Source organism: Sceloporus occidentalis, unplaced genomic scaffold (assembly GCF_023333645.1).
Source record: "Sceloporus occidentalis isolate IW3139 unplaced genomic scaffold, rSceOcc1.0.p SCAF_152, whole genome shotgun sequence".
NCBI classification, from domain to species: domain Eukaryota; kingdom Metazoa; phylum Chordata; class Lepidosauria; order Squamata; family Phrynosomatidae; genus Sceloporus; species Sceloporus occidentalis.
In genome coordinates, this window is record NW_028317132.1 from 751,743 (window position 1) to 823,831 (window position 72,089).

General features: G+C 43.5%; 1 protein-coding gene across 1 annotated transcript; it reads left to right on the forward strand.

The window, feature by feature from the left end:
- The first annotated feature begins 14,845 nt into the window (after positions 1-14,845).
- On the forward strand, positions 14,846-50,782 carry LOC149280586 (stromal cell-derived factor 1-like). The gene is made up of 3 exons (XM_089500349.1): positions 14,846-14,909; positions 50,225-50,342; positions 50,692-50,782. The coding sequence occupies exons 1-3, from the start codon at positions 14,846-14,848 to the stop codon at positions 50,780-50,782; spliced, it is 273 nt and encodes a 90-aa protein (XP_089356475.1).
- The last annotated feature ends 21,307 nt before the right edge of the window (positions 50,783-72,089 follow it).

Consider the following 72,089-nt stretch of genomic DNA (forward strand, 5'->3'; position numbering starts at 1 on the left):
CTTGCTGTTGCTAAAACAAAGCACAAACTAAAGAGCTGCAGCACCAGTACTAAAAAGATTATCTTAACTATAAAATTATGAAATTATTAACTAAGTAAGTTATTATTAATAATTAGGGTTTATTAATTAATTAATAAAATTAATTATCAAATTCTAGATTGATCTTAAAGGTAGTAGTGGACTGGTTAATCTTTATGTGGGATAAATTATTAACCCTTCTACCTGACAGACTGTCTCAAGCTAAATATGTTATTATATTAATAGCTAATTATTAAGCTAGCTAAAATGAATTATGATTTTATATTAGACACTAGTAGTTGTCTACACTCTACACTAGTACACTATATTATATGACAATATATATAATAATAATGTATTAAAATTATTATATATTAAATTATTATTTATAAATTCTATTATTTAATAATTGTAACAATTCAGCAACTAACTGAAGACAGGACACTGCCAGCCCAGGGCAAGGGCACCCCAGTGCCAGTGAGGCACTGTGTGCACTGTCAACTCAACAGCACTACACAGTTGATGACAAAAAAAATTCTATTAAAAAATTACTAAATTATTAATTCAGTAGAACTGAAGAAGAGTACACTGTGAGAAATGGCAGGCTGAAGCTTACCAGTGGCGTCGACAGGGGGGGGCCAGAGGGGGCCATGGCCCCCCCAACATCATGCTGTGCCCCCCGGTGTGCCCCTCCAATTGAAACGCCGGCTTTTTTTTTTTTTTAATAGACCCGGAGGAGAGAAAGAGAGGCGCCGAGCGGTTGCTGAGGATTAAGTTCTCAGCAACCGTTCGGCGCCTCTCACTCTTCTCCGCGACCGCGAGGCCTCTGCCTTGGTCGCAGTGCCGGCATTTCAAGCCGGGCGCCGGTATATGTCGTCATATCCGGCGCCCGGCAGTGAAGCCGCGCACACTGCAGAACCAGGGATACAGAGACCTCGCGATCTCACCGCTGGACAAGCCCAAGGTAAGTGAACTTCAAAGGGGGGTAGAAAGTTAGAAGGGGGTTAGAGAGTCAGAAGAGGTAGATAGGTATAGATTGGGAGGGAGAGGGGATAGATAGGATAGATTGGGAGGGAGAGGGGGTAGATGGGATAGATATGATAGATAGGGAGGGAGATGGGGGTAGATGGGATAGATTGGGATGGAGATGGGGTAGATGGGATAGATTGGGAGGGAGATGGGGTAGATGAGATAGATAGGGAAGGAGAGGGGGTAGATGGGATAGATTGGGAGGGAGAGGGGGTACATAGGATAGATTGGGAGGGAGAGTAGGTATATAGGGAGGCAGAGGTGGTAGATAGGGAGGGAGAGGGGGTAGATAGGATAGATTGGGAGGGAGAGGGGGTAAATAGGATAGATTGGGAGGGAGAGGGGGTAGATAGGATAGATTAGGAGGGAGAGGTGTTTATGGGACAAACTTGGCGTACGTTCAGCTGTTTGGGGACAAAGTTGACACAATATGTAATTTGGGTGCTGGTCGGGTTTTATGTGGGCAGTGTGGACACCAGGGCTGGCTTTGGGGTGTGTGACCAGTGATCTATGCCTGTAATTTAGGGTGTTTTATCTATACCTTTAATGCAGACTTTATATGTAATTTCCAATTGATTTATACCTGCAAAGCTGGGTTTTGTGTCATTCTGGTCATCTGTATCGGCTATATTTCCATACATTATTTATGTTTACCTGCAAATATAGGATTTGTATGTCTTATTCAGTTGATCAATACCTGGAGTGCTGTTTCCATGTGTTGTTTATTTGATCTAAACCTTCAGTGCTGAGTGTACATGTGATTTCCAGTTGATCTATACCTGCAATGCTGGGTTTGTGTGTTCTGTTGGTTTATAACTGCAATGCTATGTTTCCATACATTATTTATGTATACCTGCAAATACAAGTTGTTTTTTTTATATCTCATTTAGTTGCATGTGCTGTTTCCATGTGTTGTTTATTTGATCTATACCTGAACTATAGGGTGTAAGTAAAAGAGCGGTATGGTTTAGTGAATGAGGGGATAAAGGGACTCTGGGGATGATTACAGGGGAGAGGACCTCTCAATGTCACGGTGCAGGACTGACTCTCACGGTCTTTCCCTGATCTGCAGTCAGTGTGGGAAATATTTCTTTTTTTGTTGTGGTAGCGGAGGGAGTGATTGCATGCAAGGAAGCGTTGAGCGGGGCCCAAGGAAATGCTTGGATATTTTTTCACTATAAAATATATTGGCAGCAGGGGCAAATATTTATATATGTTTTGGCAGCAGGGGCTAATATTTATATATTGGCAACAGGGTCTAATATTAATATATATCGGCAGCAGGGTCTAAATATATATCGGCAGCAGGGTCCAATATTAATATATACCAGCAGCAGGGGCTAATATTAATATATATATTGGCAGCAGTGGCTAATATATATTGGCAGCAGGAGCTAATATTAACATATATTGGCAGCAGGAGCTAATATTAACATATATTGGCAGCAGGGTCTAGTATTTATATTCATATCGGCAGCAGGGGTTAATATTAATATATATTGGCTGCAGGGGCTAATTATATATATTGGCTGCAGGGACTAATAATATATATTGGCAGTAGGGGCTAATATTAATATATACTGGCAGCAGGGTCAAATATTTATATATATATCAGCAGCAGGGTATAATTTTTATGTATATCAGCAGCAGGGTATAATATAAGTATATATCCGCAGCAGGGGCTAATATCAACATATATCCGCAGCAGGGGCTAATATCAACATATATCCCCAGCAGGGGTTAATATTAATATATATCAGAAGCAGGGTGTAATATTTCTATATATCGGCAGCAGGGGCTAAATTCAAAGAGATAAGTGCATATTATGTAGTTAAAAATGCACGTCTAACGTGTGTGTGTATATGTATATATATATATATATATATATGTATATATATATATATATATATATATATATATATATAGTGTATATGTACGGTTTTATAATTGGCCCCCCTACTTTGGTCCCTGGCCCCCCATGTGCCCCCTCTAAATATGAAGGTGGAGACGCCACTGAAGCTTACCAGTCTCACACAGAACAATCTTTCTCTGTAACGTTCGGATGCAGCACAGCAGTGTTGCCAAAGCAGTCACAATGAAAATGAATAGATCTCTCAGGCAAGCTCTGGTCTTATAAAGGTGGTTTCTGAATTCAAAAAACAGCAGCACAGGCATTGGACGAAACCCTTAGCGTGACGTCACAAGAGCAAGCTGATTGGACAGATGAAGATCAGCTCACTCCTGTTTGAAAATTTGGCGGTCGCACCGCGAAAACGATCTTTGTCTACATTTTACCGGCACTGTATTCTGTTCTACGCTTCTTCGTTTTCATGTTTGCCTGAAGACAAATGCACAAGTCTAGTTTCTAGGCACAAAAATCAGTGAAAGGAAAAGGAAAGATTTTTTGTTATTTAATATATTTTATGTCTGCATATTTAATTAAAAAGGATTAGAGGCACAATTGTGGCTTCAGGCGTCCCGTGGATGACGACGTTTTTTAGTGTATTGATTATTCCCAATCCCATCACATAGAATCTTATCTTATATTATCTGCTAAAAACTGATGTCACAACCCCCCTCTAACCGGCCCAATATTAGGGAACATGAGGTCTGTCACTTCAGACCTCGGCTTCCGTTCTCCCTAATCGCTACGGGCCAGCACCCGGGCGTCACCCCGGCGCTCTGCATCAATAGCCGGCGCATAGTGATGAGGGAGCACTAAAGCAGAGGCTTGGAGTGACAGACTGTCGAGAAATTCTTGATGTTCTATGTATGTTGATGAAAGTCATTATAGCTCTCTGTACCAGGGCCGCCTCGGGCGCAGCTGCGAGGGGGTGCACAGCCACCCGATCAGCAGCTGCAGCCTCCAGGACTGGTTGGGGAGATCACGGATCTCCCTAATCAGCTTAACAGGGCCCCTTAAAAAACAGTAGCGATTCTATAGGGGAGGGGCCAGCAGAGAAGTAATTGTGTGAATGTATAAGTGAATTGAGTGAGTGACTGTATAAGTGTTTTGTGTGTATCATAGATGTATAAGTGATTTGGGGAAAGGCAAAGATGGCACAAGCAGGGTGTTTGAAATTTGGGGACGAAGATGGCACAGGGAGGGTGTTTATGGGACGAAGATGGCACAAAGAGGGTGGCTATGGACAAGGATGGCACAGGGTGGGCTGTTTGAGGACAAAGATGTGTTATGCTGGGCTGTTTGGGGACAAAGATGTCTTACACTGGGCTGTTTGGGGACAAAAATAGATCATGCTGGGCTGTAATTTGTGTGTGTAATCTGGGTGCTGATCAAGTTCTGTGTGGACACCAGGGCTGGCTTTGGGGTATGCAACCTGTGATCTATGCCTGTAATTTAGGTTTTCTTTATCTATACCGTTAATGCTGAGTTTATATGTGATTTCCAGTTGATCTACACCTGCAAAGCTGGATTTGTGTGTTATTCTGATGATCTATATCTGATATGCTATGTTTCCATATATTATTTATGTATATCTGGGTTAGTATATCTTATTTAGTTGATCTATACCTGTAGTGCTGTTTCCATGTGTTTATTGATCTATACCTTCAGTGCTGAGCTTGCATGTGATCCCCAGTTGATCTATACATCCATAGCTGGGTTTGTTTATTATTCTGTTGGACTATACCTGCAATGCTATACATGAAAGTGTTGTTTACATGTGTTGTTTACATGTGTTGTTTATTTGATCTATACCTGAACTAGAGGGAGGAAGGAAAACAGACGTGTCGCATTGTGAATGAGGGGACAAAAGGACTCTGGGGATGATTATGGGGGAGAGGACCTTTCAAAGTCACGGTAGAGTCAGAAGGAGGGAAGACTACACTGACTCTCACAGTCTTCCCCTAATCTGCAGTCAGTGTGGCAAATATTTTTTTTTTTTGGTGAGGTAGTGATTGCATGCTAGGGTGTGTGGAGGGGGGTGCAAAGGAAATGATTGCCCAGGGTCTAATGTTTTTTAATATTTAAAGGAAAAATGCTTTTGTTACAAAGATTGTTTGCACTTGCACATAAATAACCTCTAATTAAAACTAGTTGTTTTTCCCTTTCTTTTTTGTCGAGGGGGGCACCAGAGAAGTAGTCCACACAGGGCGCCTGAACACCTAAGGCCGGCCTTGAATGTATTATCTTCACCAGTAAGGAATGAAAGAATGGAAATTTTAGAGCATATCTCCTTCTTTGCAACAGGTTCTTCTAATAGTTGGAGGTGATTTTAATTGTATGTCACTTGGTGAAAATAGAAGTGGAGGGAATGAGAACCAGAAGGTAGAACTTCTCCCCAACTTAACATTGTTATTATTGATTTTAAATTGATAGATGTGTGGAGGCATTTAAAACCCCCTGACCCTGGATATACATTGTCTAATGGCCAGGCCAGCTCCTGGATTGCTTTTACGTTGTCCTCTTCTGGTTTCAATCTTCAGGAAATGTTTTTAGTGGGTAAATCAGAATTTATTGTAATTTTCCAAATAATGCAGGGAAGGGGTACAGAAAGGAAAAAAGGGGAGGGGGGGAGGGAAAAAGAATCCATACAGGCGATACACAGTGCGCCAACGCGCTACAAAAAAAGGCAATAACAGAATACATGGATAGATCACGCACAAGGACACACAGAGTGCCCATACAGCAAAGGAACCACAGTCCGGAAACACAATGCGGAGGAACCATCCCATGCTCCTAGCTGGACAAAGCAAATACATGGGGATCATGAACAGTTGCGGAGAACATGCGAAAAGTCGGAGTGAACAGCCCGACACGCAAACAGAATGGTCGGTAGAGCACGAAACATGGGATACCCCAAAAACCCCCTACCAGAATTGGCCCCACGCTGGAGAGGAACCAGGAAAGCTCTACTAATATAGAGCTCACACGGAGGAGAGTGTATGCGACATATGATACCAATGGAAAGTATCCCCAGATTCGCCAGTCATCAAGCTAGGAATGGCAAGGCACTGAGAGGTGGGAAGGGCCATGCTGTGACAATGAGTTTAGTAGCGTAAGCGTAGCGCCAAGATAAATTGGAAGCACATAGCGAGCCCCACCAACCGGCAGCGCAAGAGCTCTCGGAAGGGCTGGACCCCAAGGGGCCACATATTAGAGGGAGGCGCTGAGCAGACCAGAGGAAAAGGCCAGGAGGGAGAAGAAAAAAGGGTAGAGAGAAACTGGAAGGTAGGGGCTAAAGGAGGGAGGAACAGGCGCAGGCGGGGGAGGAAACTGAGAGGACCAAAAAGGAAGGGAAGAGTATAAGATAGAGAAAAAAAAAAAAAAAAAAAAAGGGGGGGGGAGAGGAAAGAGGAAAATAAAGAAGACAGCTAAGACATACAGCACATAAATTACTCCAACAAGGGACGAATAACAGGGTCACCCACGAAAGACAACCAATAGAACCACGTGGCCTGATAGCGTTCCATGTTCCCAGAAGCAATATAATGAAGTTCATCCAGGGCCCGGATCCGCTCCACCCTGAGCACCCACTCGGCGAACGTGGGGGGGGCAGGACAACCCCAGTGTAAAGGTATTAGAGCCTTCGCAGCCACCAACAAATGGCAAAGCACCGATTTCCGAAAGCTCTTGACGGATTGGGGCACATGGAAAAGAAGGAAGCACTCCGGAGTAAGAGGGGGAACCGAGTCCGTGAAGCGGTGAAGCGTGGAGTGGACAGCAGTCCAGAAAGGGACAATACTCGGACACTCCCACCAGATGTGGATGAGGGAACCCGGGGTGGCGTTGCACCGCCAACATCGGTTAGGAACATCTGGGCGATAAGTAGAGAGTAGTGCAGGAGGGCGATACCAGAGGGCCAGCAACTTATACGACATCTCCTGATCCCTGGCACTCCTGGAACATCGGTAATTGAGAATACAAATCCTCTCCCACTGGGGCCGCGTGAAGGTGAGTCGCAGCTCCGACTCCCAGCGACCCATAAACGCCGGTGGCACAGGGTTAAAAGCCTCGAGAAGAAGGCCATACAGACGGGAGACACCATGAGCCAATAATGAGGGCGCCGCACAGAGATCTTCGAACACCGTGAGGGCACGAGAAAGATTGTGTTGTCGGGGTAGGGAGCAACAGAAACTGCGAAGTTGCGCATACTTAAAAACATCAGAAAAAGAGGGAGGCGAAGAAGGGGAGAGCTGGTTCAGGGGCTTAAGGCCCGCAGGCGACCAATAAGAGCGGATACTGCCAGTCCGGTCAGAGGGAAGGGCCGGGAAAAGGAACTGCCCCTGGCCGGGTGGGAAGTCAGGGTTATCCTTGACAGCGGTCAGAGGGGAGGGAATAGTGGAAAGTCGGGTGTGCCGGAGCACGGAATGCCAGACGTCCAACGTGGCCCGTATAAATGGGTGAGGCGCGGCCAGCGACCTAGCCGCCGTAACCGACAACCAGGGCAGCACACCAGCGGGGGATCCCAAGAGGCGAGACTCCACAGCCACCCACTGCTTATGACTAGGGCCATGGGCCCATTCCACGATCCGGAGAAGGTGACATGCTCTGTAGTAAGAGCGAGGGCAAGGCAGCGCCAGGCCCCCCTGTGATTTGGGCAAAATCAAAGTGGAGAAACGGACACGAGGGGCCCGAGATCCCCAAACGAACCGCAAAAGAGTCTGCCGCAAGGACACAAAGAACGACGAGGGAAGAGAGATAGGGAGGGTCTGAAAAAGGTATAGTATACGAGGCATGATAGACATTTTAATAACATTGATGCGACCCACCCAAGAAATCATCAGACATCTCCACCGTAGCAAATCCGCCTGCACCCCAGCAAGGAGAGGCAGGAAGTTATAGCGAAAGAGCTGGGAGAAGTCAGGGGAAAGCCACGTTCCCAAGTACTTAAGTCTATCAACACTCCATCGGAAAGAAAAACATGGCGAGATGGAGCGAACGTCAGAACAAGGCAAGGTAACATTGAGAATTGCGGACTTGGAAGGGTTGATCTTAAAATTTGAAAGAGCACCGTAAAGCGATAGTTCGCGCAAGATGATAGGAAGAGACAGCCGCGGCTGAGAGATGGCGAAGAGGAGGTCGTCTGCGTACGCTAAAACCTTATGGTGCGTGCCCCCCACGGATAGACCGCTGATGTCCGGGTTACCCCTGATAGATTGCAACAAGGGTTCCAGGGATAAAACAAATAAAAGAGGGGATAACGGACAGCCCTGGCGCGTGCCGTTTCTAATACTGAAAGGGGCAGAGGAGATACCATTAACGCGGACACGCGCCGCTGGAGTGGAGTAAAGAGCGCGGATCCAGGCGAGCAGCCCGGGGCCGAAGCCCATGTGCGTGAGAGAGGCAAACAGAAAGGACCAATCGACTCTGTCAAAGGCCTTCTCTGCGTCAGTAGACAGCAAGACCGCTGGGACACGTGCATGTTTAGCAAAATGCATCAGAGAAAGAGCCCTGATAGTGCTGTCTCGCGCTTCCCGACCAGAAACGAAGCCGGTTTGATCAGGGTGGACCAGAGAGGGCAGGAAAGGTTTAATACGATTGGCGAGAACCTTGGCAAACAACTTAAGATCGGAGTTGAGCAAGGAGATAGGGCGGTAGCTGCCGCAGTGATCCGGGTCCTTGCCCTCTTTAGGAATGAGGGTGATCGAGGCCAGCAACGTATGGTCATGAATGCGGTCGCCAGTGAGGATGGAATTAAAGGCGGCTACAAAATGGGGGCCGAGGAGATCCTTGAATGCGGAATAGTACCGCAGCGGAAGTCCATCTGGACCAGGGCATTTACCAGGGGGTGAGGACTTAAGGGCCAGCAAAAATTCAGGGAGCGTGATCGGGGAATCAAGGGAGGCAGACGCCTCTGCCGTAAGCTTGCGGCTGATAGTCCGCTCCAAGTAACGTCGGACCTCGTCCGACTCCACACGGGGCCCAGAAGGCGATCCCCCTCCGCGCACATTATACAGCTTCTCGTAATACGTCTTGAAACAGGCAGCAATGTCCGAGGGAAGCGAACGGAGCTGGCCGTCAGAGGAGCGGATTCTCGAGAGATACACCGACTTGCGCGACGCCCTCAGAGCCCTAGCAAGGTATTTGCCCGGTTTATTCCCATGCTCATAGAACAGGGCTCTGGAGCGGGCAAAGGATCGCTGCATCCGCTCATTAAGAATAGTGGCTAACTCACCCCGCAGAGCAAGCAAGCGCTGCAAGTCAGCACCCAAACCAGAAGACTTATGAACCCGTTCTGCCTCCGCGATCTCACCATAGAGCTCATCAACCCTGGCCGCTGCCATACGTTTACGACGAGAACAGACGCTAACAAAGTGACCCCTGATCACGCACTTATGCGCCTCCCAGACCGTCAACAATGGGGTCTCGGGAACCGAGTTCTCCTCAAAATACCGACGGAGGACCTCCAGAGCCTCCGCACCGACAGTGGGATCAGAGAGAATCGCCTCATTAAGGCGCCAAGAACGCTCCAGAGGGCGGGACAATGGGGAGAGCAAGGAAAGCAGGACCGGGGCGTGATCAGACCAAGTAGTGACCCCAATAGTGGAGCTACGCAGGAGGGAAGCATGCTGGCAGGGAAGAAAGAAATAGTCAATTCGAGAGTAGGAGTGATGTGACATAGAGTAGAAGGTGTAATCCCGGTCGGAAGGATGCAAGGCTCTCCAACAATCCAATAGCCGGTGCTCTAAGAGGATATCTGAAATCTTACGAAGAACGCGACGAGGAGTCCCGGACGTTCCAGAAGAAGTATCCAGGGCGGGATATAAAGACACATTGAAATCACCCCCGAGCACAAGGATCCCCTCCTGAAAGCCCTCCAACTCCCGAAAGACACGGCGCAGAACAACAGGCTGACCTCTGTTGGGAAGGTAAACATTAGCAAACGTATAAGCTTGCTGCAGAATCTTCCCCTTCACCAACAAGAACCTCCCCTCAGGATCCACCCTAGTATCAAGCAAATGAAATGGAAGCCGATTAGAGAAAAGCATCGCCACACCCTTGGACTTAGCAGAAGGGTTATCACTGAAAAACCCAGTGGGAAAAAACCGAGAAAGGAGCCTGGGGGCCCTGGACTTCAAGAAGTGTGTCTCCTGCACGAAAGCAACATCAATTCTCCCACGCTTGAGATCATGTAAAAGAGAGGAACGTTTTTCCGGAGTATTCAGACCACGCGCATTAATAGAGAGCAGGTTCATACCAGCAGTCATTGCGAACAGCACACAGAGACGGAGAGGGACACAAACAACAACCGCTACAACAACAACCAAGACAACCAAGGAAAGGAAAATAGAAGAGAAGAAAAAAAAAAAAAAAAAAAGGGGGGGGGGAAGGGGGGGTCAAAGGAAAGAGGAGGGGGTACACAGAGCAAAAGAGGGAGAAGAGGGGCGGAAGAGGCAAGGAGGTGGAGGAGAAGGAAAGGGTAAGGAAAAGGGGAAAAGGAGAAAGACACCAACTACGCCCACCGGGAACACCGCACCCAGTAACTGAAGGGCGAGAACGTGTAGGGGGCAGGGGCCGACCAACGAGAGAAGAGAGTAAACCAGAGACAAAAGAGAAGAAAAAGGAAAGAGGAGAAAAGAGACGAGCCCTAAAAAAGAGCCGCCGCTCGCAGACCCAAAAGAAAGCCTAAGAACCGCGAAGAGAGGGGAGAATGGGAGAGGCGAAGAGCAATGGCCAGGCCATATAACCTGGGTAGTAGATGACGGAAACCACCGCCTCGTAGATAAACCCTGAGGTATAGCGTTGCGACAAGGAACACATGAACGAGAGTAACTGTAGTAACAATAACATTAACCATCGCACGTCACCAAGTGCGAACCGAAACACCGAGATCCATGAACAGCGTCGAGCACTCTCAGAAAGAAATAAGAGGCCACGCACAAAACAAAAAAAAAAATAAAAACAAAAAAAAATAAAAATAAATAAATAAATAAATAAATAGATATAACCGCCCAGTATACGTGACAAAATCATGGTAAGCGTGTATATAAGCCCATCGCATGCGGAGAACAGACCACAACTTGTGGAATTGGAGCCCGCACGGCACCAGGGCAGGAATGACAATAGCAGCCAAGGAAACACGTAGAGAGCATTTAGGCGAGGGCGGCGCAAAAAAAAAAAAAAAAAAAAAAAAAAAAGGAAACCCAACAACCCCCCCCCCCTACCAGGTAGCCACAAACCCCCCGCTAACCCACCCCCACCCGTGACAGAGAATTCAGCACATCAACATCCGCCAGGGAGTCGCGACAAAACCATGGGAGGACCATATAGAAGCGCAGTACATGGTGAGAACAGACTGCAATCCGTGTACACTGAGCGCACACGGCGCGGGGTCGGCAATGGCAATATCAGACAGGTAAATGTATTGAGAGTATTAAAATACAGAAGACTGAATGCGGCGCAAAAAAAAAAAAAAAAAAAAAAAAAAAAAAAGGAAACCCAACAACCCCCCCCCCCTACCAGGTAGCCACAAACCCCCCGCTAACCCACCCCCACCCGTGACAGAGAATTCAGCACATCAACATCCGCCAGGGAGTCGCGACAAAACCATGGGAGGACCATATAGAAGCGCAGTACATGGGGAGAACAGACTGCAATCCGTGTACACTGAGCGCACACGGCGCGGGGTCGGCAATGGCAATATCAGACAGGTAAATGTATTGAGAGTATTAAAATACAGAAGACTGAATGCGGCGCAAAAAAAAAAAAAAAAAAAAAAAAAAAAAAACGAGTCCCAACAAGAGTCCAGCGGGCATGAGGTGAATAACCGCAGGTGAGGTGACGACGATGACAGCAACAGCGCAATGACCCACAAACCGTCACTCTTCGATGTCGCCCCGACGGCGAGAAGCCAAGGTGGGCTGCGCATGAGAGGTCCGACGGCGAGGAGAATCCCTGCGGACGAGATCCAGACGACCACGGCTACGGGGCGGTAGAGCTGGGATACGGAGAGAACCAAGAACCACATCCGCAGATGACCAGTCCAAGATGCGGAGGTCCGAGAGGCCCAGATGCTGCAAAACGCCACCGACATCCTGATAATGCCTGATGATAAGAGGCCGATTGTCGTGGCGGATGATCAGGGCAAAGGGGTGCCCCCAACGGTAAGGAATACTCAGCCTCTGCAGTTCAGCTGTCAGCGGCCTCAGGGCCCTCCGTGCCTGCAGAGTCAGGTCGGAGAGGTCCTGGTAGAAGGACACCTGGTGTCCGTCAAACAGCCAAGTGCCCACCTCACGGGCGCGAAGCATGATGGCCTCCTTCACCAAGAAATCTGTAAGGTGACAGATAATGTCTCTGGGGGGGGTTCCAGGGCCACCACGAGGGCGAAGGGCCCTATGTGCCCTATCCAAGGGCATCAGGGAGTCAGCCGGACGACCCAGGAGACCATTGAAGAGCCGCGTGAGGAGCGCCGTCACATCCTCCGGGCCCTCGGACTCCGGAACCCCACGTATGCGAATGTTGTGGCGACGGCCCCTGTTGTCAAGATCCTCGATCCTGCGGCGGAGTTCTTGCAGGTAACGAGCGTGTTGAGTAGTCGTCCGCTGTGCCTGAGTATGCGCCTGTTGGTGTTGTGTCGCGGAGGCCTCGAGGGTCTGCACACGTTTCTCTAGCGTGGCCAGGTCAGAGCGTACAGCAGAGACCTCATCACGAACCACCTGCTTAAGCTCCGCGATGAGCATCGAAAAATCGGACTTCCATGGCGCCGAGGAGAAGAGACTCACCACCTCCGGAGGCTGGGATGCAGGCGGTAAGTGCAGCGTCGGGGCCGGCCCCTCAACCGATGAGGAGCTGGCCGGGGACAAGGCCTCGTGGTCATCAGGGGCCTGGGAGGCCAGGTCCGCCGGGGTCCGGAAATATTCGCGGAGTGAGGGATTGGAGGAGCGCGAACGGTCCCCCGGTGTAGAGGGGTCAGCGGCCGGTTTTTTGGAGCGACCCATGAAGGCGATGTGCGCGGATTAGCAAAGGAAAGATGCGAGCGGCGGCGGAGACACGGGCTCAAGCGTCCATCTTACTCGGCGGTCGGACACGCCCCCAGGAAATGTTTTTAGAAGATAATGTGTCCTCAGACCATAAGCTTTTAAAAACTAGCTTTTTAAATCCTAATGAATCTAAAACTAGGAATGGTCTGTGGAAACTTAATTTATTGTTACTAGAGGATGAACAAATCAGGAATAATTTTAAGGGCTCATATGGGTGGTGGCGGTGTCAGAAAGACCCAAGTCAGAATTTTTTGGACTGGTGGGAAACCATCAAGTCCAAGATTGAGATTTTTTTATTGTTGCTGGCAAAAGGAAGAAAAAAGAGAGCAAAAGAGTTTTTAAAGATCTTAATGTGCATTTGCAAACTCTTTTTAAATTGAAAGAGGCTGGTGTAAGCATTCCAGGGTGTCAGGTGTGGAATCCACAGTCCCATCCACCCCACCTGAGCTAACATCCTTAGATGAAAGATCAATTAAATCCCCACACACTGTAAACTTCTGCTGGTACTGTGCTAGTGGAGGCTGCAGTCCCATAAGGCTAGGTTTCCACTTGTTTTTTTTTTTGCTAAAAACGCCCATAAAAACACCAATTCAGCCACACGGTTTTTTTTTAGTGAAAAAACGCTGCAGCCAGATGTTAGCTGTTCTTCAATAGGAAATTGCACAATGCCATATCCACTTGGCGTTTTTCTGTTTGCCGTTTTTTTCAGTCCTCTTTGGCGTTTTTCTGCTTTTTTGGGCTCTGTGGCAGTTTTTAAAAATCGCAGCATGTTGACACTTTGGCGTTTTTTGCAAGGAAATCTTGGCGTTTTTCTCCCATAGAAGTCTATGGGAGAGAAAAAACGCCATGAAAAAGCCATGTGGGTTTTGCCTTGGCGTTTTTTATGGCGTTTTATTCCACAGTTACAATGCAGAGGATGGATCCAGTATCTGTGTGTCCTACGAGAAATAGGCTGGAAACAAACAGTTTTACACAAAACAAAGTTCATATTGAATTTCACACCATTTGGAACAAACATGCCATTACAAGCAAACATACCCAACTGGATCCTGCGTGCCAAAAGCAACAGCAAACAATTTGCACCATCATTTGGGGCCAATCTTCCTAGAGGAGCAGACATTCGGAATAAAGCATGCCACAGAAAAGAGACAAAAGGGTCCGTTGGGGCGTGTTTAAGTAGAACTCTACTAAGAAAATGACATCAGGAGGGGGGCAGATACTTGCCATTTATCCTAATCCCTTTTAGCTGGGTGACAATTCTAACGTGTAAAGGCTGGAAAAACTGCCTAAGGTCAAAAAAGCAATTTCCACAGAAAGGCTAACTCCAGAAAAAACGCAGGAGAATGCAGTGGCAGTTTTCTTGGTGTTTTTCCTGGCATTTTTCATCAAGAAAATAACGCAGGACAAAAACCCAAGTGGAAACCTAGCCTAAGGCTAGTCTCGGGCATCAGCTCACCAATCCAAAGGCTGTCAGAATTTTAAATAGTTGCCCCACTTTTATGGTCACCGATTGTCTGGCATACTCAGAAGGGTTTCTAGCACCTTGTCCAAGTCTTCCAGCAGATTCTTCAGAGTTGTCTGCTTTAACTTCCCATAATACTGTTCCATTGGTTGTAACTTATTTGAGGATGAGAAAGGTATCCTGGTGGTTGTTTGAAAGTCCCCCAGCAATGAAGGAGATCCCACCTCTGCCACCAGACCCGTACTCGGACTGAGTAGCTCCGCTGTAGAAATCTTCCTTGCCATGCTCAGTTGCTCAAGAGTTAATGCTCTGTAATTCTCCACCCAATCACTAGTCAATCCTGGGGTACCATTGGAGAACTCTAGGTCCGAAGATGTTATGATCCAAAGAGCAATGTCATCCGATGTCGGGACCCTGAGCGACAGCATCGAAAACATCCCCGAGAATAGTCCACGCGGTAGCCAGGCCAGGCTTCTATAGCCGCGGCTGGGTTACCATGGAGATGCATGTCCTCCCTGCTGCTGTTAGAAGCAGGCAGAGAGACGCGTATAAGCGTTGCTATGGCAACACGTCATCATCATTTTGCCGCCAAATACAAATGAATATAAAGCCCTGTTCTCCCAGAAACCTTTGCTCTGGTATCAGCTGGACTTTGTCTCTATACCCAAGCGTTTATTTCTTCTGCCTACTCGTGTACCGGATCCCCTGTTGTGTGTTTTGACCAGTGTTCCCTGCAGCCTGCCCCGACCATTTGCCTGCGACCCGACTTCGCTACTTTGCAGCCTGCCTCGACCATTTGCTTGTGACCTGACTTCGCTTTCTGGATTACCCTTTTTGTACCTCGCTCGGCCTGTGTGTGTGTTTGGCCTTTGCTAATAGGAACTACCTGTTTTCTGGCTCACGGGTTAGTAGTGATAGTATACCTGAGCTAACACCATGGTTCCTGCAGGGCTTCAAGCCACACTTTCTGATATGAATGAAAAAATGGAGAGATTGGCCCAAATGATGATGGACATGCAGGCACAGTATGGGAGTTTGCACAATGAAGTTTCAGATTTAAAAAATCAAGTAGCTTCTCCGCCTATGCCTCCTACACCCTCTGCACCCGCTGTATCGGTTCAAGATCCAAGTCCTTCATTTGAACCTCAAGTTCCCCTACCAACCAAGTTCTCTGGGGACCGTAAGACATTCCACAGATTTGTTACTGATTGTGAACTCATGTTCTCTATAAAACCCTGCAGTTACAGCACTGACACGGTTAAAGTCTGTTCTAGGATCCTTCTACTAGAACAGGGGCGTCCAACGTGTGGCCCTCCAGCTGCTGCAGGACTACATCTCCCATAATGCTCTTTCAGCTAAGGGGCTGGCTGAGGAGTATAGGAAATGTAGTCCTGCAGCAGCTGGAGGGCCGCACGTTGGACGCCCCTGTACTAGAAGGTGAGCCTGCAAACTGGGCTCACAGGCTGTTGGAGACTGATGATATTATACATTCCTACTCCTCCTTCGTTGCTGCTTTGTCTTCATTGTATGATGACCCCCCCCCCCCTTCATTTATCTGCGTGTTCTGCTATTAGGGCTCTAACTCAAGGCCGTCGCCCAGTGGAGGAGTATATTACAGAGTTCAGGTGTCTGTCCACTGAGAATGTCTACGATGCGCCCTCGTGAACATTCTTCTATTCATCCACCCACGCCAGAAGTAGAACCCATGCAAATCGGGTTGGCTACATCTTCTCTATCCACTCAAGAGAAGAATCGTCGTAGGAATAACAATCTATGTTTGTACTGTGGAGGAGATTCTCATCTTCTGGCATCCTGTCCTATACAGCCTAAACATCCTAGGGGTGAGTTTAGAAACATACGCTCTTGTGTTTCCTCTATCCTGTCTGAGACGCCCACTCACTTGGTATTCTTCTATGTCTACAGTGGGAGACTCGTGATCTCAATATACAGGCCATCATTGACTCCGGAGCCAGCAGTAATATTATGGACAAGACATACCTCCCCATGCATAATATTCCCACCTGCTCCAAGACACCTGAAATATTTATTCAAACCATTGATGGTTTCCCTGTGACAGAGAAAATTCCTCTATCCTGTTCGATAGGAGCTGGACATACGGAAAAAGTATCTTTTGACGTCATCCACTCTCCATTATTTCCTATAATCCTGGGACTTCCATGGTTGAAGAAACACGATCCAGTCATTCACTGGTCTACTGGACATATCACGTTCTCTTCCTCATTTTGCAGTTCACATTGCCTGGGTACAGCTCATTCTATATTGAACGCTACTATCTCAAGATTACCATCTCACTATATGGAATTTAAAGATGTTTTTGATGAGAGAGGCGTTGATTCCTTTCCGCCTCACCGACCATATGATTGTCCCATAGATCTCCTACCTGGATCCAAGATACCTTATGGACGAATATTTCCCCTATCAGACGCTGAACTTTTACGTGTTTCTCGACGAACACTTAGCTAAAGGATTTATTCGTCCCTCCACCTCACCAGCCTGGGCAGGAATCTTCTTTGTGGGCAAAAAAGATGGAGGATTACGCCCTTGTGTGGACTATAGAGAACTTAATGCCATAACTCAATTCTTTAAGTACATAAATTCTAAAAAAACAAAAAATGAAAACGTAGGTTCATTAAAAACAGAGATGGGAGTGTTGGTTAAGGAGGACCAGGAAAAAGCAGAAACTTTAACTATTTTTCCCTCAGTATATATTAAGGAGGAACCTATGTCAATGGATATACATAGGACTACTGAAAAAAAAATTGCAGTCAGACTGTGATTGGACAAGGTGCTGCAGCAACTAAAGAAAGTTAACGTTAACAAAGCTCCAGGGCCTGACGGTATTCACCCACGAGTACTTAAGGAGCTGAGTCAGGAAATAAGTGAACCTCCGTTTCTAATTTTTTCTTTCAGGAATTGTACCAGAGGATTAGAGGAAGGCAGATGTGGTTCCTATATTCAAAAAAGGGTTCAACCTCTGTGCCTGGAAATTATAGACCTGTGAGCTTAACTTCTGTGGTTGGGAAAGTATTTGAAGGGCTGTTTAATGGATGGATGGAGGAGGTGCAGGGTTCTTCCACCTTCTGGCAATGCAACTTTTAGCAGCTAGGAGGAGGTGTATAAGGAGCTTACGACACGGAGAATCCAGGTCAGGAGGGAGCATATGGAGAAGGCGACTGAGACGGAAGTGACAATCGAGACTGGGAGCAAATGATTAATGAGTGCGAAAACTTCGGACCAAAAGGAAGATAATAGAGGGCAGTCCCACCATCGTCCCATGGATACTTAGAAAAATGTAATATTCAGGGATATAATCTTTAATTATGGGGAAATGGCTTATTGATCCAAGGAGAAATCTGACTGCCATTTTGGGGTCAAGAAGGCATTATGAATGATTTTTCATACCAATTTAGGAATTTCTTGTATTAGCATTTCGACATATATTCACATCATTATATAATTAATTTGGAGAATAGTCATTGAGGATAGTTTTTTAGGATATTTTGTAATTTAGTTAATATAGTCACACAATTATTTTGGAGGATAGTCAGTATGGATACACTACTCTCTAGGATTCAATTTAATTCATCCACAGCACAATTAACACACTACACACATAAATATATTTTTATTCACATGAGTAACACCCTTGACATTATATGTATAATATTTATAATCATGATTTAATATTTATTTATATATATTAAATCTTTGACACTACATGCATATTTATAATTATGACATCACCAGTATTTAATATTTATTTTAATTCATTTACATTCACTTAATTAATTCTCTAATACATTGTATTTAATTGTCTTTTAATCATAATCACATAATTATTACATTGTGAACCGTCCAGTTCAATTCACAAAACGATCGAGGTTAAACATACATACATATAATACATTAGAGCCTTGGATGGGTTTTTGTGCTCGCTCTTTCCTATGCACCTCTTCTCTTTCCTTGATTATATTGATAGTTCTCTTATTGCCGATCACCGTGAACTGCATTAAACTGTGTCTTCTTTCCCCGCCTATCGGGAGGTTCGTTCAAAAACCGTCCCGAATATAGGCTAGACGGCCTTCGTTTCTTTTTCTTCGAACTTTATTGACACACGCGAGAACAACAAAAGAACATCAACGTTACGTGACGATATCAGAGGAAGACGTGAATACGTAATGACACACACGGAAGCGGCTATAAGAAAACGGACAGAAGAAGCGGAATCTCTTACCGATCACTGATTTACTCACCGTTTGATCTCCTGAGGAAGCCCAAGGGGCGAAACGCGTTGAGAGAAGTCCAAGTGGACTTTCACTACTTTCTGCTTTTTGGTGGACTTTATACTAACGCCTGCATATGCACCTTTGTACATGAACAAAATTGTTAGTGCATTTCTACCAGCAAACTTGCCTTTTATCTGAAGTTATTGCACCATTTTAGTTTGTTTTTAGATTTTACGAAGAATATTAAAGAATTTCTTATACTCCATGCTGATGGGTCAGAATCACATTCTTCACTTGTGAGTGCAATACGCTATCTTCCATTCATATTGAATATACATCTACACTATATTGTGTACCTGCGCCCCAATTCTTTTTGGTCTGTTATAATTTCTACACTTTGAGGAAGAAGTGTCGTTTAGGCAGCTGCGGTCCATTGGGGAAGTATCTATTTATTTATTTCTTTTACTTACTTTCACTATAGCAGCACGTATTATTAGGTTTTTCACGGTGGTATATATTATTAGTAACTTCTCCAGATTTGTTGTGCCCCTCACGTCTCTTACGTCCAAGAGCACCAAATTTCTGTGGAATACTAGTGCCAAAGAGGTTTTTACCACCCTAAAACAAAGATTTACTTCCGCACCAACCCTGATACACCCCAATCCTGAACTACCTTTTGTTGTAGAGGCTGACGCCTCTACGGTAGCGATAGGTGCTTTTCTCTCTTAGAGACAAGGAAGTAAAGACTTACTCCATCCTGTGGCTTTTTATTCACGTAAGCTAACGTCCCCTGAAAGAAACTATCATGTGGGAGACCAGGAGTTGTTGGCAATAAAATGCGCACTGGAAGAATGGAGACACCATTTGGAGGGGGCACAACATCCATTTCTCATTTTTAACGATCCTCGCCAAGCCAGGTGGTCTCTTTTCTTCACAAGATTCAACTTCCATATTACTTACAGACTAGGGTGCAAAAATGGCAAAGCTGACGCTCTCTCCCATCAGTTCTCTAATGAACCTGACAACCCTAACCCAAAACAACCAGTAATACCTTCCACGCATTTTCTGGTTGCTATAAAAGACTTTCTCAGTTCTCTTCGGGACTATTTTCAAGTCAGAGCAAACTGTCCAACTCAACGAGATATCATAAAACGACAGGGTCTCTTCTACCATCAAGGCAAGCTGCTAATTCCACCTCCGTTTGTGCATGACATACTCCAAATGTGTTATGACGCACCTCTGGCAGGCCACTCTGGGATAATCAAAACCGTTAATCTACTGCGTTGCCGATTTTGGTGGCCCCACATGATCTCTACGGTAAAGGACTATGTAAAGACATGCCACATATGCACCCGAAACAAATCCTCTTATCAACATCCCCAGGGTTTATTACAACTCATCCCCACTCCTCGATTTCCATGGTCTTCAGTCTCAATGGACTTTATTGTGGAATTACCTGTATCCAATGGACATACTGTAATCATGTAATAGTAGTGGATAGACCTGAGGATAGGTCTTGGGAACCCACATCTTCGGTCCACATGTCTGCCTTGATTCGACGTTTTCATAGGAATCATCCAGTCCGGTTTCCGGAGGTTACCGTTAGGGAGGGGGTACGTCCGTCACCATGACGTCATTTTGGCGCCAAATCCAAATGAATATAAGCCCTGTTCTCCCTGAAACCTTTGCTCAGGCATCAGCTGGACTTTGTCTCTATACCCAAGCATTTATTTTTTCTGCCTACTTGTGTACCGGATCCCCTGTTGTGTATTTTGACCAGTGTTCCCTGCAGCCTGCCTCTACCATTTGCCTGTAATGAAAGGAAAGCGAAATAGGAAGAGAGCCCATCTCACCTGGCGGGGTTTCACTGCTAAGAGTCAGCATTGGTGCTCTTTCTAGGATGTCTCCACTCCTCTAGGGAAAGCATTACCACATTTGCCCGATTCTAAGACGAGGTTTTTTCCAGAGCACAAGCAAAAGTTGTCTACGCGAATCGCGTAGAGCTCTACACTCTGCCCGGACTAAGCACCAGGGACTCAGAAGCACCGGTAAGTTTGGAGGAGGGAGGGGGAGGAAGTGTTAAGTGGGGGGGCATAAGGCATTTCTGGAGGCAGAGTGCTCTGTGAAATGCCTTTTAACCCTCTATACGCCACTCTGCCTCCTGAATTGCCTTATACCTCCCTATATGCCACTCTGCCCCATAATATGCCTTTTAACTCCCTAAAAGCCAGAGTGGCATATAGGGGTATAAGGCAATTCTGGAGGCAGAGTGGCACATAGGGGGTCAAAAGGCATATCATGGGGCACAGTGGCATATAGAGGGTTAAAAGGCATTTCTGTAGCAGAGTGGCAAGCCTGGGGCAGATGTGCATAACTGGGGGGGCAGGTTGAAAAAAAGGAAATAAAAACAAAATATTTTTCTCAATCATAGCTTTTACTAACAAACAATTGTTCACATAGTTTACATGAATTAACATTTACTGGTAAAACTTTTTTCCTATAGGGTCATCTTATATTCAGGCTTTTTCTTTTTTTTCATAAATTAATATTCAGATTTTGGGGGGTCGTCTTGTAATCAATACGGTATTACTAACAACTCCTTGTTTCCTATGTCATAACTCCTCTCTGCTGAAATGAAGCATCTCGAGAAGAAACCACACTAATGTATCCTGCTGTCGCATACATCCACTTCAAGGACAAAGGGCAGTTGGGGATCTGTGTGCCTTAACACGGTTGCTGTCATGAACCACTCCTTTAAGCAATGGCATTTGGTGGTCAATTCTTGACATCACACCCCTTTTTGGTTAGAGCGGTCAAAGGAGTGGCAATTTTTGAGAAAGCTCGTTTGATCTTTTTAAAGTAGTTTGAAAAGCCGAGAAATTACTGCAGGAGTTTTAGCCCAACAGGTTGTGGCCAGTCTAGTATGGCTGGAGTACACCAGGAACACAAGCATTTGTACTTTAGACGCATGGTTTGGTTAGCAAATAGACAAGAATAAACTACCTGAAATGATGTACTCCTGAAATACAGTGTGAGTGTTGCAGAGGCCGAAGGGCATGACCGTGTATTCCTAGTGACCTGTCTGGGGCATCAATGCAGTTTTTCATTCATTCCCTGACCGAATCCTGATGAGGCTGTAGGCCCCACAAAGATCTAGCTTTGTGAAGACCTTTGCTCTTCATAACCTGTCAAGCAGCCCCATGATCAGAGGAATGGGATAAGTGTTTAATCGGGTGATCCCCAGTAGTAGATATATGGGTGTAAATCACCCTCCTTCCTTACGTAGAAGAACCCTGCTCATGCCTGTCATATGGAACTCTGGATGAACCCTTCCTGACATTATCCTCAATGTACAACTCCATTGCCTGCATCTCTGGTAAGGACAACATCTCTTGGGGGTATGGTTCCAGGAAGCAGGTTAGTAGGGCAGTCGTAGGATCTGTAAGGGGGTCCATTTTTTCATTTTGGGAGACTTTATTCTCTCTGATGTAGACTGGAAAAACTAAACAGTATTACAAATGGAGACTTGATTTCAAATTTCACTGTAGGAGAGTGTTTGGGCTACAGTGATCATCAATCAGTATGCTTTATTTTAGAAACATAGATTTTTTGAAAATGGAGAGACTAGTAGGCGAGTCTTTGATGGTCTGGACATCTCTATATGGCGTCTTTAAGAGATGTCAGAACATTTTATTATAATAGTTAGCAAGATTAAAAGGAGGTTCCCAAAGAGCTGTGTTTCCTGTTGTTTTTGACGCTAGTCCTGCCCGACCGTTGAAGTTTCGTGTTCCCGGTTGGCATAGGGAAAAGGAAGCAACGTCTGGCGGGTGTACCCAGTCGGAGTACAAGTCGTTCCCATCACACCTGTCCTAACCAGACTCCCATTTACTAGCTGGTTATGGGTGCTCTATAGGGCCAGAAATGCTCCATGCACCTGACTGGGACCTAGCTGCAAATTCATGGAACTGTACGGTGACTAGGAACTGTGGTTATGCCCACCAACACGTTGCACTTTTGGGGTTACACTATGCTCGTGGTGGGAAACACTCGGAGGTGGTTACGGAGAGGCTCCCGGCCCAACTACCACGCCACAAAGGAGCCGTCCCCGCTTACTCAGGGACCCGATGGGGGTCGACGCCATCGTGTCCTAGGCCGCACCCCTGGCCTCAAGTACCTCGCGTACCACAAGTACTTTCATGATACAGTTGGCAGGGGGGCGTTTCCAGGCATCCGCTGTGGTGTCTTCATTGGAGGGGGCTGGGAGGCGGTGCCCTAGGATAGCACTTACCTAATAAGTGTTCTAGCAGTCTATGGTGGGGGGAGGAGCCAGATGATGCAGAGGGGTGGGTCCGGGATCTTCAACCCCATAAGACCCCTGCAGTATATTGAGCTGCTAAGGATTCCTTAGTGTATATCCCTCTAGTGTTTTTTAGTATTACATGCTCTCCTGGTTTTTGATCTCGGCTTACTGGATTCTCCTACTCTCTCCTGACCTCGGCTTGCTTTCTCGTACTGCTCCTCTGCTGCCTGACCCGACCCTTTGGATTGCCTTCGACAACGCTTTTGCCTGAATCCTTTTGTGCCAAACCACCCTGCCATTGGTCTCCAGCGCATCCCAGCTAAGACCCTACACCCTGGTTTTATTACCCATCTTTGGGACCGGGGTTTACCCAGCCATGGCTATGGAACTCTGCCCTGATCGCGTAGACTATTTCCGGGGATGTTTCCAACGCTCAGGGTCCTGACGCTGAATCAAGTCACTTTATGGAACATAACATCCTCGTACCCTCGAGATAGTCCCGAAAGAGTGACTGTATGGAGGCGCCAGTTTGTCTGGTATGAGATTATACTCCTGATCCAATTATTTTGTGTGTATACTCATCTGTGCTATTCCCAATAAAGTTGGTTCGTATTTTACCTCGTTACGAGTTTTGCCTTGTTATTGGGGTAAGTCTTGCGTTCTGTTTTCAGGACAGTTAAGTTACTGTATTGCTATGCTACAATGCCACAGAGATTCCTCAGGTGTTTCCTGCTGTCTTCGACGTTAGCTCAACCTGACGATTGAAGTCTTGTATTCCTGGTGGCTATGGGGAGAAGGAAGCAGCGGGAGTATCCAGTCGGGGTTCACTTAATTAGGACAAGCCTTTTCTTATCGATTTTACTAATCCCTACATTGATGTACATGCAAGTCTGAGATTATTTTAATTTTAAGGGTCAATAAATTGTATATTTTTATGGTATCATCAGGGTCCACTCTCTGCTGCCTGAACATGGCTGAATTATACTTCAGGCTAATACTTCTGTTACCACTAGTGGCCACCCTCCTCCCTCTGGAGTGATCAGAACCTGATTATCAGGTACAGCTGCGCCTCATGAACTGTGTGAAACCCTGCCTTTAAAAGACCTGCCCTGCCCTTCAGTCAGGGCCTTGGCATTGAAGTTGTAGGACTGCCTTGCTCTGAGCTTGTTCCCGTGCCCGAGCCTGTTCCTGTTCCTGTTCCTGTGCCTGTACCCGTGCCTAAGCCTTTGCCCGTTCCTGCCTGAGCCTGTACCCGTGCCTGTGCCTGAATTCCTGCCTGTGCCTGTGCCTGTACCCGTTCCCGTATCCGTGCCTGAGCCGGTACTCGTTCCCGTATCCGTGCCTGAGCCGGTACTCGTGCATGAACCTGTACCCGGCCCGGTAGTACTCCGTTCCCGTCCACCCTGCCAGTGGGCCTCGCCTGTGCCTGAACCTGCCTGTGGGCTTACCTGCCAGTGGGCCTGCATCTGAGCCTGTACCTGTACCTGCACCTGAGCCTGTACTTGCCTCAGCTCCCGTCTCTCTGCCTCAGCTCCCAAGCCTGTACCTGCCTCAGCTCCCGTCTCTCTGCCTCAGCTCCCGTCTCTCTGCCTTTCCAGTTCTGCTACTCTGTACCCATCTCTCTGTCACCATGCATAAAGGGGTACAGACAGAGTCCCCCGTATCCCCTGCACGTATCCCCTCAGTGGCTTGCCATCTCAGCAAGCAAAGCCACAGCTTAATCATCTCCCCGAAGCACTGTTCTGGAGGGGGCAGGATCTTGCCTCACCAGCTGTACCAATTTTCTGCGTCATCTTCCCACAGCTCTAGACGAATCATGGCTCTCCCTTCCAGGCATGCTTCTTCCTCCTATCGCCAGGGCAACATCGACTCTCAACATCCCATAACAGAGCTTCCCACTTGGAAGTGTTATCTCCCTGCATTAAATTCCTCCTTAGATCTGAGTCCCAGGATAGCTGCCTCTCCATCTAGCTCACCGTCCTCCAGACTGCTTCTCCATATGGGGTGACTCCGTAGATTGCCAACCTTTTCTGCAGTCTGGTGTGGAACTTCTCCACTACCCATTCCTGATACTGGCTTATTTATCCTGCCATAGCTGCCACTGATGGTGTCCCATCTCCGCACTCAGCAGGCCTGTTAGTCCTGGTGGTGGTACTATTTCTCCTTTTAAATAAACTCTCTTCCTTTATTTTGTTGATTCCCTTTACGTATTTGAATGTTTCTATCATATCCCCCCTGTCACATCTTTCTTCCAGGCTATATATGTTAAGATCCTTTAACCTGTCCTGGTAATGTTTATCCTGTAATCCATAAACCATTTTAGTAGCCCTTCTCTGAACTTTCTCCAACATATCTATATCCTTCTGGAGATATGGTATCCAGTACTGTACACAATACTCCAAGTGAGGTCTCACCAGTGATCTGTACAACGGCATGAGCACTTCCCTTTTTCTACTGCTAATACCTCTCGCTATACAACCAAGCATTCTGCTAGCATTACCTGCTGCTCTACTGCATTGTCTACCTATCTTTAAATCATCAGAAATAATTACCCCTAAATCCCTTTCCTCGCACGTTGAGGTTAGGACAGTATCAAATATTCTATACTCTGCCCTTGGGTTTTTATGCCCTAGATGCATTATTTTGCATTTATCCACATTAAATCCCAGTTGCCACAGCTCTGACCATGTTTCCAGTTTACCTAGATCTTTTGCCATTTGGCTTCTTCCTCCAGGAACATCAACCCTGTTGTAAATTTTCGTGTCTTTAGCAAATAGACATACCTTTCCATCAAGACCATCTGCAATATCACTAATAAAAATATTAAAGAGAATGGGTCCAAGTACAGATCCCTGAGGTATCCCACTGGTAACAAGACCTTGCTCTGAATATACACCATTGACTACAACCCTCTGTTGTCTGTCACTCACCATAGGTGTGGCCTTGACAGAATCATTGCAGGAGCCTGGTGTCAATATATATAAATATATATATATTAGACCCTGTTGCCAATATATTTAATATTGAAAAAAATGGACCTCAGGAATGCATTTCTTTGGGCCCTGCTCCACGTGCCCTAGCATGCAAGCACTCCATCCGCTATAGTCAAGAAAAAATATTTCCCACACTGACTGCAGTCTTCCTTCCTCCTGACCCTATTGTGACATTGAGAGGTCCTCTCCCCTGTACTCAGTGGCGACTCTAGAAACAATATATAGGGGGGGGCACACAAGATACCACAGTCAAACTGGGGGGGCATTAATAATTTCCACCATTAAATCATACCACTGAAAAAAACACATATATATATTGCCAAAAGTAATGTGCTGTGGAATGATACTTTTGTTATTGGACAATACAATACTTGATCATTCAACATGGGAAGCCTGAAGCCACAATTTAGTACAACTAATCCTTGAAATCCTTTAACCAACACAATACCTTAACTTTTCCGCTAAATGATTTCAGGGCCTAACATTAGACCCTGCTGCCGATATATATATATATATATATTAGCCCCTGCTGCCCATATATATATTAATATTAGCCCCAGTTGCCAATATATATATTAATATTAGTCCCTGCTGCCGATATATATATATAAATATATATAAATAGCAGGTATAGATCAACACATTGTCACAAAAACCCAGCTTTGCATGTATAGATCAATTGAAATTCACTTGTGATCTCAGCACTGATGGTATATATCAAATAAACAGAATCAGACATACAAATCTTGTATTTGCAGGTATACAATAATAATATATTAAACATAGCATTGCAGGTATAGATCAAATAAATACATGGAAACAGCATTGCAGGTATTAATCAACTATTAATCAACTGAACACATACAAACTCTGTATTTGCAGGTATACATAAATAATCTATGGAAACATAGCATAGCAGATATGATCTACAGAATAACACACAAACCCAGCTTTGCAGGTACAGATCAATTCCAATTCACATAAAAACACGGCATTAAAGGTATATTTAAAACCCCCTAAATTACAGACATAGATCACAGGTTGCACACCCCAAAGTCAGCCCTGGCGTTCACACTGCCCACATAGAACCTGGCCAGCACCCAGTTAACACACATAAGATTTGCCATCTTTGTCCCCAAATAGCCCAGCACAAGTCAACTTTGTCCCCAAACAGCCTGACCTTCGCCATCTTTGTCCCATATACACCCTGCCTGTGTGATCTTGGTCCCCAAGGCTCAAACATCCTGCTAGTGCCATCTTTGCCCTTCCACAATTATACATCTATGATACACACAAACACATTAACAAGCTGGTCAAAAGTCTTAAGTGGTATCCCTCAGGGTTCTGTTCTGGGACCAATTTTATTCAACATATTTATAAATGACCTGGCAGTAGGCGTTGAAAGTCATGTTTCTGTGTTTGCAGATGACACTAAACTAGGTAAAGTAATACAGTGTGAGCGGGATATTACAGTGCTGCAGAGGGATCTAGATAGACTAGGGGACTGGGCACACAAATGGCAGATGAAATTCAATGTAGATAAATGTAAAGTTAAGCACTTCGGGGTAGCGAATGCACAAACAACCTACACCCTAAACGGTAGTGAATTAGGGGTAACGACAGATGAGAAGGATTTGGGAATTGTTATAGACAACAAACTAGGCAACAATGTGCAATGTCAGTATGCGGTTGCGAAGGCCAGTAAGGTATTGTCGTGTATAAAAAGGGGCATCAAGTCGCGAGATAAAGATATAATTTTGCCTCTGTATAAATCAATGGTAAGGCCACACCTTGAATATGCTGTGCAATTTTGGGCACCTATTCTAAAGAAGGATATCATAGCACTAGAAAGGGTGAAGAGGCGGGCTACAAATTTAAATAACTATAGTTATGAAGAAAGGTTAACTAATTTAAATCTGTTTAGTTTAGAAAAACATCGCCTCAGAGGGGATATGATAACATTATATAAATATATTCGGGGCCAATACAAACCATCGTGTGGAAATCTGTTCATAAACAGGACTATGCATAGGACACGTGGTCATGCGTTTAGACTGGAAGAAAGGAGATTTAGACTAAAGCAGGGGAAAGGGTTTTTTACAGTAAGGACAATAAGGATGTGGAATTCTCTGCCTGCAGAGGTAGTTTTATCGGAGTCTGTACAGACGTTTAAACTGCAACCGGATGGATACCTGGAAAAACATAATATTCGGGGATATATTCTTTAATTATGGGGAAACAGCTTATTGATCCAAGGAGAAGTCTGACTGCCATTTTGGGGTCAAGAATGATTTTTTTTCCCCTGGTTAGTGCAAAATTGGAAAGAGCAACAAATTAACAGATATAGGAAAGGCTGAACTTGATGGACGCATGTCTTTTTTCAGCCTATGTAACTATGTAACTCATGCTCTCCCTTATTCAGACAATTCATCCACATATTAACTCATGCTCTCCCTCATTCAGACAATTCATCCACACATTAACTCATGCTCGCCCTCATTCAGTCAATTCATCCACACATTAACTCATGCTCCCCCTCATTCAGACAATTCATCCACACATTAACTCATGCTCTCCCTCATTCAGACAATGCATCTCACTCATTCACACTTTACTTCAATTTAATATTCTTACTACCCTCTTTCTCCCTCCCTTATCACTTTCTACCCCCACTCCCTCCCTTATCACTTTCTACCCCACTCCCTCCCTTACCACTTTCTACCCCCACTCCCTCCCTTATCACTTTCTACCCCTTCTCCCTCCCTTATCACTTTCTACCACTTCTCCCTCCCTTATCACTTTCTACCCCTTCTGCCTCCCTTATCACTTTCTAACCCATCTCACTCCTTTTTCCCTACTCACTATCTACCCTCTCCCCCTTTGTAGTTCACTCACCTTTAAGTCCTGTGGCCGGAGAATGAGGCTTCCATCTACCTGCTCTGCTGCTCGCTGCTTCACTGACGTCATATACTGGCTCTCGGCATGAAACGCCGGCACCGCGACGGAAGTAGAGGCCTTGTGGAAGAGACTGAGGGGGGCCGAGCGGTTGCTAGGCACCCCTCTCTCTCTCCTCTGCGTAAAAAAAAAAAAAAAAAGCGTTTGAGGCTGCCCAGGACTTAAAGTCCCATTGCAGGACTGTCCTGGGTGGTTCCAAATTCGGCGGGGGGGCAACGGGGGGCAAGGAATAACCTACGGGGGGCAATTGCCCCCCTGTAGTGACGCCACTGCCTGTACTCATCCCCAGAGTCCATTTGTCCCTCATTCACTAAGCCATATCTCTCCTTTACTTAATCCCTGCAGTTCAGGTATAGATCAAATAAACACATGTCAACAGCACGTGCATGAATAAGACATAAAACTCTATTTCCAGGTATACACAAATAATGTATGGAAACATAGCATAGCGGATATAGCTCAACAGAACACACAAACCCTGCATTGCAGTTATAGATCAACTGGAAATCACATGTAAACTCATCACTGAGGGTATAGATCCAATAAACAATAAATGAAAACAGCTTTGCAGATATCCATCAACTGAATAAGCCAAACAAGCCCCATATTTGGAGGTATGCAAAAATAATGTATGGAAACATAGCATACCAGATATAGAGCAACAGAATAACACAAATAGCTTTGCAGGTATAGATCAAGTGGAATTCACAGAAAATCTCTGCATTAAAGGTATAGATAAAACTCCCTACATTTCAGGCATAGATCACAGGTTGCACACCCCAAAGCCAGCCCTGCCATCCACACTGCCTGACCAGCACGCAGATAACACATATAGGACTTGCAATTGTTGTCCCCAAACAGCCCAGCATATGACATCTTTGTCCCATAAACACGCTACCTGTGCCATCTTTTATCCCGTAAACACCCTGCCCGTGCCACCTTTACCTTTCCAAAAATTACTATTACATCTATAATACACAGAAGCTTCTACAGTCCCTCACTAATTCACATAATCATTAATTCTCTCACTCTTTCACACAATTTAGTAACACATATTTATAAATGCATTCTCACAAATTCATTAATTCTTTTACTCATTCACACAATTCTTTCACACATTAATTCATTTATTCTCTAACTCATTTACACAATTCATACACAAATTAATTTGTTCATTCTCTCACTCGTTCTGGCTGACTTTATTTTAATATTCTTATTACCCAATTTTTTCACTATCTACCCCTTCTCCCCCTTCTCACTATCTACCCCTCTCCCCCTTTTCTTACTATCTACCCCTCCCCCCTTTTCTCACTATCTACCCCTCTCCCCCTTTTCTCACTATCTGCCCCTCCCCCTTTTCTCACTATCTACCCCCTCTCCCCCTTTTCTCACTATCTACCCCCTCTCCCCTCCTTCTTACTATTTATCCCCCTCTCCTTCTTACTATCTACCCCCCTCCCCCTCCTTCTTACTATCTACCCTCTCCCTCTCCCCCCTTTGTAGTTCACTTACCTTCAGATGTCCTGTGGTAGGAGCGCGAGGCTTCTATCTTCAGTGTCTTTGTCGCGGTGTGCTCAGCTTCACTGCTGAGCGCCGGAATATAAAGTCATATTCCGGCGCTCAGGATGAAACGCCGTCACCACGACGAAGACACTGAAGAGAGAAGCCTCGCGGAGGAGAGTGAGATGTGCCGAGCGGTTGCTAAAAACTTGAGCGACCTCTTGGCGCCCCTCTCTCTCCTCCGCATCTAGTGCTTCCTCCTGGCTGCAAAAAAAAAAACATGGCCCCCTCTGCCCCCCCCTGCTTACACCACTGTGACAGAGTGAAAGAATGAGTTAATGTGTGGATGCATTGTGTGAATGAGTGAGCGAATGAATGAGTTAATGTGTGGATTAATTTTGTAAATGAGAGAATGAATGAATGTGTGGATGAATTGTCTGGATGTGTGAGAGGGTCGCAGGGTTTTTTGCGGTATGTCGGTTCAGCGATTATTCTCCTTTCCTGCGAATACCCATGTAAACCATATATTGTTTTTTCAAGGAGAGATAGAGCTTTCTTTTAAAAATTATCAGTGCAGTATGGTTAGAGGTCCTCTTGGGGACCTCTTGAACATGTTATTAATGCCAGTGATGTTACAATGACATCACTTAGCTCACTTTATTGTTTTTTTTAATATTATTTATTGTATTATTTTAGTGATTTTTTTTATTGTTAAAAAAAAAATCACTAACACTTTTTTGGGGGGTTTTTTTGTGCTGATTTGTGTTTCAGCATGTGAGCAGCTGGATGTAGCCGGATGTGTCCCTGCCGCTGAAAGAAGGTCAAGACATACCGGTACATCCATAGGGGTTTCTTGAGATGCGTTGTATGGATGTACCGGTACTTCTATAGGGGACTGAAGGGGTTAATGAATATGTGTAAATGATTTGTGTGAAAGAGTGAGAGAATAAATGATTGTGTAAATGAATTGTTTACCCCATCAAATCATTCATTTTTTAAAAGTAGACACCCCATGGGCATTTTAACATGCCAGTATTTTAACTCTTTCCATGTGAGAAAATAAAGAGCTAATTTTAGGACTTGCTCATAAAAATATTTTTTATATATATTTCATTATCGATTAGTTGAATCGATTTTATCGATTATAAGATGAGGGTTTTGTTCAGAGCAAATGCTCTGAAAAATACCCCTTGTTTTATAATCCGACCTCAAATAGATCCAGATCCCACGCAGCACTGCAGGGGACCCGGATCCTCCTTTGTGACAGCCAGTGGAGGGTGTCTGTTAGATGCACGCAGACAATCTCCACTACTGTCCTCCACTTCCGCCAGGGCTTCTATGATGGAGCACCAGCGTGATGTGACCTTCCGGTGCTCCACCATAGAAGCCCCGACGGAAGTATCGGCCAGCATAGTGCAGGTGGTCTGCGTGCATTGCGCAACGTTCGCTGGCTGCCAGAGAGGAAGATCCGCCGCAGGAGGAGGTATAAGGCATATCAGGGGAGCAGAGTGGCATATCAGGGGGTTATAAGGAATTTCAGGGTGGGCACAGTGGCATATTTGGGGGGGTAGAAGGGCATATCTGAGGGCATATGAAGGGTGCAGTGGCATATAAAGGGGTATAAGGCATATCAGGGAGGCAGTGTGGCACATAGGGGTTAAAAGTACTCAGTGTACAGCCTGTATAACAGTGTAAATTTGCTGTCCCCTCAAAATAACTCAACACACAGCCATTAATGTCTAAACCTTGGCAACAAAAGTGAGTACAGCCCTAAGTGGAAATGTCCAAATTGGGCCAAATTAGCCATTTTCCTTCCCCGTGTCATGTGACTCATTAGTGTTACAAGATCTCAGGTGTGAATGGGGAGCAGTCGTGTTAAATATGGTGTTATCGCGGTCACACTCTCTCACACTGGTCACTGGAAGTTCAACATAGCACCTCATGGCAAAGAAAAAATCTCAAAGAAAAAATTGTTGCTCTACATAAAGATGGCCTAGGCTATAAGAAGATTGCCAAGTTATACAGGCTGTACACTCAGTACTTTACATTGTAGCAGAGTGTCATTTCTTCAGTGTTTTCACATGAAAAGATATAAAAAATATTTACAAAAATGTGAGTGGTGTACTCACTTTTATGAAATACTAATATATACCGTATTTGCTCGATTATAAGACAAGGTTTTTTCCAGATCAAATGCTCTGAAAAATACCTCTCGTCCTATAATCGGGGTTGTCTTATAATCAGACCTTAACTAGGTCTGACTATGAGACTAAGATCCAGATCCCCCGCAGCGATACAGGAGACTTGGATCCTCCTGTCCCCCACACACACAGACTTACCGGTACTTCTGAGTCCCCGTGATCTCTGACAGCCGGGGAAGGTCTGCGCGATGGACACAGACAACCCCCGCCGCTAGCCGCACTTCCTCCCGGCTGAAGCGGAAGTTGTCTACGTGAATTGCGTAGAGCTCTACACGCTGCCTGGACTACGCACCGGGGACTCAGAAAATCCGGTAAGTTTGGAGGAGGGAGGGAGGGGGAGGGAGGGGGGAGGGAGTGTTAAATGGAGGGCATAAGGCATTTCTGGCAGAGTGCTCTGTGAAATACCTTTTAACCCACTTAATGCCACTCTGCCTCCAGAAATGCCTTATACCTCCCTATACACCACTCTGCCTCCTGAAATGCCTTATACCTCCCTATATGCCACTCTGCCACCTGAAATGCCTTATACCTCCCTATATGCCACTGCCCCATAATATGCCTTTTAACCCTCTAAATGCCAGAGTGGCACATAGGGGGTCAAAAGGCATATCATGGGGCACAGTGGCATTTAGAGGGTCAAAAGGCATATCATGGGGCACAGTGGCATTTAGACGGTTAAAAGGAATATCATGGGGCAAAGTGGCATATAGGGGGTATAAGGCATTTCTGGGGCAGAGTGGCAAGCCAGGGGGCAGATGTGCATAACTGGGGGTGGCAGGTTGAAAAAAAAAAGAAAATAAAAACAAAATATTTTTCTCAATCATAGCTTTTATTAAAAAAATATTGTTCACATAGTTTACATGAATTAACATTTACTGGTAAAACTTTTTTCCTATAGGGTTGTCTTATAGTCAGGCTTTTTCTTTTTTTCATAAATTAATATTCAGATTTTGGGGGGTCGTCTTATAATCAGGGTCGTCTTATAATCGAGCAAATACGGTGTGTGTGTATATATATATATATATATATATATATATATATAGTATATGTAGCTTTTATAATTGCCCGACCCCACCCACCCACATTGGTCTCTGTCCTCCCATGCCCCCCCCCCCCCCCCGAATATGAAATCTGGACATGACACTGCTGTGGATGCAACCTGGGTGAGCAAGTGCTGTGGATGTAATCTGTGTGCTGAGGCAAGCCCTATCTGTGCAATTTGGGTGCTGGGGAAGCCCTATGAGTACAGTCTAGATGCTGGGCAAATCGTTTGGATGTAACCTGCCTGCTGCAGCAAGTCCTATGACTGCAACCTGATTGCTGCGGCAAGACATGGTATGTGGTGAAATCGGGAGGGGCAAAGGTGGAGTGATCGCCATATAAAATGGGTGTGGTTAGAGTTCCTATGTTTGTTAAGGGGGGGTATAGCCACACACACCTGGGGACTCCATAAAAAAAATTGCACCCACACATTAGTGACCCTAGGCTTGGTCCTGGGAGGGCCTCCTTAATCACCCCTGATCCTAGGCTTATTCAACTTACACCGGTTTTGATATACACTGATCAGCCATAAAACGGAGCAATGGAAGAAGGTGGCCTGGTCTTATGAATACCATTTTCTTTTACATCACATGGATGGCCTGGTGCATGTGCGTCGCTTACCTGGAGAAAACATAGCACCAGGATGCACTATGAGAAGCAGGCAAACCAAAGGAGGCAGTGTGGTGCTTTGGGTAATGTTCTGCTGGGAAACCATGGGTCCTGCCATTCATGTGGATGTTACTTTGACAAGCACCACCTAACTAAGCAGGATTATGCGACCTGCCACAGAGCAAAAATGGTTCAGGAATGGTTTGAGAAACACAACATTGAGTTCAGGGTGTTGATTTGGCCTTCAAATTCCCTAGATCTCAATCCAATCAATTATCTGTGGGATGTGCAGGACAAACAAGTCCTATCCATGGAGGCCCCACCTCACAACGTATAGGACTTAAATGATCTGCTGCTAACATCTTGGTGCCAGAAACCACAGCACACCTTCAGAGGTCTAGTGGAGTCCGTGCCTTGGTGGAGTCCGTCAGGGCTGTTTTGGCGGCACAAGCGGGACCTTAACAATATTAGGCAAGCAGTCATAATGTTATGGCTGATCGGTGTACCATCAAATTACAAATAATATCCTAGGTACTTTACACCAATCCTGTTACATTCTTTGCTCAGTTTTCTAAACCTTTCCAAAACAGAGCCTCTTCGCACTCTACCCAAAACCAGGGATTAGGAGACTAGAGAAAAATCTTCCCAAAATTAGTGTCCAGATTTTGAAAATTAGTAGCAGATAGATATCCTAAAACTAAACTACTACTACTAAGCTACTACACCATAAATCCAAAAACATCTATGACAAACTAAATAGCATCAAAATGTAAAGCCCATACTTTAGCTGATATTCTTTGTTATTAAAAGACAATTACCTATTCTTAAACTGAGCTGTGTTGGTATACATCCAACTATTTTAATAGAGGAAGGATGTAATAACATGCGAGCAGTGATAAATCGCCAGTGGTTTTACCCCACCCCCAAAAAGCCCTGCACTTCTAGGCTCTTCCACACACACTGCTCAGTTCATTTTCGGATTCTTTCGTGTACTAGACGCAGCTCCGGATTAAAACACTATGGACGCAAGGACTCTCGCTCTGCTCACACTTTTGTTGAGTACTGTATGCTACTCTGAAGGTAAATAAAACATAAGAGATATAGCAGAAAGCGCATGAATGCAAACAAGGTTTGTAGGTGCAGGGCTACAGGCGGAAAAGCATAGAAATGTGGGAATGCAGCGCTACTCTGACTTTTATATTCTTTGATTTTTTGATTTACCAGTGTGTGCGGTATGGTTTGTGTGAATGCGTTACAAAGCATGTGCTCTAAGAGTAGTGGTTAGTGTCCATATCTAAACATTTTCATATTGCAAAACATTTTTTATGAACTCGTTTTAAGTACGCTGACGAAAAAAACAACCTCATCATCATTAATATGATGACATCATAATGTAAAATCTGTTTGACGCTTGACGTGTAGCTGATTTGAGCTATTGGGATAATCTATATTCAATCGTAGTATAGTAGTTTCGGGTGTGTATGTTCAGTATGCACTGTAACAAAGTTTGAGTAATTTATGCCCGTCCCGCGCTTGGAGTGATTTTTGTAATATGATTTGTGCATTATGATTTGTTCTTTCTGCTGGCACAAGACTGCTTTCTTACACACCGCGGTGTGTAAACCACATATAGAGTTATCTGTGATGAATATACTAATGCCTGAATTCTGCATTACATGTATTTTACGGAATCTCGTATTGTAAGAGACGATGTGCGAAAGCGATAGACGCTGAGCTTTTATTTGCTTGTATGTCAAGAGTATAGCGGAATGTGGCAGGGTTTTATTACCGTAATTCAATCCGTTTTTTTTCGTCACTGGAGTAAAAAAATGAAAAAGCTTTCTAGGTCCAAAGCCCATTTCCTCTCAGATCTCTCCTGAGTCGCGTAGTGTACATGGGAAGTGTACTTAAAATCTGCCTTGCGCGTTGAATATTTGCTATTGTGTCATTTGCTACATCATAGCAATTCTAATTGAACACTGTTACCTCTAATGTCGCTGTATCATATATAAAGTGATTTTTCCCCCTAATCTTGGTTTAAATGCCGTTATTATAACATTATAATCTACTTGAATTAAAGTAAGTATTGTTATCAAGGATGGTTTTTAACACAATATTGGTTTTGCAGATGATGGTCTTTAAATGAGGTTATGTTACTTCATTTTGAATTGATGCTATTGTTAAGATGCAGGCTCTTTGTTTATTTTTAAGTATGTCACTAATGCCTATTATTGCATTCAAAGCTATATGGCACGATGTGATCAATCAATGATGGAAAATAGATTGTATTATTGTACTAAGGGTTCAATAACAACTTTCAAGATTCACTAAAGTTACGTTAGAGTAATCGTTATTCCGAAATATTTGCAAGTTAAATTATATTGAATATTATACGGAATATTATAATAATTAATGGAGTGCTATACCTGTTATACAAGTTCTGCATTACGTGTGCATACCTAAATGTATATTGCAGATTTCTTTCCTAAAAAGAAATACACCTATTTCTCATTGCTTATAGACACAAAATAATCAGAGCCTTTATACTGCAATTCAACGCCAGGGAAATGATCAAATGATAGAATGGGATGCCATCATCATTATTAACACTTTTTAAGCAAAATGTTGTTTAAACTTAGTTATTTACGTCCTCTCTACTTATAATGGCTCCATGTGCTATCATGCCCACATTTCTGAAATACATTATTGAGGGACACATAGTAACTAGCTATATTTTCCTTACACCCATTCATTGGAGAATTTACTAGATATTAGGATTCAGGCTTTACATGAACCTGGGCTCTGATTGTAACAAGTATTCAGAAATTGGACGACAGAGGTTGATGGACACCTGTAATTTCCTTAAAAAAACAATCACTTGCAAGTGTGTACCTGTATCATCCAAGTGAATAGCTTGATTTACAATGGCATTCAGAAGACCCTCTCCACCCTAACTCTTCTGTTAGTAAGGAGGAGTGTGTTTTAACACAAAGATTTGTTTGTGGGTGTTTAAAATGCCAATTTGATTGCCTCAGATAACCATTTGCTGGACATCTCCATGAAAAAAGAAAAACGAATACACAATTAGCATAGCTGAGTAAAGGCACCAATACACCAGCATAGGAGGGTGTGGGACTGTCTCCAATGTCCAAGGGAGTCAGCCGCTTCTATTTATTTACCGAAGAACCCATGTAATCTACCAAATATATATCACAGCTCCACGCGTGGAACGTGTGACGTGTATAAATGGGTTAAATGGGTAAATACGTCCATGGCTGTCTCTGCCTTATACAAAAACATTTACCCATTTACTGCTTTCCAACTAGCCTGTACGTAGGTCGCAACATCAAGCGAGACATATTGATGAATGTCAATATACAATTAAAATTAAAGAGTAAATTTTCTACACCAAGCCAGACTTATTAATGAATGTCAATATAAAATTCAAATGAATGATTTTATTTTCGGCAGGGCAACACTTTACAAATTATATGTATCCCTGAAAACGTGGCTAATGTGGTCACCCTAACAAAAGGGCATTAAGCAGCTGCTAATATGGTAGCACATTTTTTACCTAGGTTTTCCAGCCAATTCAAAGATCGTGAAAACATAGTACTTACCTTATGTATTCTGCATTTCTCATAAACTAGAACATAAGTTGCTAACTATAAAGCGCAACACATGAAACATATAGCTCTCAATTATGAATTTCATTTATTTGCATTGTCACTACATAGATATAAACAAAATGTTGTAAGCATTTGCTTTGATGACAAACATTCTCAAAAAGCGTACCATAATATTTTTTTATGCTAATAACCACTGTTGTAAAACATTAGGGCTTGCCACAAATGGCTCAGAAAACGTTCCCTCTATTTTATTAACCCGTTATTAACCGTGAAATGGTTGTTTTAAGTTTTTTTGGGGTACATTGCTTCCTGGAACTCGATAACGGTCACAATAGGTAGCCTAGTAATTGTGGAGGTGGGCAGACTACATACCAACTCTTAATGTTTCCTAAACCTGTATGTATTCTAATCAGAGAAAGCGGTTAAACTGGCCACCATGGGGGTTGTATTTTAGTTACATCTCAGTAGGCATTCAGGCATCAGATACATTTATTGAATAAAATACGAAATCCGCTCCAGACCTTTGTCTATATGTAACTATATGCTACCATATTGCCCTCCCTAAGTTTTTTTCTTTATATTTTCATATACTCAATGCCCCACTTTTATATACCTTTGTTCTGAAGCTTAAGACCAATTTTGGAAAAAAAAAATCATATGTGGGTGTCTGTATGTCTATAACCCATATATAGATAAGCCCAGACAAAACATACACATGCACAAAAATGCACATTCTACTCATGCTATTAAAGAAAATGACACGTTTTTGGGGCAGACAGATTTATAACCTATGTAACATAAAATCATTTGTATAGTACATTATGCTTAATTTCCAGAAATAAATTGATATTGAGATAATGTAAAATGTAGCTTTTTGTAATTGTATCAAAAATGTAGGTTTACATGGCATTTAACATTTTTATTACAAGTATTCGAATTCAATGGTGTTTTTTTCTGCTTCAAACAACATACTTCTTGTTTTTTTTTATGAAATGTTTAAACTAGCGACATATTTGTTGCGTATGTGTATTAGCTCTCTTATCTCAACCCAATTTATTTAGACAAACTCACAAACTCCTTGTCATATTAGTATATCTTGAAGTAACCCCTGACTAAAAAATGAAAAGCAGGAATGAACTTCCATAGGAAAACAGGACTTTATTCCTAAGAAATAATGGCCAAAGAAAATCACCTGATATATCATACCTGTCTATAATGGTTACCTACAAGTCTGCAAATAAGATGTTTATTGGAAGGAAATAAAAAAAATTAACTTTTCTTCAGTGCTAAATAACATTACTGGATACTGCACTGCATTTAATACTTAAAAATAATATTTCCTAATGAGATTCCTAATTAATGCACTGCATCTGCACTCACTAATTGGGGTATGCCTTTAGAGTCTTAAAATACGTGCAGGAGGCAACCAAGGTGTCTACCCAGAGCCTGAGGAGCTTTGGGAGGCCTGGCCATGCTTAAATATTTTTTGCATGTAAAGCATTCGGGAGGGGGACCTCAATTTGTTACCTTGCCTAGGGCCCCGTTTATTTGGTGATAACCTATATATATTATAATTATATTATATTGTTATACCCCTCAGATCATTCACACACCACCAGATAAGTATCATTCACAGACCACAACACAGAAGCACATAATTTACATGGATCTCTCTTTTATCTTACGTGACTTTCTAATTATTGGTCTGCTAAAAGATACACGTGTTAAGGTTTTATCGCCTATAGGACTTAAGAGCACAAATGACTATAGTGCCTTTAGAATATATAACGTTTTGTTTGAGTGATGAATGTTAACACTATGATTTAATGGTATAAAACATTATGATTAGAACTCCACTAATTGCAAATACATACTACAGGGAACTTTGTTTATTTTTTCTGGTTAATGCTGAACAGGTGAGTTGTCATTGCAAACCCGTAGAAGGGGTTGGATATTCACTACTATTAGTAGAAATTATCCTAATGCTGCATGTAGCTACATTTAGGTAAGTAGGTAAAACACCATTTTTTCAGTGTGATTTTTGCTCACTGTTACTATAGGTCAAGTAGGCTTTTTGTGTTTTTGTTCTTTTTGTTGTTGGGAGAGCCAGGTTAATGAAAAGCACCGTTTTACAGATCTAAACATTAGTTTAACGAACTAATGCCTTTCTTAATCCATTTTTTGATAACAAAAGAATGATTAAATGTTTATTGATTTTGGACATACAAAACAATGGGGTTTTCAGTACTATTGTAATCTGAAGGAGACACAGTATACTGTCAAGTATGGCGAACCAGTAATATCCAGTAATATCGTGTGCCATATCACATATGGCAGAACACCATATGGAACTGCAAGTGAAACAAGTAAAAAAGTGTTGGATAGTATCACAAAATCTTTAAATAATGGCAGCCAAGGGGACAACTTACCTCCCCCGGCAGTCGTTACCGTGAAGAAGGAGAAGAGAGCCCTTGCAGATCTATGACCTCTCCCCTAATCACAAAATGTACACTGTTATGTATGTTATGTTACACTAGAATGTAGCAGTGGTCAGGAAGTCATATTTCAAATGAGTAGAAAAGTTAGAACAATAGATCATAATCTCAAACTAGAGGGTGAGAGGTTTAGATGTAATTCAATAAGGTTTGCTTTAACTGAGCGGGTGGTAGATAATTGCAAAAGCTTCCTATCACAAGTGATAGAGGCTGATAAAGTGAAATAATTTAAACATGCATGGGACAGTCATAAAGCTATTCTGAATCTAAGACTAGTCCATGTTAGGAAAATAGGGCGGACGGAATGGGCTGACTGGTTCTTATCTGCTGTCATATTATATTCTATTTTTTATTTGCTGTGTTTAACACCTATCTAATGGCCCAGCAAACAGATCAGTGTTTTTTATTGAGCTATTCTGTTTTACAAGCTAACCAGGGCTTAAAAAAATACAGGTAAGGTGGTAATAGGAAAATAGATAAAAGGTCTATGTCCTAGGAGTGTAGAAGAAAGGATATTGTAGGGAGGATAAAAGCTTTGTAAACAAAGCATCCACAGTAAGAAGCAGACAACAGTAGTTCTCCCCATACTAACCATTTGATAATTTAAACGCTCCCATGTTCTGATTTGTTTTGATATAAAGAAGTTATTATAAATATGTTATGGTCCTCCTAAGAAAATCTGTCACTTGGGGTAGTGGAAATGCCTCAAAGGGTTTTAAATGTATTGCTTCTTTCGAATTTGAGACGTCCTATGTAGCTGTGTGTGCAGTTCAATTCTCTTAAACTCCATTTTTGTATAGGTCTTTAAGACCACATACCAATTGCCTCCCTGTCTTGTTTTAGATGTTTATTTTATTGTTGAGGTATAACATGAAAAATTGCAAAATATGGCATTAACTTTTAAAAAAACGGGACTCTGCATTTCACGACTCCTCTTCATTTAGAGTGCCTACAGAAAAAAATGACTGAGCTTTTTACATATCCCTCAGCATTTTTACAAAACATTGAAGACTGGCTCATCTTTGCACTTAAGGTTTGATGGTTTAGCAGACTTGTAAATGATGGGAAGACCCTGCATTCTTGTAGTAGATGGAGTGTTAAGGTTGGGTGAAGATTCCACCAGGGCAAAGAGCAGGGGTTTGGAATCTCCCCATCCCCCTCGTTGTAGCTTGGTTATAAGTTAAAACTTCAGTGAAGTCTAAAAATGTTTCCACATCTGTAAAGCCTATTTTTTTTTATATATATTGAATTATGAATATTCTTGGATAGAATGACATTTCAGAAAATCGTAATGGATAATAAAAGCGACTTTCTTTCCAAATTCCAGTAATGTTTAATGTAACAGATTAGATATTCAACTGGTATAAAAGAGTTCAGTGAAACTTCTGCTGAAGAGACATACCATGGGAGCAGGGAAAAGGGGGGTTTCCGTTCTCTAGCAGAGACCTAGATTTCGAAATGGCTCGAAGAACTGGACATTTTTTTATATTGTCACATACTGTTTAATCTGCAGAACTTCAAATCTTTAGTATGAGTTTAGTGGAAAACAGTAAATCATATACCAAAACAGTAGATTTTATACTGTAGACCTTGTTCAGACATTCCCCTATATACTTTTTTCCCCTGACCAGATATGGACTAATGCTAAACACATTATTCTGTTGGTATTGGATAATTCATTTTGGAAGGTTTATTTAGCAGAATGGAATAAATAACCTATGCCTATACAAAATTATGCCGATCCAAATATTCTTGTGGTCTAACAACGTGTTTTTGTAAAGTACCATTCTTCAAATAGAAAAATACAAAAAATTGCTAAACAGTTATATTTGTAATACAAATTGGTTTACTGATACGCAAGGGAAATTGTATTACCTTCTATGCCAATATGGCAGTACGAGGGAAAGGCTGTGGCAGGAAATATTTTAAAAGAAATTGTGCATAATGCAATGCCTGTAATTACTCTTTTATACACAGTTTGAGTAGGTAGACATTTCAATTGCAAAGGACAATGGGAAAGCATGTCTTTTCTTTTTACCGGGGGGTGAGCTAGATGGGATATATGATTCCAATAACTTTCAGTGAGATTATCATGAAGAGAAACTTAACTGATTGTAACGGGGTGTGAGTAAGATAAGAGAGCAGATAAACAAGCACTTAACAGTGTTGTTATTCCAGTACATATAATGGATTTTAACCTGGGGCTACAGAAAGATATATTTCTAAATACCCCTGCTGCAGTAGAGGGGAACCCATGCACGAAATTAGAACCATCTGGTTTCCCATATCACCCAGCACAACAGTCGTGTTTCTGCTGTTGAGTGCAAGTACAAATGTGGTTTACCTAGTATATAGTAATATCAAAAATGTATTATAAAAACGTTAATTTAAACATAATCTGTTTTATAAAATCAGGTCACAAAGTCACATACACATGTCAATATCAACATAAGACCCAGGACTCCTCTGTATCATAGCCCACCCTGTTAATGCTTAATATGCACTTCATGCAAAGGAAAAAAGACCTAACACTCGCCACCCAACCCCCTATATTAAAGAAACACTAAAACAATACATATCTAGGCACTCAGGGACACCGGAAACCCACCCCAGGGCGCACTGTGACCTTTCTGGAGAGTGGTCATAAACGCCATAGCGAGAGACTTTGCCTAAAATGACGGCATCTATTAAAAAATAAACAAGTTCTCAAGACCCTCCAGACCCTCCTGAGAACTCTGAGCTCCCCCTGCAGGTTGAATACAGGTAATGCATTCAACCATCTAAGTCAAAGGAGTCCAGCTTACAAATCACAATGTGATTAGTAAAATAAATGTAAAAAAATGTAACATGTAACAATAATTCCTCACTGATGTCACCTTTAAGGGAACCATCCAGTTCCTATATACCGTATTGGCTCGAATATAGGCCGCACTTTTTTCCTCCACTTTAAGGACTTAAAGTGGGGAAAAAAGTGCGGCCTATATTCGGGGTCTAGCGCCCGACGCCCGGCACATGCAGTCCCGGGCACCGGGCAGGCAGCGGGGTTAGGATCCAGATCCCCCGCAGCAGTGCAGGGGACCTGCATCCTACTCTCCGATACGCCGAGACAGCCTTCCCTGCCAGCACTTTCAATGGGTGGAGTGCCGGCACGGGAGGTTGTCTAAGCGCATCGCGCAGACGTTCACCGGCAGCGGCGATGAGCGTAAATAGTCCCCGCTGCCGGCACATCTGCACGATGTGCTTTAACAATCTCCCTTGCCGGGAATTCCCACGGGGGGAGTCCTGGCAGGGGAGATTGTTAAAGCACATCTTGCAGACGTGCCGGCAGCGAGAGGTTGGTGAACATCTGAGCGATGTACGCTAACAATCTTCCTTGCCGGCACTTCCCACAGCGGAAGTGCCAGCACCGGAAGTTTAATACGCGTACTGCGTAGCTGTCCCCCGCCGGCCCTGTAAGACCCTGGGGAGTTTGCACCGGTAAGTCTGGGGGGGGACCTCTTGGGGGCAGAGTGGCAGCATATCTCAGGGGGGGATAGAGTGGCAGCATATCTCTGGGGCAGAGTGCATATCTCAGGCGGGGATAGAGTGGCAACATAACTCACGGGGCAGAGTGGCAGCATATCTGTTCCACTAAGTGGTTTTTTTTTTCCTAACATAGTAACATAGTAACATAGTTCATAAGGTTGAAAAAAGACCAAAGTCCATCAAGTTCAACCTATATACATATTGTGTCCCTACTGTGTTGATCCAGAGGAAGGCAAAAAACCCTTATGAAGCAGATGCCAATTGCCCCATACCAGGGGGAAAATTCCTTCCCGACTCCAAATATGGCAATCAGAATAAATCCCTGGATCAACGTTCTGTCCCTATTAATCTAATATCCATAACTTGTAATATTATTGCTTTCAAGAAACACGTCCAGGCTCCGTTTGAACTCTTTTATTGAGTTTACCATCACCACTTCCTCTGGCAGAGAGTTCCATAATCTCACCGCTCTTACTGTAAAGAACCCCCGTCTGTGCTGGTGTAGAAACCTTCTTTCCTCCAGCCGTAGAGGATGTCCCCTTGTTATAGATACAGTCCTGGGTATAAATAGGTCCTGGGAGTGATCTCTGTACTGCCCCCTTATATATTTATACATAGTTATTAAGTCCCCCCTAAGCCGTCTTTTTTCCAAACTAAATAACCCCAATTCTGATAATCTTTCTGGGTACTGTAGTCCTCCCATTCCCCTTATTACTCTGGTTGCCCGTCTTTGAACCCGCTCCAGCTCCACTATATCTTTCTTGTACACTGGTGCCCAGTACTGTACACAGTATTCCATGTGTGGTCTGACTAGTGACTTGTACAGTGGTAGAATTATTTCCTTGTCGTGGGCATCTATGCCCCTTTTGATGCACCCCATGATTTTATTTGCCTTAGCAGCAGCTGCCTGACACTGGTCGCTACAGGTAAATTTACTGTTAACTAAAACTCCTAAGTCCTTTTCCATGTCAGTCGTCCCCAGTGTTTTCCCATTTAATACATATTCCCAGCCTGGATTTTTCTTCCCCATGTGCATAACCTTACATTTATCTGTGTTGAACCTCATCTGCCACATCCCAGCCCAAGCCTCCAACCTATGCAGATCCATTTGTAATCGTGCGCTGTCCTCTATTGTGTTAACCACGTTACAGAGCTTAGTATCGTCTGCAAAGATTGATACTTTACTATGCAATCCCTCTACAAGGTCATTAATAAATATATTAAAAAGAATAGGACCCAAAACTGACCCCTGTGGTACCCCACTAGCAACAGTCACCCACTCAGAGTATGTACCATTAATAACCACCCTCTGTTTCCTATCACTGAGCCAGTTACTTACCCACATACACACATTCTCCCCCAGCCCAAGCATTCTCATTTTATGTACCAGCCTTTTATGTGGCACCGTATCAAATGCTTTGGAAAAATCAAGATATACGACATCCAGCGATTCACCCCGATCCAGTCTTGAGCTCACCTCCTCATAAAAGCTGATCAGGTTAGTTTGACAGGACCGATCCCTTGTAAACCCATGCTGATATGGAGTCATACATTTATTTTCATTGAGATACTCCAAAATAGCATCTCTTAGGAAACCCTCAAACAGTTTACACACAACAGAAGTTAAACTAACAGGCCTATAATTCCCCGGGTCACTTTTTGTCCCCTTTTTGAATATTGGCACAACATTTGCTATGCGCCAGTCCTGGGGAACAGACCCTGTCACTATAGAGTCCTTGAATATTAGAAATAGGGGTCTGTCTATTACATTACTTAACTCCCTTAGAACGCGGGGGTGAATGCCATCTGGACCTGGTGATTTGTCTATTTTGATTTTTTTTAGGCGGCACTGCACTTCTTCCTGCGTTAGACAGGCGACATGTACTGAGGCATTTATCTCATCCTGCTGTATATTACCTGGCATTTCATTTTCCTCTGTGAATACAGCAGAGAAGAATATATTTAATAGATTAGCTTTTTCCTGATCCCCATCTATAACTTCTCCCTCATTACTTTTTAAGGGGCCAACGCTTTCATTTTTAACCTTTTTACTATTTATATAGTTAAAGAACATTTTGGGGTTTGTTTTACTCTCTTTGGCAATGAGTCTTTCTGTCTCCAATTTTGCTGCTTTTATCTGATTTTTACATATTTTATTTTTTTCCCGATAGCTTTTTAGTGCTTCCTCACTGCCTTCCTGTTTTAGTAGCTTAAATGCCTTTTTTTTGCCATTTATTGCCCCCTTTACATTTTTATTTATCCACATTGGTTTTCTCTTGTTCCTGACTCTTTTATTCCCATACGGTATGTACCTTTCACAGTGAGAATTTAAGATATTCTTAAAAATCTCCCATTGAGTTTCTGTACTCTTGTTTTTGAGGACATTTTCCCAATTTACAGTGTTAAGGGCTTCTCTTAGTTGATCAAACTTTGCCCTCCTAAAGTTCATAGTTCTTGTGGCTCCTCTAAGAGTTCCCTTATTGAAGGACAAGTTATAATGCATCATATTGTGATCACTATTTCCTAGATGTCCCCTGACCTGCACATTAGTTACTCTGTCAGGTCTGTTGGTTAATATTAAGTCCAGTAGGGCGCCCCCTCTGGTCGGGTCCTGTACCATTTGGGACAGATAATTATCCTTACTTATAGTCAGAAACCGGTTTCCTTTATGAGATTCACAGGTCTCGCTTTCCCAGTTTATGTCGGGATAGTTAAAGTCCCCCATAATAACCACCTCATTGTGATTAGCTGCCTTGTTTATTTGCTTTAATAATTGATCTTCTGCTGCTTCCATTATATTTGGTAGCTTATAGCAAACCCCGATCAGTATTTTATTATTTTTCTTTCCATATATTTCTACCCATAATGACTCCACATTATCATTTCCCTCACATATATTCTCCCGCAGTGTGGCCTTTAGGCTGGACTTTACATAAAGGCAAACTCCTCCCCCTTTTCGTTTTTTCCGATCCTTCCTGAATAGACTATACCCCTGTATGTTAACCGCCCAGTCATAGCTATCATCCAACCATGTCTCTGTTATACCCACTATGTCATAATTTTCTTCAGACATTATTAACTCCAGTTCGTCAGTTTTATTGGTCAGACTTCTGGCATTAGTAAGCATACAATTTAGAGGTGTATGGTTTTTTTCCCTATGAAGCCTATCCCTATTAACTATTCTAACCCCTCCCTCCGCTCCACCCCCAGGTACATTTGTAAGCCCCAGATCTCTATCTACACTATCTTCCCCTTCTATATTGTAGTTTCCCTCCCCCCCTTTCCCTAGTTTAAACACTCCTCCACCCTTCTGACCATCTTCTCCCCAAGCACAGCTGCACCCTCCCCATTGAGGTGCAGCCCGTCCCTACCGTAGAGCCTGTATCCGACAGAGAAGTCGGCCCAGTTCTCCATGAACCCAAACCCCTCCTTCCTACACCAGCTTCTGAGCCACTTGTTTAGCTCCCTAATCTCCCGCTGCCTCTCTGGTGTGGCACGTGGTACAGGTAATATTTCAGAAAATACTACCTTGGAGGTCCTTGCCTTAAGCTTGCTACCTAAGTCCCTGAAATCATTTTTAAGGACACTCCGCCTCCCTCTCACTTTGTCATTGGTGCCAATGTGCACCATGAATGCTGGGTCTTCTCCAGCCCCTCCCAGTAATCTGTCAACCCGATCCGCGATGTGCCGAACTCGAGCGCCAGGCAGACAACACACTGTTCGGCGATCCCGGTCTTTGTGACAGATCGCCCTGTCTGTCCCCCTAATAATTGAGTCCCCCACTACCAGCACCTGTCTGGCCTGCCCTGCGCTCCTCCTTCCCTCCTTACTGGAGCAGACACCCATCTGGTGGTCAGAGGCAGTGACTTGCTGCAGTACTGCTAACTCTGAACTAACATCCCCCTCATCTGCCAACCGGGCAAACTTGTTGGGGTGTGCTAGATCAGGACTAGCCTCCCTGGCGCTTTTCCCCCTACCCCGCCTTCTAACTGTAACCCAGCTAGCTGCCTGACTGTCCTGTACCTCCATCCCACTATCCTCCCCCACCTCTACCTGCGAGAGAGCTTGCTCAGTGAGCAGCAGACTCCTCTCCAAGTTGTCAATAGATCTCAGTGTTGCCAGTTGCTCCTCTAGACTCAGGATTTGTGCTTCCAAATGAGCAACCCGCACACATCTCGCACAGCAATATGCACCCTCGAAGCGCTGCTCAAGGATTGCATACATTGAGCAAGATGTACACCTGACCGCATTGTCAAACATGGAGGACATCTTGGCAATGGGGATAGCTCAAATAACTGGCAAAAACAGACAGTAAGGCGCAAAATATATATAAATATATTATATGCAAACACAAGGATTTATACTTTACCCTCCTTCTTGCTTTTTAACTCCTTTTTGCTTTTTAACTCCTTCTTTGCTTGTAACTCCTCACTTAGAGATGTCACTTAGGAGATTCGCCCCAGCTCAGGATTCGCTTGTGTGTCCAAGCTAAATGCAACTGCAAAAGCCAAGCAGAACTCACAGAGAAGGTTACTTAATTAGCAACACACCTGAAATAGCCCTTACCCTTTTTTTTTTTTCTTTTTTCAACAAAACTTTACACTGAACACAACACAAACAAACACAGTGCTCCCCCTTGCAATAGTAATGAATATACTCTCCTTCTTTGCTTGTAACTCCTCACTTAGAGATGTCACTTAGGAGATTCGCCCCAGCTCAGGATTCGCTTGTGTGTCCAAGCTAAATGCAACTGCAAAAGCCTAAGAAATTTTTTTCTTTAAAAAAATCACCTAACTTTTAGGGTGCGGCCTATATTCGGGTGCAGCACCATGAGATTTCTGAGAGAAAAAACAAGCCTTCTGGCTTGTCAGGTGTTTAATAATGCTTCTATATATTCTATATATTATATATATATGTAAAAGAGTTGATGGGGCAAATCAAATTGACTGGGTTCAAAGATGTCCCAAATAGGACATGGGGACAAACTGACCAGATGTAAAATTTCCAAAAAATGCACACTTTCTAAATGTGGCTTTTTAACTCCCAGACAATAGAACCTATACCAGGAGCTACCAAAAGTAGAATGTGTGCAAAAAATAAATTACTACCACAAAGTCAGACAAAGGCTGCTGGTGGAATTAGTGCATAGAAAGGATTAAAATACCAGAATTTGAAATACCATGGGGTGTCTAGTTTTCAAACATATATGAATTGGCCAGCTTCAAAGATAGTACATGGGGGCAATATTTTGGACATGTCAAAATTGCAAGTTGAAAAACTGAATTGAAATGTGGTATAATTACAGGGGCGGCAACTGGTACAGGGCCCTTCTAGATGTTCCTGTCTCTTTGTGCCGGTTGAAAATTGTTTAGCTAGGACCCTTCTCAGTCCAGGTCGAACGTCCCTCTCTAAACAATTTTAAACCAGCAGAGGGAGACAGGAATGGTGTCACTTTACGTCACATGACCCCAAGGTGAAACCGAGGCTGCTTGCATGGTGTGCTAGCAGGGGAACAAAAGATGCAGTACTTCCTTAAATGTTGACAAAAGGATGGGCAGACAGGAGTATGTATGTTTTCATGTATATAATTCTGGATGTCTGTATATGCGAGCATGGATGTCAATTTGTGTACATAAATCCAAAATAAAGAAGCAGAGGCCCAGCACTCTGGGCCTCTGGTAAGGTGAGTTTATTTAACACAGGCAACGTTTCGACACACAGGTCTTTTTCAAGCCTTGAGACTTGAGAAAGACCTGCGTGTCGAAATGTTGCCTGTGTGAAAATAGCACCAAACTTTTAGGGTTCGGGCTATTTTCGGGTGCGGCCTATATTCGAGTCAATATAGTATATCTTGTGTGGGTGCAGTAAATGAGAAAATTACAGCTAAAGACAAACCCCTAAGAATTCCCTAAGTTTAATTGCTAGTGAAAAAACACCATGGAGGTTTGTGAAAGGTGACTTGCTACTTCTCCCAGTGCACTAACATAGTCATAGTTGGCTCAGACATAAATACACTGCTGATTTTTGATAAAAATGACTTCATCCTAAAGCTTCAATTTAGCGTCAGCTTAATTTAATTACAATGTGTTATATGCACAAATAATTAACTACCATGCCTCATGTAAATCTTAAAACAAAAACAGTTTCATTTTTCACTGGTAAAATATAATTAGTCCAATCTTACAAGCTGAATATGAGCTGGACCATTTTTGATAAAATGTTCTGAGGTTGTTAAACTTTGCATTTTCATTTTTGTTCTTAATCTTTTCAATAACAGAGAAACCGGTCAGCTTGGTTTATCGATGTCCCTGCAGATATTTTGAAAGCAATGTTTCAAAAACCAGCATCAAGCACCTGAAGATCCTGTCCACTAGCAACTGCTCTTTACAGATTGTGTAAGTGCTTGTACCAACCCTACATATAACCTGACCCCTTTTTACTACTGCAGCCAATATTATTTTAAAAGAACGCAGTTCTTGAGCGTAACAATGGTAATATATATATATATATATATATATATATAAAATATTTCAAAAGTGTTAAGGAGTTGGGACCATTTGTCCAGACAGCATTTTACATAAGATGTTAAAAAAAGGATATCTACTGCAGTTTACACAATATATGAAACTTAGTTTGGCAGTATAACAGACAACATTGTTACGTATTTGTTGGTTGTTTTTCGTTTGTGTTTTTTAAAATCTTGTATGTAATGTGTATATAACCTTTTTTCTCTATGCTTGGCAGGGCTCGTTTGAAGCAGAATGGTAAACAGATATGCCTAGATCCCAAGATTAAATGGATTCAGGAATACCTGGAAAAGGCCCTGAACAAGTAAGCAGACAAAAGCAGAAGTGCAACTACCACCTCGGCATGGAACTTAAGACATGTCCTCAATGTACACCTACACTTCTCACTCCTGGAATCTCATAATGTATTTCGAGCTGAGTCCTGTGTCTAGCCTAGTGCTTAACAAAGACTGAAGGTAGTTCTTAACAAAGCAAAGGCAACAAAATGATCAGTATTCAACACCTTAGTGTCTTTGACGTTCCTCTAAAAACCTATTTGAAATCACCTGGCACATTGTTTAGAAGGCCTGCAGTTGATCCATTGACCTGCACTACATATATTACTAACCCTTGGTACAAACCAGTATCACACACTATAGTCAGTGTGACATACCTATATAGCGACCAAGGAGCATGCTCTTTATATTCTCTCTCTCTTTTATACTCTTTTATGTATTCATTACCCTATAGTCTTCTTTTTTATGTACCATTTCTGCCTAGTTAGTTTGGTACCAAGAATGAGAATGATAGCATATCCTGCCCCTCTAAATGTGAAAATAGGAAAAGATAATTTATGGAAACCTGCATTCATTCATTTAAGCATTCTGCATGCGTATGCAAATATAGTTTAAAATTCCAGTGCTTATTCCAGTAGCAAGGACTCATTTACTCTGGCAGAGCCAACTGGCCCCTTGTATGCTGTAGCAGGGCCTTCTTGAAATGTTTTGCATCAATGAAGAAGAAATGACAAACATTTAATGTAGCCGCATTGTTCAGCTGTAGTTAAAAATACCTCAGTGCCAAGAAACACAGAAACACAAAAAATAGAAACCCAAGAAGACAATCTTGCAATCTTTTTGTTTTAGATTTGGAGGGCAAAATTACAAAATTAATCCTGATATATGTACCAATGTTTTCTTTAGCACTTCTTGTATTGTTTGTTTTGTTCATTTTTGTTAATCAGTTATCCCTAGTTATCCATGTTCACTGCCCCTCCCTCTAGTTGGGCTACATGGGTCTTGTACCCCACACAGAAGAAGGGGATAACTAAGAAGAGGAAAATACAAACAATGATAGAGTAAAGTCTCAGTTCTATATGGGCTGCAGGCCCACCATCTTCACCAATAACATAGGTGGCGTTTTCAGCCAATTAGGGGCCAGTGAGAGTGCAAGGAACTGGTTGTACATCCCTTGATGGTTTCTTTAGTAAACAAAAAATGAGTAAATTTATGATGGTGTTTTCAACCAATGCTTTTCTGCCCCCTATCCTTAAACACAGCTGCACCACCATATTTTGGTAAATGCATAAGGCCAAATACCTATGTCTAATTCCAAAGCTAAAAAGGCAGTCCTAAAGTGAAGATGCTTGGCTGATATTCTGATACGGAAGATTCTAAAATACTTAATCTATTGTGCCTATAATAATAACAAAAATATATAATCACGACACCTATTACCAATATGGAAAATCTTTCATAACAACAAAACTTTGCAATATGGGCACCAATAATATTATTTTTGATTGTGTGTCTATTAAGTATATGAAAGATTCACTGCTTCTAGTTTGTCCCTGCCTTAACCCTGTTCCGTCACACCCTGTAAGTATGACTGATACTAAAGAAACTATGGCAACTTGGCCATGTAGTACTTGGTAGATAACATAATAAGCAGACTGAATATTCCTTACAATGTGCTGTCAAAAGTTGACAAAAATAAATAGCAAGAGATAATAAATATGGCCCACTGCTTAATTTCTTCATTTGTGTGCTGCACAGGTCTACAATAATCCTATAAAAAAGTAGTATAGTATAAGAATCTGGATTTACAGAAATAAAAGCTGAGGAGGGCACTTTTCAACAAGCTTACAAGCATCTTGTATTTCCCGTTGACAATATAAAACAACACGTTTAGCATTGGATGAATGTTTCTTTCCACAGAGAGCCGATCTGGGTGATTATCATTCATATTCTACTGTGCTACCAAACTATGGTAAAGAGGGTGTTTGTCAAATAGATTAGGCCAAGGTAACAGCAAGAACTCTTAATAACTAATTTGCATTTGTCTGAAAACATTTATTATGTAAAAACTAGAACAGTTGGTTGCTTTTGAAAATGTACTGATCCTAGTAATAACAAAAACAGTGTTTCCTATTTAAAGAGCAAAATGGTGTTGACTACACATCTCTCTGCCAATAGTTAAGGTGGGAATAACCTTAGCTTCTGATTTGTCAGCAATGCATTGATAACTGCTACTGTGTGAAAGTGATGGTTTAATAGAAGTTTACCGATCACAGTCTTATGACCTTTAAGCCATTTTGTTAAATGTGCTTTCTTTATTGCAAATTTTCTGCTTATGCTTAAAATGTGAAATTACTTTTTTAATCCTGTAGTTTTCAGTGACTGTATTTAATTACTAATCACCATATTCATTTGTAAATAAGTATAATCTTTGTTTATAAGACTATTCAGTGTTTTATAGTTTTTTATTTTTCTATTGTATGGAAACAGAAGGGAAAAAAATGAATTATTCCCCTTTTATACTGTCAGCAATAAAAATACTCTTATTTTAAAAAAGCTTCATGTCCTCATGCAATGTCTTTTAATAACTATTTCAGTTTCTTCTGCTTCAAAAATTATTCCATCCTTGTCTGAACTATGCTATGCATGCATATACTGTTTCTTTGCACAAAGGGTCTTATATATATATATATATATATATATATATATATATATATATATAATATTTCTTGTTTTATATAACACCATCAAAACAAGTAGTATATTACATAACAATTCAACAGAAACAAAAGGTACTTCTGAAAGACCATCACACTGTGCAAAAGGTAGAATGCCTAGTTTTGTCATCAATATTTATCAATGATGAAGAATAAGAAAGCTATAATAACAGCATTTAATAAACAACTAAAATGCACAGTGTACAAGCACAGTCAAATGCCTAATGAACCCTACACATAGTCCTTTCCCGCTTTACCGCAACAAGGAGAGCCAAAATTGCTTGTAATGGCACATTACACGTGGAAACAAATGGATGAATCCTAACAAAATTTCATCACGTTTGCAATTTGTTTTTGGCAGTTTCATCTGGGATTGCCATTGTTAACAGCGATTTGTACAAAAAACACGAAACAGGCAATTTGTACAAATTTAACCCCTTCGTGACAATGGCTGTTTTAACATTTCTGCTGTGCTTGTGTTTAGCTGTAATTTTCTTCTTTCCCATTTACTGAACCCACACAAGTTATATATTGGGTTTTTTCATTATTTTGATTTTATCATACCATTTACTATATAAAAAAGTATAAACTATGATGAAAAATTGAGAAAAAAAACTTCTGACTTTTTTTACTTGTCTATAAATCTAATGAAAAAAACTGCTAAATAGATTCTATTTGTCCTGAGTTTAGAAATACCCAATGTTTTTTTGTTGCTTTTTTCTGCACGCTATAGGGCAATAATTACAAGAACCTTTTTGCTTCTTTAAAACCATTTTTTCCAAATCTGATAATTCTGCCCCATGAGCTTTTTCGAACATCTTTGACGCTGGCCAATGCAATTTACCCCATTTTTTAAAACAAGACACCACAGGGTATTTCAAATGCTAGTATTTTAACTATTTCCATGCACTAATTCTACCACCAGTCTTTTTCAAACTTTGTTGTCATTTTTTTTGTTTTTTTTTCACACACATTTTACTTCAGGTATAAATTTACAGGTCCTGGTATATGCCACTGTCACACAACACCCCAATATGTGTTCCGCAACATATCCCATACCACCCATGCATGGGTGTTTGGGGGAAAAAAGGGCCACATTTATGGTATGCGCATTTTTCAATGTTGAACTTTGACATTTGGTGATCCTGTGCCCATGCCCTACTTGATACATCTTTGAGCCCGGCCAATTCAATGTACCCAATAAAACCATATATTTTTAAAAAGTAGACAACCCAGGGAATGCTGATATTTTTTGGTGTGTATTTTTCCCACGTGTTGTACTTTAGGTATGAATTTAGAGCTCCTGGTATATGTCACTGTCACACAACACCCCTATATGTGAGGGAACACTGAGTACAGTGATACCCCCCATGGGTTTGTTGGGTTGTTTGGGGGCTAAAAGGCCTCATTTGGGACGTGTGCATTTTTCAAATTGGAAATTTGACATGTAGTCATCGTGCCTCTTGTGTTAATTGGGACATTGTTGAACACAGCCAATTCAATTTACCCCATCAAATCATACAATTGTTAAAAGTAGACACCCCAAGGGCATTTAACAAGCCAGTATTTTAACAGATATATGTAGCCTTTTTTGTATTTTTTTGTACATTTTTAGGTTCCCCTGATGGTGACATCAGTGGATAATTATTTTTATTATCTATTATTATTTTTACATGTTACTATTTTAATTTTTTTCCATATTTTTTTTAAATTATTTTTTAAAATGTATTTTACAAATCACATGTGATTAGAAAGCTGGGCTCCATTAACTTGCTTGGTTGCATGCAGTACCTGTACTCAAGCTTACCGGCATCTTGCGAATGGAAAAATCTCTCGCAGTGGTGGTTGTGACCACTCTCTCCAGAGCGGTTACAGCGTGTCCTGGGGTGGGTATTCTGTGTTGCTGACATTGGATCAAGTTGCTTTTTTACTCTCCATTGGTAACCCGAGATTAACCCCACTCCCTCGGTATCATCCTGGAATAGTGTCTCTTTGTCAGTGGGCATTGCTGACCATAGAATTGTATGGAGGACATTATACTCATAATTGAATTATGCTTTTTGTATAAACATTATGCTGTCCCCAATAAACTCAGTTCTAGTTTGTAGCCTACAATAAGTCTCAGCTAGTGCTTGGGTGAATATTAGGGGTTCATTCCTTGAGCAATTGAGCTTTCAGCGGCAAGAAAGATCTCTACAGCTGAGCTACCCAGTCAAATTATGGGTATCTATCACAGGGCCTGCCGAGCAGCTGTAGGAATGGAGACTTGGCAGTCGGGTAAGTATGTTTCCTTTCACAGCTGCTAATTATTGACTTTAGGTCTTTCAACCACACTCACTGCTAAAAGGTATAAAAGTACATCTCTATAGACAAACATTGGCAATAGAGAGAGTCATACTGAAGAACACAGTGTCTTTAAACCAGTCATCGTTTGGTGGAATTTCTGCACTGGTAGATCTGCACTGTTCAGCTGTATTGTGAAGTGAAGGCGTCTAAGAGTAACAATAGCTTAGCAACAAAGTGGTAGATCATGCACGCTCACAGAGCAGGGCCGGTGCAATTTCAGAATATAAACATTAATAACCAAGTGCTTATGGCTTTGTCTGGTCAGTAGTATTTTTTTTTATAATGCTGAAATATTGTTTATGGAATGAGTAATTATTTTGTATTCTCAGTTCCTTACCTGTTATTTAGGAAGTGCTGCACTTCTTGTCTCCAGGGGCGTACCTGGTATTTGGCCCCCGAGGTGGATCCTGTATATGGCAGCCCCCCCGTTACTGGTGGCAAGAATATATATTTCACACATTTTTAAACTGTATGTCAACTGGAAAAAACTAAGAATCTGAAAAAAATGTATTAACATATAAATAAATTAAATACGTTTAAATAAATAACCTTTACTGAACAGATATGGCACAGCATAACTATCCTATCACTGTATACTGAGCCAGACATTGATGGTGGTACAGCCTAACTCATCAATATACGCTAATCCAGATATTGATGTGGTTCCAACTATGCCCCTGAAACAGCCTGCCTGTGCCACCTCTTCCCTGAAACAGCCTGCCTGTGCCAACTTTGAACCCCCTGCTTGTCGCTGTTCTGCAGAATCCCATTGGAATTTTCTAGTAAAGGGCTTCTGGTTTATGATAATAAGAATTCAATATGATTTATAGAGGGTTAATCACCACAATAGGAATTCTATATGGTTAAAAGAGGGTGCCATTGTAGATCTCTTCTATAATAATCATACCCCCATCAGCCATGTGTGATTTTTAGAAACCAATATCATAGCTTAAACATCCTGCTAATGAGGGAGCTCCAATCATATTTCCTGATAAAGCCAGTGTGAGGCTGGTGAAACACAGGACATGCACCTAACTAGACTTTTCACTTAATCTAACTAATAACTAATGCAACTGACAGCGTAACATAGAATGTGGCACTTAATTAACTTAGAAATCAATGTACTGTATGTATGCACTATAACTTTGCTCTCTCTAACCCTCAATGTGGCCAAGTGACTGCGTGCATACACTGTATATACATGAGATATTCACTCATTCTCTCAAGTCATTTCTTTAATAGGGGATCTGGACAAAATTTGTAATAAATTGAATACCACAACTGAATTATATTTTATGTGGTAGCTTATGTATAATTGCACTGAATGAATTTTGGTTATCTTATTTATACTCACTGATATAAAGGCTGTGTGCAGTCTGCTAATCTAAATTAATAAAATACTATAGCCAAAATTTATTATACATTGTAGCTTATGCTTAAGTGCACTGAATAAATGTTAGTTGCTATGAGTTAACAGCAACCCACGTCTGTGGCATGTGCTGGGGCCGGGCAAACAAGTCCGATCCATGGAGGCCTCACCTCAATGCCTCGATGGGTCAGGGCTGTTTTTGCAGCAAATATTAGGCAGGTGGTCATAATATTATGGCTGACCGGTGTAATAGTAATTTTAAGGATCTGTAGCAACCTATAGTGCAGGTGTGCATTTTAGACAATTATGTCAGCGATATTATTAATCCGGTCCCTCATTTCATAATGGGACTAGTCAGAGCCGGCCCTACTACGGAGCAGAGTGTGGCAATTGCCCCAGGCAGAACTTTTGAAGAGGCGGCACTTTGCTGCCCCAAGAAATGCTTTAGGACGCCGCAGCCAGCAGCAAGCTATTATTAGCTTGTCTGTGGTCTGCGGACCTAATGCACACTGCGCAGAGAATCTTCTCCTCCGTGATTGGGGGTCAGCTCTCGCATGGCAGCAGGAGTTTCCCAGTGATGTCAGGCATGTCTTGGGCCAGCCCTGGGACTAGTTTATATATACACTCACTGGCCACTTTATTAGGTACACCTATTCAATTGCTTGTTAACACAAATAGCTAATCAGCCAATAACATGGCAGCAACTCAATGCACTTAGGCATGTAGACATGGTCAAGACAACTTGCTGAAGTTCAAGCTAAGCATCAGAATGGGGAAGAAAGGGGATTTAAGTGACTTTGAACGTGGCACGGTTGTTGGTGCCAGACGGGCTGTTCTGAGTATTTCAGAAACTGCTGATCTAATCACGCACAACCATCTCTAGGGTTTACAGAGAATGGTCTGAAAAAGAGAAAGTACCCAGTAAGTGGCAGTTGTGTGGACGAAAATGCCTTGTTGATGTCAGAGGTCAGAGGAGAATGGGCATACTGGTTTGAGATGACAGAAAGGCAACAGTAACTCAAAAAAACCACTCCTTACAACCAAGGTATGCAGAATCCCATCTCTGAACACACAACACGTCAAACCTTGGGATACAGCAGCAGAAGACCACACCGGGTGCTTCTGTCCGCTAAGAACAGGAAACTGAGGCTAAACTTCGCACAGGCTCACCAAAATTGGGCAATGGAAGAACGTTGTCTGGCCTGATGGGTCTTGATTCCAACTGCGACATTCACATGGCAGGGTCAGACTTTGCATAAACAACATAAAAGCATGTATCCATCTTGCCTTGTAACAAAAGTTCAGGCGGTTGATGGTGGTGTGATGGTGTGGAGGATCATTTTCTCGGCACGCTTTGGATCTTAGTACCAATTAAGCATCATTTAGTGGAAAAGTTAAGATATTGTGTAATCTACTCTATAATATTTATTTCAAGGATTAGCCGCACTAAATTGTGGCTTCAGGCTTCCCATGTTGAATGATCAAGTATTATGTTAGTCCAGTAACAAAAGTATCATTCCATAGCACATTACTTTTGGCAATATATATATATATATATATATATATATATATACCGTATATACCGTATTTGCACTGGTGCGGGGAACTCTGATTTCTGACAGCCGGGGAAGTTCTGCGCGATGGACGCAGACAACCCCCGCTGCTAGCCACACCTCCTTCCTGCTGCAGCGGAAGTTGCCTACGCGAATCGCGAAGAAGTCTACACGCTGCCTGGACAACACACCGGGGAGTCAGAAGCACTGGTAAGATTTTTTTGGGGGCGGGGGTGTTAAATGGGGGCATAAGGCATTTCTGTAGGCAGAGTGCTCTATGCTATGCCTTTTAACCCCCTCAATGCCACTCTGCCTCCAGAACTGCCTATATGCCACTCTGCCCCATAATATGCCTTTTAACCCCCCTAAATGCCAGAGTGGCATATAGGGGTATAAGGCATTTCTGGAGGCAGAGTGGCACATAGGGGGTCAAAAGGCATATCATGGGGCACAGTGGCATATAGGGGGTATAAGGCATTTCTGGGGCAGATGTGCATAACTGGGGGGGCAGGTTGGAAAATAGAAGGAAATAAAACCAAAATATTTTTCTCAATCAAAGCTTTTATTTAAAAAATTTTTTTTACATGAATTAACATTTACTGGTAAAACTTTTTTCCTATAGGGTCGTCTTATATTCAGGCTTTTTCTTTTTTTCCTAAATTAATATTCAGATTTGGGGGGTCGTCTTATAATCAGGGTCGTCTTATAAGCAAGCAAATACGGTATATATATATTACAACAATTCGAAGGGCTGTATATATATATATATATATATAGTAGAGTAGAGGTTGTAGCCGTATTAGTCCAGTGGTGTCAATATCAAATAACAGATGGAATAAGTATCTTGTGATAATACCTTTTTTATTGGACTAACAGAATTTTGGAATGACAAGCTTTCGGGAGCTCTTCTCCCTTTCTCAAGTCTAAAACATTTCTGAGCAAAACGACACATAGAATTCAATGTTGTGTGTCAGGGGAGGGGGGCTTACTACCCAGATCTGATAAGGGAGGGTGAGATGTTGTAAAAGTATGTGTCCCTCCAGAGGGTCATAAATGTTCTGATAACTCCCCACTCATAATTCCCCCCTCAGAACATTTATGACCCTCTGGAGGGACAGATACTTTTACAACATCTCACCCTTCCTTTATCAGATCTGGATAGTAAGCCCCCCTCCCCTGACACACAACATTGAATTCTATGTGTCGTTTTGCTCAGAAATGTTTTAGACTTGAGAAAGGGAGAAGAGCTCCCGAAAGCTTGTCATTCCAAAATTCTGTTAGTCCAATAAAAAAGGTATTATCACAAGATACTTATTCCATCTGTTATTTGATATATATATATATATATATATATATATATATATATATATATATACAGCCCTTCAAATTGTTGTAATTCTTTAATTTCTGATCTTTTTTATATTACAACATATCAGGTTAATTCAAATATTAATGTATAACTGTAATTATTATTTTTTATAATGTGATAATATTCTGCAGTACTGTACATAACAATTACAGAAAGAAGAGGTAAGTAGGGCCCTGCACAAATGAGCTTTTAATCTTTCACTCAGATTTCATGCAAATAAAATAAAGCATGCCTCTGGTCTGAATCCACAACTCCAACATTTCACTAATTGTAGGCTGTCTAAAGTGGAGAAATGCAAGCCAGAGCTGATTCAGCTAAAGTGCTTCCTCCACTTGATAGTTTGATCCTTGCGCACATCTGTATCAATAATAAATGCAGACTTCCAATAGAGCCTGGCTCAGCTCTTGCCTTGACACCAACTGTTTCCCATGTAGCACAGTTTTAACATTTTAGCTGAAGATCTCTTACTTTAATCCACTATATGAAAAATGCTTTTACATTTTATTTGAAGATCCTGTCCTAGAAATCTCACACTGAAAAAACATTTACAGTGTAGCTAATCAGTAGGATCTGCAAAATGCCAACATATTGTATGACTTTTTAAGAAAAACTACAGACTTAAACCATTTTGACAAGTGAAAGGTCTAAACAATATTTTTCAGGGATGTACAAAGTCTCCTTTATCTTTTACCTTTAAATATTTTTCAGTTTAGCGAGCTAAGGGGGTGCAAATGTTTTTACCACTGAGACAATTTTATTTAAAATAGATTAAAATACATAATGTCACTTTAGTGAAAGAGGAATTGAAGCCCATAATGAATAAACCCTGGTACCAGGAACATATTACCCCAGTAACCAAACCATTTTCTGTGTTGAAAAATCTATAGGTTAAGCATAGGGCAAACAATTTTCAGAGTGGAAGACTGGAAAAAAAAAAGTCAAATGTTCATGTGAGGAGATGGCTGCACGAGAGGTTTGTAAAACCTAAAACCACAGTGTGTAGAACCTACAATTAAATATGGTACAGGAAATATTCAGATGTAGGCAGTGACGTAACTACAAAGGTCACAGGGGTCACAACTGCAATGGGGCCCATCTCTCAAGGGGGCCAGGGCTATCCATGCGACCACTTCTTCCTGTCTCCTTGTACTGCTTCAAAATTGTTCAGAAAGGGCCCTTCTGACCTGGAGCAGTTGTAAACTTCATTCTCATTGTTTTCTCTGTGTGACGGGAGGTCCTGTACACCCGCCAGATCGTTGCTTCCTTCCTGAGACCACTGCAATTAACCCTCTCAGCTCTAGACAGAACTAGTGCTGGAGAGATGAAGCAGGACCCAATCATCAGACAGAACTAATGCTGAGCTGAAAACAAGGAACACTTGTGAAAATATGCAGCCTTATATATCAGATAAGGATCCCATTACCACAAACTATACCCTGCCCAGACAGCCCAACACCACAATAAGGCCACAAAGAGAATGACGGTGATTCCAGGGTATTGATGGATAGCCCGAGGGTCCCTAGATGATTAGGTCCAAAAAAGCAACTTGATATGTGGACCGGACCCTGAGCAGTTTGAAGGTTCCCCGAGACAGTGGCTCCTAACCACCCCTTGTCTGCAGTGGCGTCGGCAGGGGGGGGCCAGAGGGGGCCATGGCCCCCCCTACATCATGCTGTGCCCCCCCGTGTGCCCCCCCCAATTGAAACGCCATCTTTTTTTTTTTGTAATAGACGCGGAGGAGAGAGAGAGGCGCCGAAGGGTCGCGGAGGAATACGTTTTCAGAAACTGTTTGGCGCCTCTCACTCTTCTCCGCGAGGCCTCTGCCTTGGTCGCAGTGCCGGCATTTCAAGTTGACCGCCGGCATATGATGTCATATCCGGCGCTCAACAGTGAAGCCGCGCACACTGCGGCAGAATCAGGGAGACAGGGACTTCGTGATCGCACTGCTGGACTTCTACAAGCCCAAGGTAAATGAACTTCGAAGGGGGGAGAGGGTAGAAAGTTAGGAGGGGGTTAGAGAGTGAGAAGAGGTAGATTGGGAGGGAGAGGGGATAGATAGGATAGCTTGGGAGGGCGAGGGAAGAGATAGGATTGATTGGGAGGGAGAGGGGATAGATAGGATAGATTGGGAGGGAGAGGGGAGAGATAGGATAGATTGGGAGGGGGAGGGGAGAGATAGGATAGATTGGGAGGGGGAGGGGAGAGATAGGATAGATTGGGAGGGAGAGGGGAGAGATAGGATAGATTGGGTGGGGGAGGGGAGAGATAGGATAGATTGGGAGGGGGAGGGGAGAGATAGGATAGATTGGGAGGGGGAGGGGAGAGATAGGATAGATTGTGAGGGAGAGGTGGTAGGGAGGGAGGGAGAGGGGTTAGATAGGGTAGGGACGGAGAGGGGTTAGAAAGGGTAGATAGGATAGATTGGGAGGGAGAGGGGATAGATAGGGAGGGAGAGGGGGTAGATAAGGAGGGAGAGGCGGTAGGGAGGGAGGGAGAGGGATTAGGGAGGGAGGGGGAGAGGAATTAGGGAGGGAGGGAGAGGGGTTAGATGGGGTAGATAGTGAGGGAGAGGGGGTAGATAGGGAGAAAGGAGGGTGGCAAGAATATTGAAATAAAGAGTCAGAATGAGAGAGAGAATGAATGGATTAATGTGTGGATGCATTAATGAATATGTGTAAATAATTTGTGTGAAAGAATAAATGATTGTGTGAATTAGTGAGTGACTGTTTTTGTGAATCATAGGTTATTTTTGATTTGTCAAAAAAGCAAAGATTGTATAAGCAGGGTGTTTAGGCAATGGGGACAAAGATGGCACAGATAGTGTGTTTATGGGACAAACATGGCGTACGTTCAGCTGTTTGGGGACAATGTTGACTCATGCTGGGCTGTTTGGCGACAAAGATGGCACGTCCTATGTACGTGTAATTTGGGTGCTGGTCAGGTTCTATGTGGGCAATGTGGACGCCAGGGTTGGCTTTGGGGTGTGTGACCAGTGATCTATGCCTGTAATTTAGGGGGTTTATCTATACCTTTAATGCAGGGTTTATATGTAATTTCCAATTGATATATACCTGCAAAGCTGGGTTTTGTGTTATTCTGTTGATCTGTATCAACTATATTTCCATACATTATTTATGTTTACCTGCAAATATAGGATTTGTATGTCTTATTCAGTTGATCAATACCTGGAGTGCTGTTTCCATGTGTTGTTTATTTGATCTATACCTTCAGTGCTGAGTGTACATGTGATTTCCAGTTGATATATACCTGCAATGCTGGGTTTGTGTGTTCTGTTGGTTTATACCTGCAATGCTATGTTTCCATACATTATTTATGTATACCTGCAAATACAAGGTTTTTTTTATCTCATTCAGTTGCATGTGCTGTTTTCATGTGTTGTTTATTTGATCTATACCTGAACTACAGGGTGTAAGTAAAAGAGCGGTATGGTTTAGTAAATGAGGGGACAAAGGGACTCTGGGGATGATTACAGGGGAGAGGACCTCTCAATGTCACAGTGCAGGACTGACTCTCACGGTCTTCCTCTGATCTGCAGTCAGTGTGGCAAATTTTTTTTTTTGGTGTGGTAGCGGAGGGAGTGATTGCATGCAAGGAAGCGTTGAGCGGGGCCCAAGGAAATGCTTGGGTAGGGTCCAATTTTTTCACTATAAAATAAATTGGCAGCAGGGGCAAATATTTATATATGTTTTGGCAGCAGGGGCTAATATTTATTTATATATTGGCAGCAGGGTCTAATATTTATTTATATATTGACAGCAGGGATAAATATTTATATATATTGGCAGCAGCATCTAATATTAATATATATTGGCTGCAGGGGCTAATATTAATATATATCGGAAGCAGGGTGTAATATTTCTATAAATCGGCAGCAGGGTCTAATATTTATATATATTGTCAGCAGGGGCTAATATTAAAGAATGAAAAATAACTGCCAGTTTAGCTGTTATTTTGAAATCCTATTTCAATCACGGTCTTTACTATTATGTAGTTAAAAATGCACGTCTAACGTGTGTATGTATATATATATATATATATATATATATATATATATAGTGTATATGTGCTGTTTTATAATTGGCCCCCCTACTTTGGTCCTTGGCCCCCCATGTGCCCCCCCTAAATATGAAAGCTGTAGACCCCACTGCTTGTCTGAGCCCCACTACATGTTGTATATTTTTGCAAAATAGCGCTCTGGTGGGGCCAGGGACATCAAAGATATTTAGGGTTAAAAATGCCATCCGGCATTCCTGAGGATCCTAGCGGACGAACAGTTCCAGAGAATTATGGCTAAGACCCAGTCAGGTACAAGGCACGGGAAATAAAGATCCAATGGGTCTGGGTGACACAAGGGTGTGATTATACTCCTGGGGATAACCAAAACAGGTAAACACAACCCTGTATAACCCGGACACCCTCGGCACAGGTGGTGGGGGTGCAGACCAGGGGTAGTCCCGGGAGGGAGCAGCCTGTAGATTCCCGGCCGATGGGACTTCCAGGAGAGCGGGGGTTAGCTGGCGTGGTTACGGAACTCGCCCCTGGCTACCTCGCGGCTCGTCCCGGCAGAACTTTGAACTGCTGCCGCTCAGGGTCCATGCCACCGATCATGTCTCTTTTTGCAAAGGATATCCTCATGGCCCCTGGGCTATCCATTGGTTTCCCCCGGGATCACCGTCGCTCCTTTGGGATCACCCCGAAAATGACGGTTGAAAGCTGTACGGACATTGCGGGGCTCGGTGGGCTAAGTGTGGCGCCAGACTGTCTGGACTAGGCGGGGCTACATGGACATGCTTTATGGCCTTTTTCCTGTATAGAAGCCCGTGTGTTTCCCAAATAAAGAGTCCCTGTTTTACCTCACTACGAGTCTTGTCTTGTTATTAAGGTCAGCCTCGGTGCTGCCCTTGTCAGGGCGGTAGAGCTCTGTATTGATCTGTATACTACAGTGCCACTGAAGTTCCTGAAGAGCTGTGGCCATGGGGCGGAGGAAGCAACGTTCGGCGGGTGTACCCAGTCAGGGTACAGGTCAGTCCTGTCACAGCGGCCAAGGATCATTGATGCACGTGGGAGGCTACTGTAGCTCAAATTGCTGAAAAAGTTAAGTGCATCACAGTTTGCTGCATATGGGGCTGCATATGGGGCTGCATAGGATCAGACCAGTGAGGGTACCAATGCTGACCCTTGTCTACTACCGAAAGTGCATACAATGAGCACGTGAGCATAAGAACTTGACCGCAGAATAATGGCAGAAGGTGGCCTTGGTCTGATGAATTACGCTTGCAGTGGTTTTTGTTTCTCTTTTTCCCTGCTCTCCTCCGATGTGAAGATCCTCTCCTTGCCATGAGGAACTCTTCTGTGAGCCCGCCCCCTTGAACATCACGTCTTGAAAGCGGCAGCCCAGCTGCGAAGTTCAAAGAAGCCGTCGTGCGGTTGTAAGACCACTTCTGCTGGCTGCCTAGTGAAGTTAAAGCGGCCGGCGGAGGTGGTCTTACAGCCGGGCGGCAGCTTTGAATGTTGGTCTGCCGGCCCACGGACCGACCGGCCCACCGGGAAATTTCCTGGTTGCCTGATGTGCCAGTCCAGCCCTGACTGGCGACCATATCGGCCACACATAGGCCCAGTCAGCCCGGCCCTGACTGGACCTATTTGCAGGTAGGGGCCTTGAGCTGCAGCTCCACCAGCCCCTACGTTAATCCGGCCCTGGTCATAATGTTATGGCTGATCAGTAAAAGTGCGCTGACGCCATTTTAACTTGTTGGTAGCAGTTACAGAAAGATGAAAGTTGGAGTGTGAGACAGTCATTAAAAGGGACAGTTAACTTAGCAGAGGCTGAGTTGCACATCTACCATACTGCAAGTTAATGAAATAGTTTGGTGTTGACAATTTACTGTGTGGGGTGGTTTGGAGAAGCTGTAGTGTAGTTTATATCAGTTAATTGTATACACAGACTACATCAGACATTTTTTTCACCATTTTTAGAGATTTTTTTCACTTTAAAATGCTTCTTGGTTTTGGTTAACACAAAACAAAAATATATGTGACAAAATGAGGCGTATGACTGTGCTTGCACACTGTGTTTTTGGTGTTTCTTAAAAATATACTGATACTGCATAGAGTTTAGGTGATTAAAAACAGTTTCTCATTAACCAAGTTTTGTTTTTTTCAAGTCTCATTTATTTATAACAGTACAATGACATACATCCGCAATGATACAGCAAGATATTAGACAAAAGTACAAGGAAAACGCACATAAGAACCTCGGTACATGGCATATGAGCCACAAAAGTGGCAAAGTAAGTGCAGAACATTGGTGAGAGCAGAATACACAACAGTACAGTAAATGGATATCAGCCATTGTAGCGGACCAGAGGGTCTAAATGAGAGCTGAGCAGATAACCATAGAACATCACGGTAATAGAACAATACCCCCAGGCTAAAAACCGTTCGAGGCGGAGTAAGGTCCCTCTAACAACTACAATATTCAGATCGGAATGCACAGTGAGCAAGGGAAGGTAACCCCACAATGTAATCCAAAGTAAGTGCCCTGGAAGTGGGGGCATGAGAACCAGAGTAACAAAAGGAGGGAGAAGGAGAACAAAATAAGGGGAGGGGAAGGCGGTACAGGAGAAAAAGAAACATGCAAGGATCATGGCGGGACGCCCTCCCCCCCGGCGGGCGGCTCGGCGATACAGGGAAATGACACCAAGGTAAGTCCTGGTAGGGCGAATAGAACAAAAGTACCAGCACAGGTATGAGTTGAGAAAGGGGACGAAGAGGACCATGGAGGACACGTGACCTGGAGCATGTGGACGACTCCCAGATCACAGATCAGGGAAGAGATGGGGGTTGGCAACGTAGGATAGTGGTGAAACGGGGGGACAAGAGAAATTGGTTCCAGAGGAGCCACTTTAATTCATTGTTGTAACCCCGGCCCTTGGCTGTGGACACCAGATCCTCCATGTTGCAAGTGTACACAACTTGTCGAACCCAAGCCTCTATAGGAGGTGGGCGAGCCGAGCGCCAATATCTGGGAATAACGGATCTGGCCGCATTAATGAGGTGAAAGGAGAGCAAACGTTTGTATGAACCAAAAGATCGCGCAGTGTGTTGAAGCAGAACCAGCGCAGGGGTGAGTCGAATGTCAGGATCGCACACTTCCCTGATGACTTCCTCCACCCTGTCCCAGAAAGGCCGGATCAGCGAACACTCCCACCATATGTGGAGGTATGTGCCCAGGGCCAGGTCACACCTCCAGCACATGGGCGAGGCTTGAGGAAAAAAGCGGTGCAGGTCAACAGGCAGCTTGTACCACCTGGAGAATAATTTGAAAGCAGTTTCCTGCGTCTTACTGGAAATAGAGCCCCTCTGCGTCAGAAGGGCCATAGAATCCCATTCCTCCAGAGAGAAGACTTGGTTTAAATCATGTTCCCATAAACGAAAATAATATGGCTTATCAGGAAGGCGCGACGTGACCAAGAGAGCGTATAACCTGGATAAAAGATGAGCGGGTTCAGCAGCGGCCGCGCATAGCGTCTCTAGTGGTGTATGTGGCCTATGAAAAGATGCGTCAGTGAGTAGTGGGGATAGAAAGTGGCGCAATTGACAATGAAAAAAGGCCAGGAGAGGCGGAGGGGATGGAGAACATGCGAGGGTAGGCAGCGGACGGAGGCGTCCGTCAACAATCACATGAGACAACCGAAGAACCCCAGACCCGGCTGGTAATAGTAGCCAAACCAAGTTTTGGACCAAAACTATTAATATCTTTATATCTTATCATATTCATAAATATTGGTGAGTATGGTTATTTTTTAAAAAAAATGTTTGCCTGCATGTACAAAACATTGGAATATCTCTGTGAGAAGGATTGACCATAGTTTTCATGGGTCAGGCAGAGGAGGAGACAGGCGTTTTTGAAGAAATATTCAGGTGAACCTTGATATACAAGTCCCAAGTAGCCGGTAGTTGAACTGCCATGAGCTGCATGCAGCAGTAGTACAGAACATCCTGGATCTAGTAGTGTTAATATCTTGTTCAACCCACCTACCTTACAGTAACTAAGTAAGATGAGATTTTAGTTACAAGTTGGGACTCATGAGGGGTCATATGCTGAGGACTTGGTGGGATCCAGGGCGAAGATAGCTTGTAAGCTATTCTATGGTGAAACAAGGAATACAATCTCTACCAGTGCCACAACAACCACCACCACTGGTGCTACCACTGCTGCAAGCACTGCCAGCAACACCCCAACAAAGATGGGCACACACTGTCAGATGATAGCAGCAGATCTATTTTTGGTCCAGAAGATAGTGAGGTAGAAAAGGGACGGTCTACTCTTTAGGAAGAAGTGAACCTTACTCCACCCTCTGCTCAGATGAAAAAGCACATGATTATCGACAACAATACTGTGGATGACGGCAATCACTTGGATTTAGATTATGAGCCAGACATGGAGGAGTCAAGCAACACATCTCCCAGTAATGATTTCTCTGTTAGATGTGTTGCTCCTTCCACTCAGAAGCAGCAATGGCAGTGTTGTTATGCCACAGGTTCCCCTAGATGGGCTGGCACCACTACCATCATAATCATACTATGAGGGGAAAAAAACTCTAATACCACTAAATTCATCTGGTGGGTAACGCCAAATTAAAGTATGGGAGCATTTTGACAGTGTGGTAGATTGGCAAAAAGTGCAAGTTGTGTCTTAATGCAGTGAGCTGGAGTATGGTGTTAGGATATCTCACCAATTCTGGTATTTGTGTGAGGGGCAAACGAATAGGATTAGTGGAACGGAGAACCAAAGACCCAGAGAGGGTCCATTCGGTCTGAGGTGTGCCATGACCGACGTACCAGGTAGGCCTATAGAGGGCCACCCCGTAAATAGAAATGAAAGAAAGGATAGAGGAGAAAAGAGGAAATAAAAGGAAGGAAATTAATAAGGGGGGGCAAGGGAGGGCAACGTTAGGAGCTGTAATGTAGCTGTGGAAGGGAGAGGCGTTGGTTAAATAACCATAGCCCCTCCCACAACTACAGGCTAATATACATCAGCCTTCACATTTGTGTGAGGGGCAAACGAATAGGATTAGTGGAACGGAGAACCAAAGACCCAGAGAGGGTCCATTCGGTCTGAGGTGTGCCATGACCGACGTACCAGGTAGGCCTATAGAGGGCAAAAAGAAGAAGACACAAAGTTAGTCGTACCATAACATGACAACACGAGGAGTTCCATCTGCCTAGCTTTTAATCACCTGGGCTGGAACTTATTCTTAGACGCTGCCCCAATTATGCGAGCGGGTTAAGGCCAATCCTGGTACGTAATAACCTAACATCTGATAAACATGACTGACGACAACAGCTCCCTGGGGAAGGGCAAAAGAAGACTGGCTTTCGGTTTCCCAGTCAAAAAACCAACAACAAGGCTCCCAGGACTGCAACTGGGCACCAAACTGAGTCGGTAAGAAAAAAACCGTAATTCGTGTACTTGGCCGGACCGATTCGTTTTCGTATGACCGAGGGACAGAACGAAATGATCAGCAACAGAACACAAGTCCGAGACTTCAGAGATGACGAAGAATAAAGTGTAATGGCCAGTACCCTCGGTCGCATGAACCAACGAAGGCTGACTTACCGTCCCAGTAAAATAAGGACTGCAACTGGTTACCCGGGGACATTGGTAGGAAGCAACAGTGTACTCGGACCGGATTGATTCGTTTCGTATGACCGAGTGACAGCTCGTAATGATCAGAAGAACCGAAGCTGAATTAAATACAGTAGCCAGCTCACCAAGCTGCCTGCATCCGAAAAAATTACATGGAAGCTTAAGCACTAAACATGTACCAGGACTAAACAGGATGCCCATTAACATTAGCAAAGCTCTTACTCGCCATCCATTGGTAAATCACTGGGGGACTTCACTGGCTTGACCTTGCAGAGGTTATATCCGGGTGAGAAGAAACCAGAGAGGTTCTTTAGAACTACAATATTGATCTTAGACTTCTGTCAGGAAAAGCTTCATCGCTAAATGAAAAGGCTTAACTGTGCTCACCGTGAACTAATAGCGGATACGGTCAGATTGTCAGCTCTGAGGGACAGTTTGCGTATAATCGTCAATGTGTGAATATGAGTGGATGATGACAGTCGCTGAGCGAGACCAGAAGGCTCACACTGAATCCTCTCTCTAACCGTCCCACTCACTGGAGCTAGAGCCTGAGAAGCAGACATGTAACGGACTCACGGACGCGGAGCCTGAAAAGCAGACGCGTAACGGACTCACGGACGCAGAGCCTGAAAAGCAGACGCGTAACGGACTCACGGACGCAGAGCCTGAAAAGCAAACGCGTAACGGACTCACGGACGCAGAGCCTGAAAAGCAGACGCGTAACGGACTCACGGACGCAGAGCCTGAAAAGCAGACGCGTAACGGACTCACGGACGCAGAGCCTGAAAAGCAGACGCGTAACGGACTCACGGACGCAGAGCCTGAAAAGCAGACGCGTAACGGACTCACGGACGCAGAGCCTGAAAAGCAGACGCGTAACGGACTCACGGACGCGGAGAAGCAGACGCGTAACGGACTCACGGACGCGGAGAAGCAGACGCGTAACGGACTCACGGACGCGGAGAAGCAGACGCGTAACGGACTCACGGACGCGGAGAAGCAGACGCGTAACGGACTCACGGACGCGGAGAAGCAGACGCGTAACGGACTCACGGACGCGGAGAAGCAGACGCGTAACGGACTCACGGACGCGGAGAAGCAGACGCGTAACGGACTCACGGACGCGGAGAAGCAGACGCGTAACGGACTCACGGACGCAGAGAAGCAGACGCGTAACGGACTCACGGACGCGGAGAAGCAGACGCGTAACGGACTCACGGACGCGGAGAAGCAGACGCGTAACGGACTCACGGACGCGGAGAAGCAGACGCGTAACGGACTCACGGACGCGGAGAAGCAGACGCGTAACGGACTCACGGACGCGGAGAAGCAGACGCGTAACGGACTCACGGACGCGGAGAAGCAGACGCGTAACGGACTCACGGACGCGGAGAAGCAGACGCGTAACGGACTCACGGACGCGGAGAAGCAGACGCGTAACGGACTCACGGACGCGGAGAAGCAGACGCGTAACGGACTCACGGACGCGGAGAAGCAGACGCGTAACGGACTCACGGACGCGGAGAAGCAGACGCGTAACGGACTCACGGACGCGGAGAAGCAGACGCGTAACGGACTCACGGACGCGGAGAAGCAGACACGTAACGGACTCACGGACGCGGAGAAGCAGACACGTAACAGACTCACGGACGCGGAGAAGCAGACACGTAACAGACTCACGGACGCGGAGAAGCAGACCTGAAAAACGGACTCACGGACGTGGAGCCTGAGAAGCAGCCATGTAACAGATTCACGGACATGGAGCGACAACCATGATCTTAAACCCCCCCCCCCCACATTGACTCTGGCCTGAATACCCACAGAGGTGCATTTAAAGGAAAACTCATCAGCCGGAAGGAGGGAAACTATGATGAAGCTCGTATGGGAAATAAGGCTCAGGGAGCTTCTGGAGGTACAGCCATAATACCTGTAAAGGAACCACATGCTAAACCCTAATCTGGAATTACGGGGAGGGATGAAAAACAGCAGCTTCTCTTAAAACCGGATTCCACACTTAATAGGAGATAGACATTGCTTGAGAAATAATGCCCCGGGGCACATCGCTTTGGTAGGGCCTAATGGCATCCGTGCAAATATGATGTAGCATGAATAGACTAACATGGCAACCAGTGGTGGCAGGGCCTGCAGGAGAGGAAGGGGGCAGGCCTGCCAGTGCAAGATGGGCTTCCAAAATTGGCTAAACTCTTGTGAATTAAGGAGACCGATGCCACCCACTAGCAAGGTGAGCATGTCCCTCATTGCACCCTGTCCACAAAACTAGATTGTGGCTGGCTAGATCTATGAGGAGGAGAC

Excerpts from the sequence above, each read along its gene's own strand:
- LOC149280586 (XM_089500349.1), top strand. The coding sequence starts at position 14,846 with ATGTCATCCGATGTCGGGACCCTGAGCGACAGCATCGAAAACATCCCC. Across the intron at positions 14,910-50,224 it reads CCCCGAGAATAGTCCACGCG|AGAAACCGGTCAGCTTGGTT; the intron begins GTAGCCAGGCCA and ends TTTCAATAACAG. Across the intron at positions 50,343-50,691 it reads AACTGCTCTTTACAGATTGT|GGCTCGTTTGAAGCAGAATG; the intron begins GTAAGTGCTTGT and ends TATGCTTGGCAG.